The sequence below is a fragment of the Pecten maximus genome, chromosome 1, assembly GCF_902652985.1.
Source record: "Pecten maximus chromosome 1, xPecMax1.1, whole genome shotgun sequence".
In the NCBI taxonomy this organism is placed as follows: domain Eukaryota; kingdom Metazoa; phylum Mollusca; class Bivalvia; order Pectinida; family Pectinidae; genus Pecten; species Pecten maximus.
The window spans coordinates 42,733,645-42,805,733 of NC_047015.1; the positions used below are offsets into that span (position 1 = coordinate 42,733,645).

A 72,089-nucleotide genomic window follows, 5' to 3' on the forward strand; every position below is an offset into this window, starting at 1 on the left:
TATATTATATTAATATTAATCGAGTCAGTGTGAATTAATATAAACAGCTATATAAACAGAGAGATCATTTATATAATATGGATTGCGCAGGATCTAGTTCATCAAGTTTTGTAGGTGTTATGTATAAGATGATTCTGATGAATGTTGGGTTTCTTTTTATTAGGGCGGAACAACCATCTCACATCAATATACGTCATACAACAGCAGCTTTGTGCTAATGTTTTAAGCTGGTTTAAACGAAAGCCTATTCATGCCACTTTTTGCAGGAAAAATAATAAGATTAAGTAGAACGGACGAAAAAAGAAGTTCGAACGAGATCAAATGTCGTACGAACGAGATAAAACGCCATACGATCGAGATAAAACGCAATACGAACGAGATAAAATGTCGTACGAACGAGATAAACCGTCGTACAAACGAGATAAAATGTCGTACAAACGAGATAAAACGCCATACGAACGAGATAAAACGTCGTACGAACGAGATAAAACGCCATACGATCGAGATAAAACGCAATACGAACGAGATAAAATGTCGTACGAACGAGATAAACCGTCGTACAAACGAGATAAAATGTCGTACAAACGAGATAAAACGCCATACGAACGAGATAAAACGTCGTACGAACGAGATAAAACGCCATACGATCGAGATAAAACGCAATACGAACGAGATAAAATGTCGTACGAACGAGATAAACCGTCGTACAAACGAGATAAAATGTCGTACAAACGAGATAAAACGCCATACGAACGAGATAAAACGTCGTACGAACGAGATAAAACGCCATACGATCGAGATAAAACGCAATACGAACGAGATCAAATGTCGTACGAACGAGATAAACCGTCGTACAAACGAGATAAAATGTCGTACAAACGAGATAAAACGCCATACGAACGAGATAAAACGTCGTACGAACGAGATAAAACGTCGTACGAACGAGATAAAACGTCGTACAAACGAGATAAAGCGTACAAACGAGATAAAACGTCGTAAGAACGAGATAAAACGTCGTACGAACGAGATAAAACGTCGTAAGAACGAGATAAAACGTACAAACGAGATATAACGTCGTACGAACGAGATAAAACGTCGTACAAACGAGATAAAACGTCGTACAAACGAGATGAAATGTCGTACAAACGAGATAAAACGTACAAACGAGATGAAACGTCGTACAAACGAGATGAAATGTCGTAGGATACATAAATATTCCTTGTAAGATGTCGTGAGAATTGACACGTTCAGTGACCAATAGAGAGAGCTAGTGCTGTGGAAACTGGCTGGACCATGCCTGTAGGGGAAAGTAAGCTCCTTGCACATTTGTACTATTGTCACGATCTGGCTTTACCCTCGTTGATAAAATCATGTCAATATTCCATTCGTTGTCTTTGTATAACAAAATGTTGGCAGAAGGAGTCAATACCACTTAACCATTTAGCGATATCCACTCAATGATGTCAATATTGATTTGAGTGTGCCAAATTGAATAGATTCAGGCTTTATCTGACTATTTGATCAAGGTCAAAACTTATATAATCTTACTCCCTAGTCCAACATATGCCTTATTCAGATAATAAAGGTATTTAACCACTTTGCCGAGAACTCATCAAACCAAATAGTCCAGAACATGTAGAAATGATTGTGGTACATATACTTGGCCAGAGTGTTATGACATCCTGACCTAGATACATGTATCAGATCAATAAGATATTTGACCCTGATACTCTAGATCAGATTGACCTAATATTTGACCCTGAGACCTACATTAGATTGACCTGATATTTGCCCTGATACTCTAGATCAGATTGACCTGATATTTGACCCTTAGACCTAGATCAGATTGACCTGATATTTGACCCTGAGATATAGATCAGATTGACCTGATATATTTGACCCTGAGATATAGATCAGATTGACCTGATATATTTGACCCTGAGATACAGATCAGATTGACCTGATATATTTGACCCTGAGATATAGATCAGATTTACCTGATATATTTGACCCCGAGACTCCAGATCAGATCAGACCAATCTGATATTTGTCCTTGAAACCTAGATATCAGGTTAGTCTGATATTTGGCTAAGAAGCTACTTTGATCATTATATAGTTTTTGGCCCACTGACAATGATCTATAACCAGTTCCAGAGACCTATATCTTATGATCACGTTAAATATTAGACCCAATGTCCCAGATATCGGATAATTATGTATCAAAGGCCCACTAGCACAGATACATGATGTAGTTACGTTTTAGAAACAAAGTTATCAAATCAGGCCATTATCAATAGTAGGCTTACTGTCACAGATAGTTAGTCTGGCTATATGAAAACACAAGGACATTCATGATTTGTTACAGTCTATGTGTAATTTTCCCTGGTGTGTATAGCACATTTTCAGACTTTTGGTGAGCTAGATTAATAAAATGAACAACGGCGTGTCATTTTTTTCGATTTTTAATCTAGTCCGTCTGAAAATGCGCCATGCACACACTAGAGAAGGCCCAACTATACATCGACTGTAACACATTATCAAGTACCTGTGTGTGATAACATTTAGTGCAGAAATAATGATTTACATACATTGCAGGAATATTACTTGTTACAGCGGAACCAGTTTTGAGAATAATCAGGATATGTCCTAAAATGGTCGTGAGAGACTAGTACCCGTATAAGTATAATATATATTGCCATAGTAACTGGCGTAAAGAAACTGATATTGTTTATTTTTACCAGTGAGCTATTACACAATGACTTCATTGGGCCTACTGTAGGGGAAATAACTGCTACCGGACAAACTATAATTTTCGCTAAGATTCGAGTCTGGAGGAGTTATCCCCCTTGAGGTTGTAATGAAAAACAACATTGATGTGCAAATTCAAGACTAAAAGTAAAAAAATGGTAAAAAACCTAAACTAATGACATCTTTTTCATTTCAGAATAATTAATGTATTTAAGGATTGAATAATGTTATGTTGAGGTGTATGGGGGTATAAACCTCAATAGGTCTTGAGACAAGTTTTATGAACTGCGAAGCAGTTCATAATAAATTTGTCTCAAGACCTATTGAGGTTTATACCCTCATACACCTCAACATAACTTTATTCAATCCTTATATTTATGTTGTTTTGATATTTTGTACAATATTTTGTCTTTGACAAATAGGGACTTGTGCAAGTCTACCACAGAACTTACCGAAATGTACGTCATCACTCTGCGTCTACATATGGTTAATACTTTCAGGATTTCTTTCGTGAACAAACTTAATAGCGAATTAAAACAAATATTAGTTTTAAAGGAATTCATTTCATATAAATATGATCACTTTTGAAAAGGAATTAAAAAAATATAGTCCAAGCTCGACAAATGTATTCCTACGCCGGACTTGATATAGTTCATTGAAAAATGACTCGAGTTAACTGTGGTAGGTTCATTGAGTCTGAATTGAGTGGAAATATAAATATTTGTATTTATCCATTGCAATGTCTTGTTTCACACTATTTAACAAGTTTTATATTTGATCCTCATTTCTAGTTATTTATCTCGTCTAAAGGGAGATAACTGTGGTAAGCTCAAATAGTGGCTGGCGAGGTTTAACAAGAGAATTTATGGCGTTTTTGACAGCAAATAATTTATCTATGTTTTAGTTGTAATAAATGCTATTTTTATGGGTGTAACCGCTTTGTGTTGGACAGGTGTACATTTATTAAAGTATCACTGTTATGATAAACGCAAAAAAAAAAAAAAAATGACTGTCAGTAATTGATTTTGATGTCACCCTTTAGATGGCCACTTTCATTCCCTATCTTGTTTAGTATATTGACAGTAAAACCTTGTAGGTAAAATTCAATATATGATGTCGAAATTCTGACCTATAATGTCAATGAGTCATCCACTGCACATCTGAGAAATGTTCAGCTTCGTAATTCATGTTAACCGTGAAAAGACAGTACAATATATTTGTATGTTCGCTGGATGCATATTATTCGAAATAGATTATAGGTCGTGTAGAAATAACGACAGTAAAAATAAGTAAATTGTCGAACGAGACAATCCCTCCCTTTATCAAAGACACAAGTAAATTACAAGCGATCATATATAGACATAGAACATAAACAACGAACAATACGTTAGTGTCAATGATCCCCTAGGTCGATAACTAATTCCCCGAAGGCCTACTGTAATTAATTAGAAAACATCTTAGGTAACGTAAAGATGGTTTAAATAAATAGTCAAATACAATGTAAAAGATTAAAAAAATTAACAGCGCAAGTTGAAGCGATGTGATGACAGCGCGTGCTATATGCATCTCCGCAGTTGATTCATTGCTAAGACGGAATGCCTTCTTAGATTTAAAATATTTAATATGAATTAATTACTGTATTACTAATGAAGTAATAGATGATAGGTTCTATAAACGTAAGGTGCCCCGGTTGGAAGTTATACTCTAGCTACCAATGTGGCTACGGGCTGAAAAATATGGCCGTATTCATATCTTGGACAAAATCACCAAACAGTAAATAAGTATCTCAAATGAATTTTACAAATCTAATTAACTCCTTTAAACATACTCTCTATGGTCAGCCTCGCCTCAATAACTGAACCCCATGTAATCCGCTGGTTAATATATTCATCGACCCCGAACTTTACAGCGTCACTCGGCCATATTGGTGTCGGAGTATACAATTCATCTGGCTATGTTAATATTGGCTGAAAAACGTATTTAAAGTGGATGTAAGCTGTATACAGTTCACCGCGGGAATGTAGACTGTTGAGCTGAGGACGGCGGCCATTGAACCATAAACGTCACTCACGTTTAACAAGTTCTGGACAGATTTTATTAACCGCTTTTCACATACATCCATAATACACTCATTATATTGTAACAAAGGAGGTATTTTGAACATGCCGGTTATTTTGACTGACAAGTTTCTAAATATGTTTTGCTTCAACATCACGCAAACGTTTTCATACGGACACAATGGAGAATTGAGGAGATGAAGTTTGACGGCTACACAAAATGATATTTAATTTACTTCAAACGTTATTATTTCCGCGGTGGGTTGATTTCGCGGTTTCGATATTTACACTTCACGCGTGGAGGTCATTTCCACTTCTTTTCGTTTGCACCTGTTCCATACATATCATATCCACTAATACGCGAGTGGGAAATGTTCACGACTAAATAACCTTTTTGTATATAGCGTATTTCTTAGTGTATGTATGCGTTTGAGTTTTTGAAAATCCTTCTCTTACATTACGCCCTTTACTACTAGAAAGAACATAGCTGAACATATATAACTGGCTCGATTTACGACAATTAAAATTAAACTTCCCTCATTTTCATTTTTTTAATATCAATTTTCTACTAATAAAGTAGAGAGGTAACGAGCGAGAATCGTTATAATGACCACGCGCTCGGTCATGCGAATACCTCTTTTATGTTCCTCTCATTTTAAGCTATAAAAAGCGTTTTATTACCGTGATATTTCATCTCAATTTCAAATTTGAATGTAAATTGTTGATTTAGCGAAAGAATGTGCGTCTTTAAGTGTTCTAGTAACCTGAAATGAGAAGTTATATGTGTCGTATGACCTTAGATAGTTGAATTACGATACACAACTGTTTCTACTCAAAAAGGAACTAAAAACGAATATACAGATATTAAGCAAATGATGGATTACTATTTTCAAACCGTTACCTGCATTACAAGAAATCATTTTAACAACCATATGACCGAATACACTCGGTGTGGTTTATGTGCAGAGAGTTGTTATGGGCGAGCTATAGAAATCATTACATTGAAACTACTAGCGACAGCATAAAAGAACAATGTATGTTTACAATTCTTTTTAATATCATTCAAATTATACAATATGAAATTATATACATTAAGAAAAAAAACATGCAAAAAATAGTAAATGTTGCAGCATCACACATCTTAAGCAACCCATATCTTTGACCTATAAACAAGATATAATAACTACGATTTTCTAGGAAGAACAGTTCAATAAAATGGTTATTGTACAATTAATATGGTCGACAGTTCCACGTGTATCCAATGAGATTTGAAGATCACATCACACTCTCCACGGTTATATTGATGTTATTTGGATTACGACCGAGACGAAAAGACGATTGTTTACGAAATTTGATGCACATTGCCTTTAAATGTCTCTTAAAATTTCCATTCATAAACCCATACACGATAGGGTTCAGTAAGGAATTGGAGTAGCCAATCAGATGAACGATTGCTAAGCCTACCCGAAATTCTCGCGTCATGTCATGGTTCAGGTGATACACTTGTACGGCGAAAAAAGGGAGCCAGCAAACTCCGAATATAATTACCAAAGCGATCAGCATTTTGATGATCCGTTTTTTCTGCGAGTTGCTCCTGGCGAGGTACTGTGGCCTTGACCCCGTATCACCTATCGGTTTTTGAATCCACAAACGGAAGGATATCATTCCATACGCGCACATCATGATTACCATCGGGATAACGTAATTCAAAAACAGAATTACAAATGTGTGTACTACGTCATATATCTGTTTCTTGTACTTTTCTGCACATACGTACGCAGACCGAATCTGAGGAATTTGGTCCAGTTGCATAACTAGTCTCGGCTCAGTCCTCTGGATCCACCAGCTCGGCATGGACAGTAGGAGGGTTATGATCCAGATTATTACCAGTAAGACACCGGCCCGGGTAGCGGTGCGAACGTGACGGGACCTCAAAGGATAGCTTATAGCATAATAGCTGAAAAAAAAGAGAATGGTATTCAGTAAACAACCCACTTTGAAAACTGGTGTCTGTCTCTCTATTAGTTAAACCTCTCTATATATTATTTTCTTCATATCCAGGTGTTGTTCAAAAGACATACAAGATAAAAGTTATTTACCATAGATTTTGAGATAGAGTAGAGACAACAATAAGTATCATACAACTGGTTCGTCCTTCTAGGACTCGTCTACGATGGTAGGGACAGCATATAGCTGTCTCATCCATTGGTCAGTGCTGCTAAGGTTAAAGTGAAGATGCATGTGTTTGTTAACTGAGGAAACCGAAATGGGTCGAAAGAAATGTCAATATTTGCCCTGCAGGTGTAACGAGTGTGTGTGTTAAAACTTTAAATGATGTTGCATGCTTCGTAAGGGCTGACATATCTTTTTAACACTTTTTCTGTCTAATGTCTCCCATGACAATGCTTCTTTTTTACCATTAGTAGAGTGTTCGCCTGTGTTAAGAAGTTTGATGGTTCTGACCCCTTGCCGAGATAAACCAAGGTAAGAACACTCATGTTCGAACGTTGTCAGTATGATGACGACAGCGGGATACCAAGTTACCGCTTCAAGGTTAGACATTTCTGTGGGATTGTACTGTAAAAGCATTCGTCAGTGATACCAGTGACAACAGTACTAAAAAATATAACAAACTACATTATGTAAACCCTACACTCCGTAGTAGAAAGTATATAGCAACAAGGGTTTCTGACTTTGACCGTTCAGTGAACCACAATATAAGTTTTAAAGATAGCTTAAGATGAATGTTTACCTAACAGAACCTCTTCTGAACATCCGTTATGATGTACCAATTAATGCCATCAGTGTCAAGGCGATGATATCGTACGGTTACGTAACACAATTATTCTATCTTTGGAGTATCATTATTTATAATGCGTGTTTTGGCTCAAGATTTTGGGAATCCAAATTGATATTTCATAATAATAGTAATGAACATACATGTATGCAGATGTGCATGTTTTAACGAACCCGGTAAATGTTATTATTTGCCGCCGCGACTGACGCGTTGCAGACTTAATTTATCATTATGTAGACATCAATGTACACTATAGGCGCATTCAAAACTAAACATATGGAACAACAAAGAAAGCAATAAAATACTTATGTTTACATAGTTTTATCCAGGTAACTAGTTCATGACATTTATTGTCATATGTATTAACATATTGTATTTCTATGTCGTAAACGCCAATTTCTAAATTATGGCATTTCCTTAAAAGCCAACAATAATACTGAAAGTGTATGCACCCCTGACCTACCATGAATCATCAAAAACACATAAAATATCACATTTCATTTGAATGAACTATATTTTGACAATAAAGATATATATTTCACAACAGAAAGAGAAATAGAGCGTATTTTAAAAAAAATACTACCAAAATATTTCTCTAATTTGAAATCGGACACAATCCGTGCTAGTCTTTCACGTGCTTGAATTCGGAACATTCTTTAATTGCCTACGACTGTCAGCTGAAGTCTGTTTTTTTGTATTTTATATTTACATGTCGTGCGTTAATGTGATGTGGCGTGGCCGTCTTTAGAATTGAAAACGTTAAAATGCAATAAAACAAGTCATCCGCTGACGCTGCTGTGTGGTATGTAGTGTTGGGACTTATCATAAATTCAAATGTACCAAACAGAGGCAAAGGTAACTTTTTATGCTTTCAGATCTTTTACATGTTCATTGCGAGATGCAAATACAACTGTCATGCTGATATATATATTAAAATATACATATGTATATAGAAAGTCTTTTCTCTCACCTGTCTTGTCAGGAGACATTTCTGTAATTCATGCAAACATAGTTGTGATGTCCCATGCATTTCGGAGTAATACTATGCAAGTTTCGGCATAGTTTTTGCCTAGAGTTATATAATCGATATACCGAAAAAGGGAAACCAAACACTTTACGGATCATATATCATTAAAGTAAGGTTTTCTTACTTAAGAACGTATCTATCTCAGACATTCAAAGTATGTTACAAGAGGTAAAAATGTATTACATATACACTCAGTAACATTGAACGGAATTCAGTCACTGGTCTTGTAGACATTCCACACAGGTTGATATGTTTAACACCCCAGTAAATAATGTAAAAGGGTCAAGGCACGTTCTGGACCGACAGTAGATAGCACTCCTTAATCCGACAGAGAAACATCAACATTATTAGGAACAGTATATACAATACAGGGAAATCCCGCCAGGTGGCTCCACTACCACCTCAAGTTCTCTTGTATTTCATTGTTCATGCGTAAATTGTTATAATGTGTATGTTCAAGACTAGACCATCAATACATTGAATGCGTATAAGATTAAAATTCACGGTTATCAAATTGAACTTTCGAACCTTATGAAAATATTATATTCAGATTTGCATTCCTTAGGTAAACCTACTGAACTCACTTGATACAACCAAAGTGATCAACTACGCCAATCCTCAATTCACACAAAAAAGAAGGCAACACATTATCATTTTGGATGAAAAATAGTCCCTTCAATACATGTGACACGATATTATGTCCCGAAAATGGGGAAACAAGGAACGATAGTATTCAAATGACAAGCCAACCGTAGGATTGAGGAGCACGCTTCTAGTCAGTCTACCATAACAATCCTATAGGGTTTACACAAGGCAGGCTCCAGATACCGAGAACCATTACCCACTGGCCCTGTATACAGGTGATATAGCAAGATGTTATATGCCGGAAGATATCGGCATTTGTCTAAAGAGAAATAATACGATATAAATGTATTTTGGTAAACGACTGGATAATAGTATAGCCACGAAATGTGATCAAACACCGAATCAGTATCTCTTGATATTGTTATAATCCTGGAAATCTTTGATTAAATGTATTTATGTTACGTTGTCCTCTTGTACAGAGTATATTTGATGTTTTTTTTGTTGTTGATCAAGTTAAGACTGCGATCTTACATACAACGTTACAAAGGTTGGCTTGAGAACCTTCACAATACTATACCCTGTGTGCTGGTGGTCCGTCGCGTCATTTATGTAAATATCGGTTCTAAATTCACGAGCTACCAGTTAGATTGAAATTTGATTTTAACCAGATGACTTGCGTATCTTGTCTGTCTTCTCTGGATCCAAAGTAAAATAGAATGTGTGTTATGGGGATAAAACCTTAGGTAAAGACTCAGATACGATAAACCTACAAACTGACCGATGACAATTTCACAAAACAACGTAACATTTTCGAATTAAGGACATATTTTCACTGCATAAACGAAAATAGCAACACATAGTTTTTTCGGCATAGCCGTATAATATTCTTTTGGCACCGATATGACGCGACAGGTGGCGTGAATGGTCAAGATGAAGTATGTGATTGGTCAATACAAAATGCGGATACAGTTAAAAACGAAACAAAGTAAAGATTGAATGGAAGCTGAATAAATGGTGTATTTTTTCAAATGACACATTAATAAACTTATATTCCTGATTCAAATGCAGTCTTATTATCACCAAAAATGATTCAAACTGATTTGTTATCATTGCTGAAACGCATTAGTTCGTTAATTTATGTCACCAGCAGTTTTACATTATAACCACCACCATTAAAACTATGCCGTTTATCTTTTTTTAAAGATATTTCTTGTTTACAGCTAGTTTCATCACATAATGGATAATTGATAAATAATTGCATTTGTTTCAGAAAATATCTTGATGATGCTTCGTCAATACCGAATGTCAGCCCTATCATTTGATAGTATATAATTATGCTGGTGGCCCTATTCATTCGCCTGTACGTACCGTTCTATGGCCACGGCGGTCAGAGTAAAGATGCTAGCTTGCACGTTGACTGTCTGGAGGTAGGTGGACAACTTGCACATGACTTCGCCCAGAGTCCATTCATTATGGACGTAGTATCCGAGTTGTATGGGCATATTCCATCCGGCAATCAGCGTATCGCTGATAGACAATGACACAAGGAATACATTGGTGATTGTTCTCATCGGTTTGTTGCCGAGAATGACGATGATGACGAGGAGATTGCCGATGATTGCTCCTGTCATTATGACACTGTATATTACGATAAGGAATGTTTTCAGTTCCTCAGACAAAGGTTCTGGTAGAAAGAAGTCCTGGCTTGTCAAATACCGAAGATGGAGTTTAGATTCAAAATTATCCTGATGGGAACCATTCTGGTCGGCAGACAAGTTCCCTGATGTTGTGTAATTGTCCATATTCAAGTATGCAATCAAGAAGCTAGTCCAGTTCAATGATTTACTTCAGCATCGAAATCGACTGTTTTGCCGCTAACGGAATGCTGTGTTCTGGATCTCACTCGTTAAGGTTCAAGTTCGGCTGTGATACAGTTTACAGCCAAATCTACCAGATGTCAAACATAAATCTATGTGTTTATATGTTAAGTATTCGACCCCCTTATTTCATGTATCCTACGCAGTATATCAAAAAAACATCACAAAGAATATCACTACGCGAGTATACAGTTGTAGATAATAGAAATGTGCCGGAACAGAAGACTAGATAAAAATATACTTCCCAAACGATTTCAATCTCTTCACATGTATTGTTTACAGTAGTCTACCATTTTAAACAGACCAAGCAAAGGAGATGTGTGTAGAGACTAAACACCCGCTGTCTGTGGCGTGCTATTGCACGCGCTGGTCACAAGGTACACGAGAATTACCAATTAACGGACACCTGCCGCCGACCAATCTTGACAGATCATTGTTTATAAAATCCATTAAGACATGTTATAACATCATGTTAAATGTTATCATTCGCCACGTATTTGATAACAAAAATTAATGTAACTAGCGTCATCATTTAGACTGATTGATTCTTAATGAAAGAAGAGAGTTTATTCGTGTGTTTTAATATTAAAAGTAAGAATATCCTAATGGCTTTCCGGAATTATATCTTACCTGTCAAATATCATATCCAACGCACTTTTTAAAAGTCTGGCAATAAAATACACAAACATCAGAATAATGTAGAAATATTTGCATTTAATTTTAAGAACTGTATGCATACATTTTTATGACAATTTATTATGAACAAGTTCTCAAGTATAAGTTTTGATGATAATGAATTAAGATTTGTGAAGATTTGTGAAGATTTATAACTTAGTGAGCCATGCTTGAACAAAAAGTCATTTGGCGTTTAAAAGTTGAAATGCCTAAAATGAAACATTGCTGATTTGGCCCCTGCAGAAGTTCAGAACGACAGTATACATGACATGGACTCCAATAGTGGTTAGCTACACCGTTGGATACATCAGAGGGGTGGACGGCCGCTCAGTATTTGAAACTCTCTGTTCCTCCACGACCAAAGCCTGGATTAAAGTGTTTCAAAAAGTCAAAATAATAAATTCATAAATTAATCGATTTTAAAAATTACTTCATGAAGCATCGGAGAAAAAAAAACCCACCAGAGATAACACATTTTTATAGAATGGGAAATGAGTATTAAGGTAAATGTGGAACATTTTCATCATAAAAGGAGCATAACGACTAGTAGTTTGGTATTTTAGTCTGTTAAATGTATTAACACAGGGAGATGTTCTAGCTAGAAAACTACACATTGATAACATAATGTTAACGTACCTCCAGGTCCAAACAAGGTAGCGTAGCATGGCTTATTACAATATGGCTTCCCGTCATGCTGTAAGAGAACTTATAGTGATATAGCATATGTGGTAAAAAAACACTAGATCAATGTATTACGTAAAAATAACACGTCAAGTATATTCATCAAAACCATGCACAGTCAAGGTAATCCGTGCTCTTAATTGCTTTCACAATAAATATAATATATACTATTGCCTTCCGGTGTGATATGTTGGTGTCCAGTGTATCATATTACCTTCCGGTGTGATATGTTGGTGTCCAGTGTATAATATTGCCTTCCGGTGTGATAAGTTGGTGTCCAGTGTATAATATTACCTTCCGGTGTGATATGTTGGTGTCCAGTGTATAATATTACCTCCCGGTGTGATATGTTGGTGTCCAGTGTATAATATTACCTTCCGGTGTGATATGTTGGTGTCCAGTGTATAATATTACCTTCCGGTGTGATATGTTGGTGTCCAGTGTATAATATTGCCTTCCGGTGTGATATGTTGGTGTCCAGTGTATAATATTGCCTTCCGGTGTGATATGTTGGTGTCCAGTGTATAATATTACCTTCCGGTGTGATATGTTGGTGTCCAGTGTATAATATTACCTTCCGGTGTGATATGTTGGTGTCCAGTGTATAATATTACCTTCCGGTGTGATATTTTGGTGTCCAGTGTATAATATTTCCTTCCGGTGTGATATTTTGGTGTCCAGTGTATAATATTACCTTCCGGTGTGATATGTTGGTGTCCAGTGTATAATATTACCTTCCGGTGTGATATGTTGGTGTTCAGTGTTATGTTGTGGTGCATTATACATATTGTATCATATTACGTGGGTTCGAACCGCACTGGCGGCAGATAATGATTGATGTTGGGTTCATTGTTCCCAACCGCTGGCACGTTGGTTTTCCCCAGTGGGTTTTCCTCCAATATTCAAAACAATATTTGTTCCCTCAGCGGCGTTTTAACAAATGCTCTACAAAGCTTATGTTGCTTGTTAACAATGTAAACGACGATAAATAAAGTTTATTTTCATTTTTTTTTTCATTATTGTTTTTGTCAAGTGTATTATGTAGTGGTCCAGTATATTATGTTGTGGTCCAGTATATTATGTTATGTTGTTGTCAAGAATAGTATGCATTGGTTCAGTATATTTTGGTGTGGATAGGTACACTATGTTGTGGCTCAGTCTATTATGTTGTTGCCCAATTTATTATGCTGTGGCCGAGTTTATTGCTTTGTGGACCAGTGTGTATTATAAGAACGGCCTTCCCTACATGCGAGATAATGTAAATGTGTGTGATGAGGCTGTAGTTTGTTCGTGTTTGTTTTCATGTGATAGCGAGGGACTAATGAGATAAGATCCCAAATTTAGAATTTAGTGGCCTCCTACAAATTATGGGACTTCCGGTAAGATTCTAACATCCTGCTTTAGGGTATTAAGTATAAATTCTACTAGAACATTCATTTACTAGTTCTTATATGACTAGTACTTACTTCGGCATGACTTCCGGCTGATAACGTCTTTTTACATTTTTCACACTTCAGACACGGCCTGTGCCAGTCCTTCCCCAGTGACGTCACTTTTTCAGCTAAGAAGTAAAAAAATAAACATGTTACCGAATGAAAGGTACTGTAATTTGAGTCATAAGGTGTTTACCTGAGTCTGACCGGCCGTCCTTCAATCCGTCGTTCCCTAATTCCGGTCCTTCCCTCCGTCCGTCAATCCGTCTTTCCCTAATTCCGGTCCTTCCCTCCGTCCGTCAATCCGTCGTTCCCTAATTCCGGTCGTTCCCTCCGTCCGTCAATCCGTCCTTCCCTAATTCCGTCACAAATCTATAAAACTATCATCTATTCAGTTAGTTATTATTTTTTGTTTCCGGATTGTTATAGTAGTACGGTTTAGGTATTAGTTATTTGTTGTATTCAATTTAGTTTCCGAATTTGTATATCCCAGACTAGGCAGTCACGTGATGTTTTTTATTTTGATGATGATATAAGAAAACTTGGCTTATTCAAATCATAATTAAATACCCAATGTGTATATAATGCAAAAGCTTACTTGTGTGTCTATTGGGCGTTTTATTAGTAAGAAACCCCATCTTTCTTAGTTTGTGTTAACACATAACTAATGGGGTGACACCTAAAGGAGTGTCACAGAAAGAATGAAGTGTAGTTAGGGAAGATAACTCTGTGAGCACGAAAGACAGAAAAAAATAAATGCTGAGGGTGATACAGAAATGTCCGTCTTGAGTTCAGAAGTTCCATGCACGAGTCCTGGTTTACATCAAAATCGTTCAATGTCAATATTTCGACCAATAAGAAGCATCAGCGTGGTTATATGGCAAGAAAATCCGTAAGGTTGAATTTGCATCTAAAATTTGACCGATTGAATTCCTCAATGTGGTTGCTATGGCAATGAATCCCATGTGGTTGAATTCGAATTCCCCTATTTACAAAAATGTACCATTTTGCATCCAAATCCATTGTCTAAACTTCGACAAATCAGAAGCCTTGATATGGCAATGATACCCATGCAATGGAATTCGCAGTCCCCTAATACCAATATAAACCATATACCAATGGTAATCGAAATCAAACAATATCTAAATTTTCACCAGACAGAGGCAAATAAGTCTGTGGCGGCCATCTTGGCTGACCGATCGGAAAATAAAAGATCAGTTGCAAACCCCATGACATTGAAGAACATTTGTGTCATTTTTTTTTTAAAGTTGGGCACTAAATAGATTAATGGTTATCTTATAACACTGGTAACCCCAAAAACCTTTATTTCCTTTCCTTTAGCATAAATACCTTCACTTGCTCTTAATTTCCTCACTTTCACTTAATTTTCTCACTTGCACTTAATTTATTCGCGCGACATTTAAAACTCTCAAATACGTTTAAATATTAATACTGGCGCGAGGAAATTGAAGGTTTGAGGGTTACCACTGTAATAATTTTCATAATTCTTCAGTTTTCTGGAATATGACACATTAATTGATTATGAGACATCAATTGGCATCTATGCAAGCATACGTTAGGGCCTCTCGTGTGTTGTTGTTCAGTGAGGTAGTCACCAACTACTATAAGGAGACCAAGCCTCAAAACGATTCTGATTGCAATATATACACGTGGTGATAAAACAACCAAACAATCAACCCTAAGTTCATCTTAGTAACAGATGTACTCGCGGTATTCTAATCGATAAATAATTACATATACGATCAAAGATAGAAACAAATGTCATGTATATCATTATGATGTCAAAATCAGGGCTTCTAGGGACCACAGAACCAAATCAAAAATAGATTGTGGGTTTTTCCCGTTTGGGCACAAGATTTAATAGGAAGGTGAATGCATCCGGGCCTACTGATTGGATATTTAGGTGACTGGTAACGTAACATCCGCCACCTCTCGATAAAATACGACCCTTTTTCAAAACCCTAATGTGGCCGTTCTATGAAAGATATAGAAAAACTAAAGATACGCTTTCAGATTTTTGGATTGAAACGCTGATTTTTAAGGACCGGTTAAACAGAAGCTACCGGTCAAAGTGACGATTTTGGCATGTTTGACCCAAAATATCTCATAGATACGAATTTCCACAGGGATACCAGATACATCCAGACCTAGATCGAGCCGAGTTTTACAATGGTTCAAAAGACCATCAAAATTGTATGTGCCATTTTTTCCGCTCCCAAATCGCTACAATAGCCGGCAAAATAGGCGAATTAGCTCATACTATCATTACGTTCCGTAAGGAACGATAACGAGTTATCGTCCCTTACTACACTTCATTCTTTACTGGCATTTTAATAAATGCTCGTTTTTCGACAAACAAAGTATTTGCTGTTCTATTGCCAAAACATAGCAGAGTACTTGTGTGGTTTATGTATTTTTTTTCAATTTCTTTAAAATCAAATATTTTAAACTGATCATTTCTGGGTGTCTTCACCGAGCTACCATTTAGGTTAAATGTATCCACTAAGACCACAGTTTATGGCCTGTGGTCACATGTATGCTATCTTGTATTTGTATTATGGAATTTCGGTACGATATATTACAACAAGTAAAGGGCTGAAATATTATGATTCAAGAAATGATTATTTTCAATGAGACATCACCTTCACCGAGATATTACACTACACTAGCCAACACCCACACCCACTGATAAGACTGTACTTAGATATGATATATTAGCCTGTCTGTGTGTTTACACCGACCAGGGTAACGTCCTCATACAGGTCTCCATATCATCTGCGGGACTTCACCTCAATACAGGGGACAAATAAAATTCTAATCTACTTCATACTGGTTGCGTTCCGGGTTGGAGGAAATATATAAAGAAAAACATAAATCCTATTTCTATCAACATAAACGAGATATTGGTTTGGTATAGTTGTGTTGATATCGCACCTGACTTCACACAAAGAAACCTCTGTATCCAGGAATTAATCCCCTGTTGCTGGTTTAGAATTTAGTCAGGTAGCACGTCCGACTGGAAACCGCTTAAATACTGACATAAATCTAGGACATGAATTAAGCTTACATCAAAACGAACGATTTTTATATGATAAACTAAATGACTTTCTATAAAGTACGAAGTTATGTGACTTAAATTGGTTTGTACCTCTATATTTTAACACGACAAATAAACTTCAAATGGACATCAATAGAAGGTTATCGATTTAAATCAACTGACATCATAATAATGCAATAAAAAGTACATCGAGTACAGTAACAAGGGTTAAAGGTATCCGGAACTCATCGGGTTTTTTTTCAAAATACACTAGTACAGCCAACCCTAGGATGACCCGAATGGAGTTAAAGGTTGAAATCCTGTCAGTGACATGTAAACACAGTCATCTATAACCAGCTCGCTCTCAAAATTAACCTTGTTTATTTAAGGTTTGAATCTAACTTTCGGCTTACGTCGTTTCTGGGGATAATGAAATGAACTACGAACAATCAAAGTAGGCTTCAATATATGTGTACTTCAGGTTTAAAATAGTACGGGTTTCAACTATAAGTCTACAGTTACCAGAATTTGGGGAAACTTTATGACTCGTGTTAAAAATAATCCGTTGATCGGAGATGATCGATCATTATCCTTCAGGCAGAAATACGATATCGATTATGCGATACGTTTTCCCTGTCAATTATGCAAAAGAGCACATTTCAGTGTAATATTTAATTGCTGCCGCGTGATTAAGAAAGTATTGAAAACGTCCCGACGGCTGCGCGGAATAACAATGTCTAGATTGATTTTTTTGTCGTCTCCTACTTCAATTCGAACATCACGGCAACCATCATTAAACCGTCACGCTGTGTGTTGTGAACCTAATGTGATCTTTACATATCTTATTCAAGGTGATAATTATTTTTGATCGCTTTAATAGTTCCTTGTGTATCCCCAAACGGAGACCTCATTTTGACGACCTGACACATATAGATTTGGCACGAATTTCCTGTGCGCCACAACCACCTATTTTATGTGACCCGTTTTTTTTATGCCAAAGACTCAATTTGACCGCTTCATTGAGTAATATTGATTAGGTCTTGAAATTTATATGTGACAAACATTGAGCAGTGTTGACAAAATGTTAAATAGTACAGCTAAAAATACTTTAATAAAAGTTATCTCATCTAAAGTATTAACGATCCAATACTAATCAAACTTTAAAACTATTTTTAAGAAAAATAATTCTAGCGACTGTAAAACCAACTGCGTTCATGATCAGAATGTAGACAACGCTCCGCTATGACAAAAGAATGACGTCGTCAGAAAAAACGATCAATTTCAGGCAACACCAGCAACAATAAGAAGTCATATGTGCCTTGGTACGCGTTGTCCTTTACACATAGTCATAATGAAGCCGATATTATATGCACTTTGTATAAGACAGTGATGGATATAGCTGGCAGTTTGCATTGCATCCATCTTAAAACTGGAGTGAGTTAAGGTCCATGCTCCCTTCGTTGGCCCCAAGATTGCGTCTTAGAACAAAAAGCCCGGACGATTCATGTCAATGAAAAAACCGATTAACTTTACCATAGAAAGTAACGTAAAGTCGATTTGGAATGCAAACACAATTTAAAAAATCACGATATTAATAATTATGTTTTCAATTCTCTTATGGAAAGTGTGAAATTGCTCGGATTTCACCTAAATGCATATGGCGGGCGTCGTCGATTAAAATACAGTCATGAGGGAGGCATGGAACACCGTCACGAGGGAGACACAGAACACTGTCATGAGGGAGGCATGGAACACCGTCATGAGGGAGACACAGAACAGTCATGAGGGAGGCAACACCGTCATGAGGGAGAGGCATGGAACACCGTCATGAGGGAGACACAGAACACCGTCATGAGGGAGACACAGAACAGTCATGAGGGAGGCATGGAACATCGTAATGATGAAAGTACGGAAATCCGCTCTAAGGGAAGCACTGGCGAACGGCATGAGAGGCAAGGGAGGCCACCCGAAAGATATCAATGTATGTAACAACTACTTATTGTTATGCTTCATAGCTTATTATCGATTTGATATATCGTATTTTCACCAAAGAAGAAAGGTATGTTTCGTGTATATTCGCCTAATTAATAACCTGATTCTTTTTTACGAAAATACAGACTCTCCAGAGAATGGGAACTCATGATTTTCATATTTGTTGTAAGGAATCCAGAAGTAGCATAGTGCGGCGCTGGTTCTTATAATGAAATCACCGTTCCAAACGAGTCACGAGGACCAGTTGATATTTTAAAGCATGGGATATTAACAGAGATCCAATATGTATTGTAAATTGTAATACGTTCATTATGCATAGGTCATTAATTACTCGGTACTGATGTATTTGAAAGGTTTAGTACATGTATATCCAATAAAAAATTATCATGGAGTAATAACGTACCACTTGTATAAAATTACTGTTACACTAGTTATTATTCAAATCAGACAGCCAGAGCTGTAATATTGCAGTTTGATTGACAAACTGGGCAACCAGACTGTGATAACCACTCGCTCTGAAATATCTAATAGAAAACGCCCAATACATGCACACTACATTATTGTGCATCAACTCCCGACACAATGGTTATTTTCATTTTAAGCTTAACAGTCGCCGTAGTAAACAAGACGTAATGTAGACCTAGACCAAAACAGGTGTGCTTTCTTGACTATGTCAATCAACAGGACTTGAAACAAGTCTCACTGCAGGTAAATACATACCACCATAGTCAATTAATGCAAACATTGAAATAAATGTAAGACATTCATATATGTCAGCCCTATCTCATGTCATTAGTTTTAAAACCAAACACGCTTCGTAACATAAATAGATCTTTTTTTCGTTTGTTATGTTTTGTCTGTCGTTAGATGATAACTCATTCATGACATGTTGACGCTGCATTGATGCATTTTCATAACCACTTAAGTCATATATAACTAGTACCAAAATAAATGTATTTACCATTGAGTATAACGACCGGGCCTATGTTTACATCACGTGTACACAGACGTGATTAACCTGCGGATCCATTGACGCCTTTTGGTAGTTTACCGTCAATTTGGGGGGAAATACTACTTTTGTACATCTATATAGATTTCTGGTATTAAACAAACATTAAGGTGACGTTGAATCTTATAAGTATTGGTGAAATTACATGTTTTGTGCGTGTTTCAACGAAATGATAATGTTTCTATGAGTAAGCAAGGTCCATGTTCAGACTTCCGAAGCTTCCATCTCTCCCTGTAACGTTTCGTGCATTTAAATGTTACAACGAGAGGATCATACATCGTGGGCTATTTTCATATCGAGGCAATATGCAAACACTTCAACAAAACTGGAAAACTTAGAAAAGAATAGGGGAATCACATAAGCTTTCAACCCGAAGTAGTCTATAGTGCTTATAACCGAATTGAACCGTCCCTATAGGATTTTAAACGTAAACACAACTCCACGTGGGAAGGCAAAGAACGGCGGACGAACGTTTATAGTGACTGTTCCCACAGTTGAATAGTGAAGCTTCTGAAGAATAGGATTTTAGTTGAAGCTTGTTGTTAAGTTCTTTTTTCAAAGATGTTGAATTAGTGAGTGTCGTTTTCTTCAGTGGTTCGCAATGCATTACGGAGCACTCACATATGCAGCGAAGAAATCCTGTCCGTAATGCGTCGTGTTATTTAATGAATTTATTTACTTGCCCAATACACAACAACCGGAATTATCCTCTTATATTGTATACAGTTTATGTATCATGTCGGCCTCAACTATTTGTGAACATTCGTCCTGTTCGAAAAATATTTACATGATCTATCACTAATCAGACGACATAATCCTAACCAGGCGGTGAGTAGTTCCACGCCCGTACACATTACACTTTGTACATAACACTCGTATCGATTTTAGGTTTTATACTAGTTTTACCTGTGATTTAATGTCAAACATTATTAGAACTCCTTTACAACACAATGAATGTCTACTTACCGAAATACACTTCCTTTGTACAATTTGGACATTTAGGCATGATTACTGATGATCGATGATCGATAAACACTGTTAGTTTTGGAGGCTAACTGTGAGTAACTACTGTTATCAAACCGTACCTGTTTGTCGACAAGATGGTGCACACGTCTTTGTGACAATATCACATTTTGCACACGGCCCTCAAAATTTTTACATCCGTTGATATCTAGGCGTGGTCCTCTCACTATATCTAATAACAATTGTTTACAAGTCCTATTTGTAGTATAATTAGATGTTTAAAAAGAGTGATGTTACGATGGACATTTACCGCTTGACTTGACATTAGATTGAATAAATAGAACTGTCTGTAAATAACTGGAGGGTGGTTGAGGCGACCTTAACCACAATACCTGGGAATATGTTATCGGTGCTGTAATTGGACCACTCTGTTGTCGTCATTAGATAAAGGATTTCTCTATACATGTACTTCAGTCCGTTCAGTGTGTAGCCACGGTAGGTCCGGGCTTTAGTTGTGTGTCGTCCTCGTATTTACCTTGACTCATGCCATCTAGCTACATGTATGTTGTTTTTGATTCAATGCAGAACTTGTTCAATGATGAATGCATATATTACGTAATCTGAAATTCCCTTAAGGGCGGGTTTGGCCAAAAGGTTTTGCATGACACTTCGGCATTTTACACAGGGTAACGGGGAGGCCAAGCCTAACATTACATTTTCAGAGGAAAAAAACAATTTTCTTTTATTTGTTTTTCTGCCTTAAAAACTATACAACTGAAATTTGTTACATTATTGCTATTTTGATACAGACGAAAATATGTCGCTTGTTGAGTGGCGTTACTACGGAAAGACAGATAGGTCGGCTTTTATTAGTCCGTTTGACAGGAAATTTTGATTATGCAGCCTCTCCAATGCCCTTTGCCACTTTTAAAACTTTCGCTGGGAGCCGACAATAAATTCAATATGAGTTATAGACCTATAATTTGCTTGTTATGCGTAATGTATGGGTAAATTAAAATTCCTTTCCGTGGTATGAATAAATTGTAACAGTTTAAGATGATGACGCAATGTCTGCTTGAAACATATATATCCGATGTTGTAGGGGGCCGCGGTGGCCGAGTGGTTAAGATGTCCCGACACGTTAACACTAGCCCTCCACCTCTGGGTTGCGAGTTCGAAACCTACGTGGGGCAGTTGCCAGGTACTGACCGGTGGTTTTTCTCCGGGTACTCCGGCTTTCCTCCACCTCCAAACCTGGCACGTCCTTAAATGACCTTGACTGTTAATAGGACGTTAAGCAAAATAAACCAAACCAAACAAATGTTGTAATTACAAATATGTAATTAAATTGCGGCATACGTTAATATAACTATAGTCTTTCGTTCAGGGAATGCTTACAGAATAGAACAATACATTATATGGCGTCATATTTCTTTACACCGTTTATGTTATGCGGCGTTCCTTACACCGTTGATGTTTAGTGACGTAATCATTCCCTACACCGTTTATGTTTAGTGACGTAATCATTCCCTACGCCGTTTACGTAAAATGGCGTGATCGTTCCTTACATCATTTATCTTAAGTAACGTAATCGAGATTAAAACCGAAAGACGATGTTCATTAATTCCAGTGATGCATAGGACTCGTTTTCGCGAAAAAACAACAACAAAACAAATTGAATAATATGATATAAGAAATCAAACTCATTATCAGATTATATTGGTTTTATTACACATAACTGTAATATAAATCGACTGACTACACTGTATATGATGGTACATGTTACCGGTCGTCTCATCAGTAATTAGCGAGGAATCCGTTTAAAAGGACGCGGAGGCCAGTGAACCGTACACTTTATAAATACCACACCGCATTATGTGTCTGTGTGCGGTACTGTATATATACTGAAACGAAAAAGAAACGCAACATGGAAAATTGTGATTAATTTTGTATTAAATATACATATCTGTATAAAAATCGCGGAAATAAACATGCACCCTGCCTAACACCCATACCAATCTTCAAAATCACCCAAGTGTGACTAGAGACCTATGCACTTCCGGCGCGGTAAAAACATCAAAAACCGTGCCTGTACAAACATATGCGTTCTTTTTTCATTCAAACCAGTATCAATTCATCACTAACATTGAGCCACATCATCGCCAATACTTTTGCAAACAATAATTCCTTTTACAATTATGCCACGGTTATCAAAGGTTGATAGAGGACGTGCTATAGCGATGCTTCTGGCAGGGAACACGCAACTTCACGTCGCTCGACAATTCAGAGTTCACAAATCGACTATTAGTCGATTAGTTTCACGTCTTAACGCAACAGGAAGAGTCGATGACCAGCCGAGATCAGGACGTCCACGCGTAACGTCGCGACGTCAAGACCGGGTTCTTAGGTTGGCACACCTGCGTAACAGGAGATTAACGGCCGCTGAAACGGCAAGGAATACGATTGGTAATCATAACCGTCGAATTCATCCCCAAACAGTGATCAACAGACTGCGTGAGGCTAATTTGCGTGCAAGGCGACAGTACGTTGGTTTACCACTAACACCGCAACGTCGAGCACGTCGTATGCAATGGGCAACGGCACATATGCCCAGACGTTTTCCTATGAGACGTTGGAGGTCTATGCTCTTCACCGATGAATCTCGATTCACGTTATTTCGAGCAGATGGCCGTCAACGTGTGTACCGGCGTCGAGGCGAACGTTTTGCTGACGCCTGTGTTTTGGAACACGACCGATTTGGGGGTGGATCAGTTATGGTTTGGGCGGGAATCTCCCATGGTTTGAAGACGCCTTTGGTGATAGTCAATGGGAATTTAACGGCCGTACGCTATCGGGATGAGATCCTTAGGCCCCATGTTGTGCCGTTTGTTAGGCAGCATCATCTAACCTTTCAGCAAGATAACGCGAGACCACACGTTGCAAGAGTCTGTAGAGACTTTCTTGTGACACAGAACATTGTTCCTATAGATTGGCCTCCATATAGCTCCGACCTGTCCCCAATCGAGCATTTGTGGGATGAATTAGACAGAAGAATTCGAAATCGCCGTAACCCCCCAAATACCCTCCCTCAGTTAGCAAATGCACTCGTCCAAGAATGGAATAACATTCCAATACGGAAAGTCAATGCCCTGATGAACTCAATGCAACAAAGAATTAGAGATGTGATAACTGTTCGAGGAGGACACACACGATATTAGGGCACGGTTTCAAAACTGCTGCCATTTCAACTTGGATTCACGTAGGGTACTACCAATCATGACCTTCTAGCAAAGTGACCTGTTCTTAAAAATCTCTAAACATTTAAAGGATGTTACATCAATATTCAATATTAACTATTACATATGAAATTTTAACATAATGCTCACAAGTATTATTTTATTAAACCTACAATTTGAAGTTGCGTTTCTTTTTCGTTTCAGTATATGTATGCTTATCAATAACTACCTTATTACATTTTGTACATCGCGTTTTAAGAGGCTGTATTGAATATCAAAGAATTGTTACTTGTATAAAGTTAGTAGTGATGCTCAGAAATTTAACTGAAACCGTATTTCAGGTATCAGTTAACAGTTCTTTTTTTAGTTAATTATTTATTTATTTTATTTATTTATTTATTTATTATTGTATGGGAAAATAGCAGTGAGTAGTTATTTCAGCAGTACTTCACGCATCAGGATAATGTTGACTGTCAGTACACGGTACATATAAATCATTTACTCATAGATTACGTATTAAGACATTATACATAAAGAGACAATGTTTCTTAGTGCAGATCCCTCTCTAACGAGAATGGAACAATAATACATGTAGTTAGCTGGCCCATATAATACTACCGTATATGCTCTTACACAGGTTGACGTTGAGTCACAGGTATAGCTAATTCACAGAGACCACTGTCACGGATAAGTGAGAATACAACTGAAGTTACAGAGCATACCAAATGGATGTATGACAATCACTGAAAGAAGATATTCTCTCCGCCACTCCTGATATTAAGATAGCGTGTACAACACGCACTTAAGTTAGAGAGCGTTAAAGTAGTCCTTATTTACCTACTAAATTATATACAGGTGTTATTGGAGACTTATTACACTGTTTATTAGTAACACCAGGAATCTAGAAATGAATGATTTATTTCAATAATAGCTCACAACCATATAGACAATAGCGTATAGCCTCAATTTGTAGCACAACACTGATGATAGTTATAGAACGTACACGTATTAAATACAGTCATAACTTCTCCATTTGGAGGTAATGCCTGTCTGTATACACGTGACCCGTTAATGTTTAAGTGTATACTCATTATCCACGGTTATAGGTAGTGCGTATAATGTTGAACACTATCTACGTGAAATTATCAAAAGGAACATTATCTGCACAATATACATGATGTAAGTCACATGACTTCCTGAATCTAAAATCTGCTTTTCCGGATAGTCTCGGTATACGTGTTGGTTGACCCCACTGTAGTTTGAACATTAATTGTCATTACTTTGTTCTTACAGAAAAGGTGCAGTACCTCTCGCTGGAAATTCTTGTTCAGAAAGGTGTATATAATCGGATTCACACAACAGTTACTGTAACCGATTAATTTTAGGACTGCCATCTTGATTCTAAATGTTGCATCTTTAGTTTCTGCAAATTCAGCATAAAGAGAAAATGTAAAAAATGGCAGCCATAAAATTGTAAATGCCTAGAAAAACCACAATCATCACTTTAATTATTTTTTCTTTGGGTAAAACAACTCTTTGGTGATGCAATGGGTTTTCCAGAATGTCACCAATTGGAGGATGTATCCAGAGTCGATGTGATATTTTACCGTAGGTGTAGGCCATTATAACGACCGGAAGTATATAGAAAAACCCGTATGTAAATGCCGTGTACAGTTTACTTCCGTAGTCATTGGGATAAAACTCCGCACATAAGTATCCGAAACCATCCAATAACAGGAAGGATCCCACTTTGCGAACTTTGACTCGTACGTCGAGGCACTGGAACACCAAGTGTGGTATAACTGCACAAAGGGAGATCACCCATACAGTGACCAGACAAACGTAAGCTGCCTTCTTTCGTGTGGAGTTTAACTGCGGTCTTATGGTTACATATCACAACGTATCTGGAAATAAACAAAAATAAAACGTTACATTCTAAAGTAGTTAGCGATGTTCTGTGTATTTAGACAACCTGTGTTATACAAAATAACAACCATCTGTCTGCACACTCACTCACCTCTATCGGATTCCCATATTTAATATAGAGCATACATGATTATAAGCATTTTTATGTTGTCTACAAGCATACATCTTTATGCAATTAAACGCTTATCGACAACATTAGGGCACTGCATAATACGATAAATAGGTGATTAAAAACCAAAAGGACATGAATGCGTACACACTTCTAGTGATATTTTAGTTCATAGTGCGGACGAATGCCATACCAATATTGGTAAAATATAGACGTGGAATGCAAATGAAGAAAAAATACATATACATTAGCAACTACCTTGTAAAGTGTAAGAAACAAATATTTGACCTTAAATCTGAACACAAGACAGCGAACGAAACCATCAAAGAAAGACGTAAAGTGCACTTGGATCTGTTTTACCTATAAACATACTTCCTGTTTAGGCTGATTCATATTTTGATAACGTATATCGAACTATGAAATATACTACTTACTTGTATAAAATTTATTTTTACCGACATTTAACAAGATATTAAAGGATTTGATTCGAGCGACATCGAGTCTGACCTTGATTACTGTGGTCGAATTTCTAATATCGTATGGAGACACAGAAAACAAAAACAAAAAAAATGAAAAAAATAGAAATAGATTGAAGAATTATTTATGTATCATAAGTAAATGTATGTTCAGAGATTTTTTAGAAGTGTTACCTACATCAAATCAATACACATAGTCCACTACAAAATACTATACATCAAGTATTACTGTCAAACCTGATATATGTGAACTTCCAAGGGAAGGGAAGGCAATATAAAGTTCACATATGACAGGTGGTCCCTTAACCAAGGTCCTGGTGACTAAAATACGAGAGGGAGACGCTTAATTCAGGTGGCTCGTTTGACTGTAGTCCCCCCTTCTGTCTGAAGAATTTCTTAACTTCTGAAATATGAGGCATTATGGTAAAAATGATTGACCATTCGTCTGGGTGAGGCGTTGTTTCTATACGATTTGACAGCACTCTCGTTGTTGATTTGTTTTCGGCTTGATATATTGTCTTCAGTTTGGTTTAGAGAGCTTGAAAAATATTGCCTTACAATAGTTTTTGTTCCAAATAACACAATATTTGGTAATATATTACTGCATCCCTATTTAACATTTAAATGAAACAAACCTATAACAGATTTATTACAAGTACATAACAAGTATGGTATAAACAACTGATTGTAACACTCCAAATATTCAGTACAATTTCATGAAATAATAATCTTTTTTTGTGCAAAATGGTCTACTTTTATTTATTATTCATGTTGATTAAAATTTGCATTTAAATGTATTATCAGTATAACGTTAAATCTATTCAGATGCAAAGGTAACCGAAGTTTAGGTGTCTGACATTAACCTAATTATTGACAACATTTGAGCTAACTTGATCAAATTAGAGGTCTTTACTTTGTCATCATCATCATCATCATCATCATCATGGTCATTTCTGTGAGTTAATATAAGATATACATTATTTAAGCATTGAACCGTTACCAAATGGTAGTATACAGTCGATATGAATACAATTTGGGTGACAGATAAACAGAATGAAATATTTATCTGTCACCCTAATTGTATTCATATCGACTGTATACTACCATTTGGTAACAGTTCAATGCTTTTATTACATTCATAAAGATTTTATATTTACTGTAGGTTACATGTATGACGCGTTTAAATTTGCCGCTTACTCTATCATTGACGTCATCAAGTTCAAATACCGAAACAGCGAAATTTCCAGAAGAAATGATATAGGCCCTAGTCCCTCATGACGTTATTAATAGCAAACACATAAAATGGTTTTTGCACAAATTTGGCTTTATTTTATATTTCATATACGTGTGTAGGTATCGTCAAATTGTTCACAATTACTTAATTTCTGATTGTTTAAAATCGAAACCGTTTTTCTGCGCAATGATGTACGATTAACATTTAGAAGTGATGCGGCGTTGAACGGGCATTGCACAGGACAGACTCGATTCCTCGGAAACACTTATGTTTCTAGTATTGACTGGATTTACGTTATTTTCAGAAGAATAACAGCTCTTAATTCTTAATGAAAGTTGCCTTGATAGTAGGTGAAAACGATTCCAAGGATATTTCATTCGAAACAGATTCCAGTCTAACCGGTCACAACAGTGTCGCTAACTTAGCAGACGATTTTCAACTCCACAGGGGCTCGATTTTGTAAGGTAGGCCTTTGTTATCAGTGAATAACCACAAAACTAAAATCCAGTATACACACATAACCGGAAACTATGTCGATACTCTCGATTTTTTTACAAGATTTGTTTTTATAAATACTTGACTTTTAATGTTGTCGTGTCTTTCATTTCTGAAAATTCGGCAATGAGCCCCTGTGAGTGTGACGACATTGACAATTTGATAATTTCGTATAGATCAAGAATGGTGCTTATAGTAATTTCGTGTTGACTACCTTTTTAGTATTATAAAATTATACTCTCATAACTTGTGATATTGCTTTATTTTTTGTTGTGGCTTCTGTTAATAAATGCTAGCATTCCAAAGCTCTCTAGGCCGAAAGTAACTGTCGGCCATTGTTTAACCTACAACACTTGGAGCTGTATTCCTCCACTGACCGAATCACTGTAAATTGTAGTATACAGTCTCATGAATACAATTTGGTTTACTAACGACATATAGACAAATGCAACACAGAATGTAAATATTAAGTAATATGATTATTAAAAAAAAACCTTTGAGCGAACTGTGGCTATACATGTCTTATATATTGGGTAACATCACTTGTAACCAACGCATGGAATCAGCATGACCGATGTACGTTCTATTAAGTATCCTATCTGCGCCATATTGCAGTTTCCAATTCTATTTGTGGTTTTCTGGTTTGCTACCCACTTACTTTTACGTCACATGCTTTGTTTTCCACGAACCTCCCTTTATATCGTGACTAAATCAAGTCTAATAATTTTTCACATTAATTTCACTATTTTCATAAAGTAATTTGTATCCAATCCTTGTCGTTATACTTTCTATCAAGTATACTTACGACTGCTTTTTGAATAATGAAAGATTGTAAACTTCCAGAGTCACAATAAGTTACCTGTCAATAAGAATACCATTTAAACAATAATACTATTCTTTACTGATTTGTGAAATCCAAATAACAGCAATATAGAGATATTCCAATCACAAGTTTTATGTTACCTGTCTATGGCGATGACGAGGAGTGTAAGTATACTGGACACTATTGTGATCCCCTGTATATACGTTGTAAACTTGCACAGGAACTCTCCAGTCTTTCCTCCCGTCAGCCACTCGTTCACGACGATAAAGTGAAGGTGAAAGGGCATATTGAGGATGGCTATCATTAGGTCGCTGACCGCTAAAGACAGGATAAACACGTCTGTCACTGAACGAGTCTTTTTTAGGCAGCCGATGATGATAATAACCGGAACATTTCCAAGTAAGGCTAGCAATATGATGAGCAGGTACAGAACGAGAAACGTTACGATCACGGGGTTCGGTAACGGTTCCGGGAGTAGGCTGTCTTCTGGTATAACAAACGAAGAGTAGTTGAAAAATGGAAAAGTAACATTTCCAACATTTGTTTTGTTGGTGGAGAGAAACAAAAGAGACACGTTTTGTGACGTCACAGACATATCTATTCCGTAGATTATAAAACTGGTCTGGAAAGTGCTCTTCTTCCGAAGCGAAAATCACCGTTATGGGAAACACGACAACTAAATGTAGTAATGAAGGTAGTGTGCATTGAATTGCTGCAGAAACACCAATGTGTCTTCCCTTAATACACATTTAATTAGTTATCTGTATCGAATAACAAGTCTTAATCGGATTGATATTCCAACAACACCAGACTCATTTATATGATAACGCGCACCTTATTGCAGTCAGCGGATAGAGTCATGTCGCCAACCTTTACATTAAAAACAAAATAATCATAAATTTCATAAGAAATTCTACGAAGTGGATGCTGTCGCTGCGATACCTTTCTTTTGATCGAAAGTGAATGAAACATTGTCGTGGAATAAATGTCTCTGGAGTAATACCGAGAACTGATCGGCCACACCGGCAGTGAGGTGACCATCTGTCCACTGTTATTGAGCTGGATTAAATACATTTATTAAGATTAATAACCCTCAATCCGGCTACAGTACACAATAAGTGAACGTCAATATCTGGACGATATGCCAGCCTGCCTGGTTACGTAGGGTTTGGCGATACACTATCACGGATACTCCAATATCGCATAGGGATTGTATAGTACACATTGACCTGTCCTAGTAATAAATAACAATAAAATGACCAATGGTCCTTCACCTCAATGTTTTATTATTGATTTCTCGAGGTGTATTTCCGGTTTAACTGCGGATCACGAATCACAGATTAAATAATAAACAAAATTAATAGCATTCTTTTGAACAAAGAGTAAAAGGTCAAGACACGTACAATTGTACTTTTGTTGAAAATTTGCCAAAATTAAAGAATACCAAACTAACAGGAAGTCTACTCACTGCTAAATTATCATATCTCTCTCTCTCTCTCTCTCTCTCTCTCTCTCTCTCTCTCTCTCTCTCTCTCTCTCTCTCTCTCTCTCTCTCATCGAGAGACATCGAAAATAGATATTGCAGTCTGGTCAATCATCCTATTTGCTAATTACATCACTAGATTACAAGCATGGGTATTAAGTGGAATGCTTGATGTTTCACGATAATGCATTTGCATACATGTGAATGAAATGGCGAGGGGGTGTTGCTAGGGTACTTTATACACGTACGAGTTTTTGCATCTTGTATGCATAATTGCGGGGACTGTATGGTGTTTGACTGGGTTCGACGTCCCTATAACAGCCATGGTCATATAAGGACGGGTGTCAGAGGGGACACCAACAGCTTTAGTCACATGAGGACGGGTGTCAGGGGACACAAACCGTCTTGGTCAGATAAGGACGGGTGTCGGGGGACACCAACTGTCTTGGTCACATGAGGACGGGTGTCAGGGGACACCAACCGTCTTGGTCAGATGAGGCGGGTGTCAGAGGGGACACCAACAGCTTTAGTCATATGAGGACGGCTGTCAGGGGACACCAACCGTCTTTGTATTTTACAACGCTGCAAGTTTTAAGTGATCACATTGTTGAACTAGTCTAATATCTTATTTTTTGTTAGAATCACGTCACTTGATCAATATACTGTTTGGTGATAATGAATATACTTGTGCATTATGAATAATATTGGATCATTGTTGTTTAACTAATAAAGTAACTACTGTAAAATTGAAAATGTTCGCGGCGTGGAAATTTTCGCTTATTTCGCGATCATTAAATCTCCGCGAAAATATCCACACGCGAATATAATAACACGTGAAAATATTGGCACCTGGTATAGAATACTTTTTTCTTGTAAGCAAAATTTAGTCCAGATTTGTTTATTATCATACAAACCACATCAACGTAACAAAAGGTGTTCCCTCCACCACCCCGCCCACTAAACCAAAACGTCACCAGTCATTACCTAATCCAAGACTCAGCTGATGGTGATCACAACAAAGTTTAAAGGAATAAACTTCCAAAATTTCTAATTTGTAAACCTCTAATTTTTGTGTTTATAATATACAATAATGCACCACAGAGCATATATATTTCATCTTTTCTCGGGGGAGGACTCTTTACAAACGACATGTTGACTGTCATAAAAGTATTAAAATGATTGGCTTTTTTTATCACGTCGTGTTCGTGTTTAACAGTGAAGTAGGTACTCTCTGAATAAAACCTGGTAAGTTGTTAGATATTTTATATAGTCCCGTGGGATGTTTAAAGTAAAATAAGATTTAATGTATTAAAACACATTCAGATCTTTCCGATGATGTGGGATTAAACAATGAATTAAAAGTGATAAAAAACTTTATTATAAGTTATGCCTGCAAAATGTGCTGTTGAAAGATGTACCGATATATCAAAACATCTCTGCCATTTATTTTTTCTAAACAAGCATTACCTCCCTTCTCACACGAAAACGAAATGTCTGTCTCCCTTCAAGCGGAATGCGTGCATCATTTATTACAATGAGCAGGTCAACATCAAGTAACAAGTGTAGTAACAAGAAAACCTTGATGCTAAAGCATCAAATCGGCCGGAAAGATTTAAGAAGCCAACAATTCACACGGGAGTTTTTTCCGTTGAAAGCAAATATGCAACTTGAAAAGAAAAACGAAGAGTTATTCATATAGACTAAGTCATTTATTAACCTGGTAACAACATTTCAACTCTTAATCAATACTGCTCATGAGAAGTTTTGGCACATTATCATTTGTAGAGGTATACAATATCCTTGATATGATAAGTTAAAAACATTGAAATAGTAATTATGTTTTTATAAAAGAAAAGTTATCCTACCTGAACGAAAATGTTTGAATAACCAATAGAATTCTGTGTTATCAAGAAAAGGGAATTGATACTACATGTATATTGGAATCAATTAAAGACAAAGACAAAGATGAATAGTAATAAAAGAAGATTAACTTTAAAACAAATATACCAATATTATGCATGACTAGTATTGCATATATGGAGATGTCGTAATCAGTAATATAATGATAATCATGCATGGCAATGATATTACGGCTAAAAAAACTTAAAAATAAAATGCTTTGAAAACAAATATACAAAAATGTACCAATATCATAAATGACTAGTATTGGATATATGGAGATATCATGATCAGAAATGTAATACAATAACAATCTTGATGAAAAAGATAAGGCAAAAATACTCAATGAGAACTTTTATTTACAAACATGTTTTATTGAGCCCCACTTGATTTGCACTCTTCTCCTTCTAGAATATATCTTCCAGTCACTCGATTTGTAGCTCTTCTGCTTCTGGAAGATCTCCTACCTCTTCCATCTCGAAGCTGGAAGATTTATCTTCCAAGATGGCGGCGACCATGGTTTAAGTATGCGAGTGATGAGTTTCACTAAATAAGGATTTATGACACATACATGCACATGTTTGTGTCATAGTGTTTGAGAAAACTTTACAACTTGTTTGTTTTGGGTTATTTTCTTCCGGATTACTCGATTTACATATAACGGAATGCGATCTTCTTTGAGGGCTTCTCTTCCGAGAAAAGTCCAAATCGAGTGGGGCTCTGGAAACACCTCGATAACAAGAAGGAATGTAATGTTTCTGGTACAGTGTACTTGTTATCGGTTATTTTAGACTAAAGGACAGATCGTTATCCATTAATTAAAAGCAAATCATTATCTCGCCATGACTATTAAATTCACGATTTTACCTCAGATACACAACGGTTTTTTATATAAAAAACACCAGCAAGAATATAAATGGTTAAAATATCAAACTCGTGAAAACAATGCATATATCAACATACATAACAAATCGCTCCCTTTCCCCGTGTGTAAACTTTAAACCAGCCACAAATAGATAATAAAAATGTCTCAGTGACAAAATATTGACATTAAGATGTGGCCAAGTCGTTAAGGTGTCCCGACACTTAATGGGTCGCGAGATCGAAACCCATGAAGGTGTGGCAGTTGCGTGCATGGTACTGACCGTAAGCCGGTTTCCTCTATCCCAAAAACCTCACACGTCCTTAGATGACACTTGCTGTTAAAATGACGTTAAGCAAAATAAACCCAACCATGTTAAGATAAAGAGATACAAATTTCTGAGTGATATAATTATCAATACTACAAACCAGAATTAGAAAATATTGAAGTGCAGCAATATTATAACGGACTAGTTATCTAACTTTCTAACTATCTGAGTGATACATGTAACAATTTAGCAGCTATTAGAAATATCAATTAAACAAATATCATTTTATATTATAGAACCAGGCGGGAGGATAAAATACACCTGTTGTATCTCATGGAGTCTGCTAAAAGGCGACTGATTGTAAAATATTGCCATATTGTTGTCATTAGCAATGCCATCCACCGGTGCACTACCATGCAAAACATTTTCCGGCGAAGCCAATAGTCGGCAAATCTGCATATCACTCCGCCACATACATCCGAGGTGTTTTTCCGAGCTTGCCGAAAGGCCCGAGGTTATCCGATTGACGTTTACTCTTACGTTTACGTCAACATTTACGACGTTTAGTGAAACTCAACTAAGGTAAACGTAAATAAAATCGTAACTTAGACTTACGTCTACGTTTACGTTTACGTCTACGTGTAGACTTACGACCTTTAGTGAAACTCAGTCCAGGACCGGAGGTGGTTTCGTCGATGCTATTTCTTTAGGGGACATTGGGGAGCCGAAGTTGGCACCTGTATAATCGTGAATTTCTGTGTGTTCTATATAGGGACCACTGTAGAGACAGAAAAAACCTGCTTCTGGATCGCACATTCGGGATATTGATTTTGCTCTTTCTTCTCTGTCTTTCCGTGCTTTGATTTCGTTTCTTAGTATTTCCGTGACGTTAAACCCCGTAAAACATTCAACATACATATTACAGAGCAGCTCATGTTATGTACAGTGCCTTCGTTTAATCTATGACCCGCACCCATTTAAGGATTGATTGTCAATTTTGTTGCTTGCATAGACTGATGAAGGGAAGTGAACCTTGTACCAATGTGTCCTCCATTGTCCAAGATTATGAGTCACAGAGAAGCCTTACGTTAGCATTGTGTCCTTGTGCTTGAAACAGTATATTGCTGATATCTGTTTTGTGATGTCTCACAGTGTTACGATTGAATCTTCGTATGCTATCCAGTATCTCATTCGATACAGCTACTGAGCTAGAGCTCGGTTCTATCAGGAGTGTCAGTGTTCTGTCAGATCATGTATTTCTTAACTGTCTGCACAATACTGGCATTTCATTAACACGTACACCAACTGTGTTCCACGTGTAATTGCATATGTGTGTAATAATATTACACAATTTACAAAAGGAAAGTAAATTCAAGTCTGAAGCGGTATACAACTAGATCAATTAATGGTTGTATTCAAGTGCCGGCAAAAAGTGATTCGCCTGTCAGAAGAGAAGCACGCGACCCAAAATCTTCATCAGGGAACGATGTGTGGGTGTTGTAATAGTTGGTAAACTGTGCGCGTGACCCCTTAAAATGTTTATTATTAAATATGAGAAACCGACAAGAGTTCTGCTCATGACCCGACCGGTGTACGGTTTATTAGTATTAACTATTATCACAATAAACACTCGAAGAGACAAGCTACAAACAGTTCTTTTTCATGTTGTTGATGCTAACGCTGTGGTGTTTGTCTTTTATTCACTATGATGCGCGAGACGACATAATGTTTGAACATGAGACAATGGCAATTGTTTATTCCCGTAAACAGTACAGTGCAGAGAATATGAACATTAACAAATGAGAGTTATTAAGACGTTTGTATCGCGGAGGTGGCACACATTATTCCACTGTAAATCTGTCAACCGTCTTCGGACCCAACATTTCTGGGACATAAATACAACATAATCATTATATCAAGCAAGGTTGTTCTTATGATGTCACAGAATGTTGAGAGTGACACTTATATTCTGATATGTGTTTCACAAACGTGAACATATATTGTATATTATGCAAAAGGAGTAAAAATATATTTCTGCAATCGACATCTATCTTTGTTAATTGGAGTTAAACAAATATCTTCTGTATCTGTAAGCATCACCAACGTTCCTAAATGTAAACTACACTAGCCATTTTACCTACAGTACAGAGATCACGAAGTTTTTTCGACTATGCCAGATATTGTTTGCATGCAAAACCAATCAAATGTCCCCGTAATTCGAGCCTCAACACGCATGTCACGTTTCCAACCTGCCAGACGTACTACTTTGGATTAAGCATATCCGGTCGTAACGCTATGCAATACCCCGGCTCCGGTTTCGATACTAGAATCGCCGAAGAAGTGAAACAAGCTTCCGCAATTTTGCTATATTACTTCCGGTCCAAAACATCTCCTAATCTTTTTTCCGCCGACAATGGCATAATTATAAATCTCATAGCAAAAATAACTGGACTCCGACGATTTGTTGAGAAACTTGATCGCACACACATCATGCAAATAGCTATTCAAAGAATTAACTTAACACATAAGCGCACCAATAAATATTCGTGTGAAGCAGTTCTATTAGAATTTCCTGATTTATAGAATCCAAATGTTTATCGACCCGGGTGTTAGCATTGCGCGTCCCTTTGATATGATAGAATTAGCATTAACAAGCATGAATCGGAACACTAATGACGCCCCTCACTCAGGCAATGATCGCTATCTCAATGTCGGTTATATTACATGGACTTGATGGATACTGGGCTGTTGATGCTGTCCAATTGACACAGTGTTATTTCCTCATTCCTCATATAACCTATTTACTTCCCAATAAAGTATTCAGAATGTACGTATATGATGACTTTCTAGTTTTGTATCGTGGTCCTAACAGTTGCAACAGTTCAATAGTGCATAGGTAGGTGGTCAAAATATTCAAATACTTAGGTAATGTCGTGTTCTCAAAGATAATTAATCAAACAGAATACAAAAAAGGAAGATTTTTCAATGTAAGTGAGACCAAAATACATTGTATGTGTTTTTTTAGAAATGAAATTTACTGCCCTTTTTTGTATACAATACTGTATATAGATTATCTACATCAATGTTGTCCTAGACACATCTTTGGCCATGCCCATACATTGGGCGACTGACTTATTCCATACAGGTAATGTTGTTTAAAGTAAACGGTCGTATCGATATAGCAAAAAAAAACCTGATGACCTGACACTCTAAAACGAGCACAAAGGTCCCCAAATACAGCCTGAGCTGATGAGGAGGCTTAGTCAACATTTAGTATCACATTCAAAGATGATGTGACAAAGTCATCACCCAACCAGATATGTAACTTTGTGTATTCATGGGAATATTCGATATGATGTTTAATTATTAACTTTCATTAACTGCTAAAAGAATAGACGTGTTCTTGAATGTAAGAAAAATGAAATCTATACATTTATGTAAAAAGAATGATTATGATCTATAAGTGATAGGACAGATATCTCCCTTCCACACCGTTAAAATTTGCATTAACGCGGTGTATGATGATTATCTGATTATCTGCATAGGGTCACTGAAATCTCTTTGAGAATTGGTAAACATCCTAAATTCCTAAAAAAATAAAATACAATGGAATGTTAAAAAATAATTGACTTTCAAAAAAGTTATAAAATATCTGCATATAATCTTATCTTGAAAATAACATGGTATGTAAAAGAAGCGATAGTCGTATGCCTGATTTGTAGGAAGCACTATGAGACTGGTCATACATGTATGCTAGTCACACAATTTTAGTATTCTAAAGTGAAATTTGAAGATGGAAATGCAATAATTACATTTTTGAATTTACTTTCATCAGCCCATATTCTGTAAAACAAGCATGGTTTCTTTTTGTGTGCGTTCTTCAACTCGGACTATCGAGTCACTCAGACAAATTTGCGTTAATTTGGTCGAAACGTTTCGGAAACACGCCACACGCAGTCTGCAGTTAAAATACTTAGTAAATAATAAAGATGGTCTTGAACAAACAAAACGATGCATTTTTCATCGAAAACAATTATAAGCTGTGTTTTTTTCAGTTTTAAAACTTTAATTAATAGTTGTGATTTATAATATTTATGCTACGTACCCAGAGAGAAAGTTTAGAATTTACATACCAAACCAAAATCCATTCTTTATGTGCATACGTTGTCATGATGTCAGGCATCAAATGTTGGGATGAAAAGTTACGTTTAAAGGAACACACAAAGTATCTGATATATTTGATTTGGGAACAGGTTGTCGGTAACCCACTGTTCTGACGCTCATGGACCGAGACCAGGGGACGATCGGTACAGATAATCTCGTTTCGACTCAAAAAGTAGACACCTATCAAATACCAGAATACCTCGGAGCTGTTGTGTGTGAAATATATGTATATATGTTAGGGGGGGGGGGGGGGGGGGGGGGGGGGGGGGGGGGGGTCATACGGGTAACAATACAAGTATTAACCAGTTTTAACGGAGAAATACACATTGTTTTTTTCATAATAGCGTCGATGTCTGATTTCTGAAAGTCTTTAAAACTATGTATTTGAAAGAGCTCCTTCACTATTGAAAGGTAATGCGCGGAAGCCGCCATTACTGTACATAGTCGAACCAAAACCATGCAAGAAAGCTGTCTTCTGATTGGTCTGAATTCTCGAAAACAAATATTTTTCAGGAAACGACGGAAAGTGATCATATCGTCCCAAAGTTTCTGTCAGTAAGCGCATGACGATGGGCGAACCGTACTAATGCTGGTTGGTTACCGACGATGGGCGAACCGTACTAATGTCCATATGAAGTGTTTTCATTGTACATGTATATTTAGTTAAAGAGGTAAGTTGTGTCACTCTTCTTCAGCAGTATCACAGTAAAGTAAGATCAATAGCGTGAACATTTGCAGTAGTACAAGATGGGATGAAAACATATTGTTGTGTACACTTTATTTTTTTTCTGGAAGAACACTTGTCTTGGTATCCAACACCAAGCCACTGATTAATATAAACTGTTTTTATATAAAGTGTTTTAAAAATATTATTTGGGTCAGTGCTTCAGTTACTTGTCTTCGAAGTCTCTGTCCCAAGATTTAATGATTTTCTACAAATACCAGATATGCTGGAATTTTAACTCAACCCAGCGTGAGTTCTGTCTTAATTTGAACTGATTGGCAGTTTCTGATCATACAAATAGTTCTGGAAAGCAATTATTTGTTCTGGCGAATTGCGTAGTTAATAAATGGGTAACTTTCCTTGGGGTTTAACCTTCTGCCAGAGTAATCTGCTGTCCGTTTAATGCCTTTTCTTACAAAGTTACGGACGATATAGATTATTTACCAGTGAAACTAGTGCCCTTTGTACATCCTGGGTAATTAGGAATATGTCTTAAACTAACAAATAGCTAAACAAAAAGAATTTACAGGGAAAGCGAATATATATAGAATTACGATTACATACACGAAACCAGGGCTTCTTGTCACATAACACTTAAACTCATTATAGTCATATGATGTAACACATCAACAAAATAATCGTTTTGGGCACTGCTGAATAAAACAAGAACACGCATCGACGACGTGTAAACCACAAGTCTATCCCAAAAAGTTCAAAACAAGGAATATCTGATAAAAAGAACGACTCACATTATAACAAGATAAATATAACCACGTGATAGAAATCCCCCGGTACATCAGTCCTGCCTGTTATGTTATTCCAGCATTATTCCAAAACGACAAGCAAATAATGGCAATGAAATCACCAGGTACTTTATATTAACAATAATCGAACACGTCGAAATTTATTTCGTGAAAAGAAATAAACATTTTACAATACGATCATGGGGACTAGGTCCATTGTCTTTATAAGACAGCATCTCTCGATAACCTGTGTTTTTAATATTTTCTTCCACAGTCGATTTTCAAGAAAATATTTGATATTGGAAATACAGGTAAAAAGAAACACTCACGTTTATCATATATCTTAAGCTGGCCTTCAAGGCTGTGATTAGAGATCGAAATCTATGAGCTCTTATGAAACGAGTCTCTGAATATTTTTGCGAACTCGAGGATCAAAAATTTAATCTTAGACAAGTTATATAAAATCTCATTTGAAAAAAAAAAAAAAAATTTACTGTACATTTATCACTTATCTCAGAAAATCTACATGATTTACATTCAGATAAGTTTCAAAGTTAATGTGTGGAGGAGAAAACCAGACGGATGCCACCATTTCGTTTCGCCATTTTTCATATCATTACGCACAATTACTTGCTGACCGCAGTCAATGGAAAACGTTTTAAAGTATACTATACTAGTGACGTTTTCAATATTATTACATGGGCAAATTCACTGGAAAATGCGCTGATTATGTGATAAAAAGTATTATCACCATTAGCGAGGATAACGATTTTGATATTGGTCTCTTCTTTTTATGGCATCAACATCCGCAAATTTTTCGGTTCCGATGAAATTAAATAAGATTATTTAGGGTTTTTCGATGCCTGGTTCCAGTAATTATTGCAGGTTTTTATCCAGATTATGATATATATTCATGCACTTTTTAACGCATATATTTTTATACTATACTACTCTACATTATGGGAAATCGAATTATTCCTTATGCAATATCATCGCGTATGGCCGAATATACCGAAACCTTTCACTTGTGTTTTCGCACTCTTAAAACATTCGATATTGTGTTTTATATCATTTTTTACTAGTGAAATATGGAAAATTATTCATTCTTTTAAAGTGGTATTTTTCATTGATATATCACTTTTTTCTTATTTGACCAATCAAAACACTTATTACAAACGAAAATGGGGGAAATTAACATTTGCATATAGCTTTCCGTCATGTGATATTACACCATAATGCAGGGTAGAATAGTACATAACGTCACGATTTGGCGTACATTTGTGAGCCATTTACAGGGAACCGCATTGAATTCTGAGAGAGATTGAGCTGCCTCGGTCAATTTTGCTGTAAAATCTAATTAACAGAATATCTAACAGTATGTTCAGTAATTCCAAATATATTTCACTCGTGAGACTAACATTATGCACTCGTGAAAAAAAATATCAAAATATTAGCCCCGCTCGTGAAATACAATTGATATTACTGAAGACGCTGTAAGATATCCTGTATATATTCCTGAAATATCTATATATTATATCATCAAAAACTCTTGGATAGATACGACAAAATAGCATAGTATGGTGTTCTAGAATACCTTAGCATACTCCGGGAAATAAATATTTGCACGTGAGAACTACTAAGCATACATTCAACTGATTATACATAGCTCGTTCGTGTCTACGCCAATCCATCATTGACAAGACCCAGTCTGTCATCACAACCAGTTACGATTGATATACAATTAGTTTCTCATTCTGCCAGCGACTAATTCGTCACATTTCAAACTCATATCGACAAAATTATTCATAATGGATCCAAATCCGTCAAAATCTGTCTTCTTAGTATTCATGCTTCGCACATTTTGACATGAGCCTTGCACTGTAGCTGCATAACTGGTCAGATTGGAATCGTTATTTGGCTTACAACGCCAAGGCCAAATACATTGAGTCTGACATCAAGGCCGAACGAGGTCATCAAAGGTCAGGTAATAAGTCGGGTATAGACCGAGGCTTATACTCATGGTTATAGGTGATACATTCAACCCGTTGTTTGTCAGCCAGTTAACACGTATTTCACTATAGAAAAACGAGTTAACTAAATAACTAAGATCTGATGCGCGAAGAAATATAACAAGAGCAATGCAAAAACATGTATAATACGGCCGTCCGACCCCATTCACGGGAATTCGAAAGATAGGACAAATTCAATATCTGTAATCTTAATATCTTGATCATCAGCCTCCAGACCTGGCATTCTTGGACTTGAGATGTTCTCCCCAATGGGTAAAGATATCTTTATTAAAATATAAATAATCCGATAAATAATTTGACACATAATCCTCACAACCAAACCCATGCCCAAATCATGACAATGACACATTATATGACAACTCCAAAGCAGACCACTAAAGAAACTTGCAACAAAGCATTAACTGAAACATTACCGGAAAAAGCTAGGGATCGTTTTATGGTGTACCAACACAAGCTTGAGACATGAAATCGATAAGGATGGCCTTCGTATATTTTATTACCGTGGCATGAACGAAAATTTTGCATAGCATAATTATATAATAACGTAATAGTGTAAGTAAGAAAGGGATGTTTTGTTCGGTAACGAACCTTTGCAACATGCTTATGTTTGAAGACTTGTAAGTCGGCCGACACGACAACTGAAAATGTAATCTACACCGGATCGACGCAAGGACAATGGTGCATATCTCCTGTCAGCCTCGTGGCCTTTAATTACACCTCGTTAAACCAATCAGAGCAGCCCTTACTTCGATAAACTTGGCGAGCGGTTTTAACACCTTCCTCTGTCGATAGTCATTAGCAACTCTAGATAAAAGGGAAAAGTTAAAATGATTGCAACCGAAGAGACGAAATATGATCGCAATCAGTAGATTCTAGAATCGGTTAAATCTCAAGCGACATACGTATTGCATTAAGGGTCGCGTGTAGACTAAGATTTGAACCAGCAGCTGTAGATCAGAGTTAATCAAACTCTCCAGATTCATCCTAACTTGTCACCACCACCCAACCCTAAAGGTCATATACCATCAAATCATTTGTTAGGTTATTCGATGACAGAAGCCTTCAAACACGCACATAAGGCCGTTATTATTTATTGTCTTGTTGTTATTTTGTTTTATCTTAATGAATAGTATGGTTCAATATTATACATCATTTAGTATTTTTACTTCTGATGTATGGTATTATTTACAAACAAGTCAACAAGAGAAATTGTAGAATAGGTATAAGACTAGGTGAAGATCAACTGACGCCTGCTCTTTTTCTATACCTCATATACCCCATCCAGACTTTGGTATTTTTTCGGCCTGTTTTACAGTTTGGTCGCCTCTCTTATCATCACTGACGAGTCCTAAAAGGATTAAACCGATTTGTAGTGTATATTAATTCACTATGGATCTACATATTTTGAGAGGCATGTACATAGTAAGATGGTTTTGCGTCAGGCTTGCGTTGTATTCCGAATTTGTTGATGCTCTTTCCACGTATATGTATGTTATACTAATAACCATTTTAGCTGTGCGTAACTATGATTATAGATATACAAATTAACGACTTATTGTATTCGACCCGATGGCTTCCAATGTGTTTCTCCATATGTGCCCGGTGACCTTACCACTGTAAGGTGATGTCACCAACTTTTGTCTCGAGCAAATACTGGTATTCCTATAAAAATCTAGCATTTAACAAAGAATTTTACTTGGGGTCGCTTTAGAATAATTCTACAAAAAATGAAAAATGTTTAACAACAACTATTCGATAACGACCTGTCAGCGTCAGATATTTTACAACATTACACTTCTGTACGTGACAAAATCAAATTAAGTCACATAATCAAATTAAACATTAAAATCACGTCAAAAATAATGAAGCATTGTTGACAGTTATTGACTATTAATGCCAACTGGACAAAAGGCCAACTCAAAATAAAGCGCGTTAGCTTATATTAACCACTTGATATCTAAAAAAAAAAATTAATTAACGGAATTCAAGTTCCCCTCCATTCTCGGCTGTGAGCCAGGCAACAGCTCTGAAATGTTGTATAATGTGTATCTGATAGCTTTCCGCAACTGTATTCGGTGTGCTTCACTTGCCGGTTGGCAGTCTATGAGATGGTAATGCTCAACTATTGTTGGTAATGTTATACATATATGTATAGTGACAATGTCATAGAGTGGTCCATGTATACGACAGAATCATTACCCTCAATTGATTGATAAGATGATATTGATATTGTTTGAGGATTTTAAATCACCAACTTATAAAATCCCTGAGGTTCCATATCGCCCTATGTCACATAAAAGTGATGAACAATTTCCATTAGTCTATAATGAAAAAGTAAATTTCATTAATACCTGTAACTAAATTCAATCAGAAATCCTTGATGAATTTCAATGAAGAGAAAACATACTTTGCTTTTAATCAGTGTCAGAAGGGTGTAGATTTCAAAGATCAATTGTTTGACATATTCATGTGTTATTGAACCACGTATACGATTTCTGATAAATATTCATCTATAATTAAAGATGCAGTTAAAAAATTTAAAGCCTGTAGGGACAAATAACCATTTCCTTGAATCATCCCCCCCCCCCCCCCCCCCCCCCCCCCCCCCCCCCCCCATTTGTTTCCCTGTTTGTCTGTCATTTAATGTGGCTACGGTTTGAAAATGTAAGGAAACCTAAATTTTTATCTTCGTATTCCCAACACAAAGTGCATATGATACATTGTGCTAATTATTTGATATACAATCTACCCTCGACCTATCGCCACCCGAGTCTACCGCCAACCTCGCATACCGCCACCTAAAGCTCTGAAACGGTTTCCCTCTTATATCATTCCTTCGTTAAGTTCGCCACCCTCGCATACCGCTATCCGCCATGTTTGTTAAAATACAAACGCCCCGAATCGCTATATATTTCCCTCGACGATATCGCCATTTTGTTCATTTTGTTTTTGTGAACAAGGAAATCTTAAGTGTTCTGTTTATAGACAATAATTTAATCTCCTCCGTACCCAAAATTACGCATACATTCAAATAATGCAATGTCATACGTTCAAATATTGCAATATACTATACTTACTTGCTATTAGGTAGGTTGCACACAACTATCTCCTTCATACAACCAATATATACATATCATTAAGATGCACAAAATAGTCATGTTAATGAAATGCACACGTAAACAGCTTATTTACGCATGAGTGGACGGCACCACCTGAGAATGCTTGACTGGTCTCCATCAGTAAAGGATAAAATACACGGGGATCAACAAACATTGGCTAACAATTACGACAGCCAGCTTTCTGTGTTTTCCTCCTTCAGCGATCTATGAAAATGTACGTACAGGGCGCCATGATTCAGGGTTTCTTCTCCCGGTACCCCTGGTGTCTTTTCCAAAATACCGTTGTGACATCGGTTTTTTAAGAAGCGTTATGCCGAACGAGGTAGTCACCAACTACTTTAAGGAGACCCTGCCTCAAACTGACCCTGGTTTTTCGTAGGGTGATAATCCCTACAAACAATTGTTTTGTATACCGTTTGAGAGAAACACTTTTTTCCGCTTATTCGACCATCGCATCCTGGCATTCTCGCTTTCCCCGTGGATAATCTGATGTTTACAACGCATGCAGTTGTGTCCATTTTATACGCTCAGTGTCTTCAGTTTGAAGCTATACGGTTGTAATTATTCCTGATATTATCTACATGTGTGTACATGTTGTTTGGCTTAGTCAAGACACTCACTACCCGTTTAGACGTAATTTTGTTCTACACAACGAAAACGAAAACCCAATCGGTGAGAGAAACACTGTAGTTTTATTACTAGATATTTCTTCTCTTGTTTAATCGTTTTGGAGTTCGTGTTACGAATTTGTTGACACTCATCTTGATTTCTGTGTCATTCAGACAATTTAGCTTTTTAACGCGTAGACTAGTATAACTTACATGCAGGTAATTCTTTCCCTTATCCCATTATTTTATACGTCTAGGGACCTGCGCCGTCTACGCGCCGATTTCCTACCGGTAACCGATCTTATTATCCATACGCGAACAACGTAGGACAAACAAATGCATTTCGGATTTGGCGCTTCTCACGTACACAGTTGCACAAACGCTGTCCAAGTGTTATATATCATACTCATACTGTTTTTGGCCTTTGTTGAAATTACTACGCCACCTTCTCTCGACAATGTACTAATACGTAACATGTGAAATATACTCAGTCGAGTAATCAGCTTTGTGTTATGTTCAATTTGCCGACGACTGGTTAGATGGTCTCTTTATTGAGATAACACGTGTTTATTACCCCACTTCCGCCATTGCAAATTGTAGATGTCGCTCTTGAAATTGACATTCCAATGTCTTTGTCTTCACCGGCTACTCTGGAACATGTTTCTACTCATACTGCTGTTTTTGTTTCTAGGACTCGTCAGTGATGCTTAAGGTTCATGACCAGACTTCCAGTAAATATTACTTGCTATTGAAACAGGTTGTACAAGGGTACCAGGGTGTTGGCGAGATTATCTATGGTTTTACCTGTGTTTCTTTTGAAATGGAACACTCTTGTATTCACAAAGGCCTACCAACTCTTCCTAATAAACCAAACTGGTTGGTGCGTTTACAGCGAGAATAAGTAGAGATTTAAAAAAAAAAAGCCTATCCCAAAACAGGTAACAGGTACGACATTTCACTTTTCTATTGGTAGCCATATGACATTACAAAGGTATTCATATACTTGAATTCTAGAAGTACATTTTAGATTTTAAGTTTCAGTGTTGAATACTCACCTACCTTACAGCACACCACTTCAGAGGGGGTAGGTACATGTGTCAATGATTTTTTGGTATGTATTTATAATCAATACTGAAGTAAAATATTGATAGCATACCTTTCAGACAAACGGATAAACAATTTTTTTTATTTTTATAAGGATGCTAGTTCCAGATATGGCTCTTGATTTTTTTGAAAGGAAATAAATTGTACCATTGGTTTTGCTACATGTAATATTGGGCAATGTATAGGTGAAATACACAGATAGTATGTCCGTGGATTGTAAAAGTGCAAGGCAACCTCGGGTCTATTACGGGTACAGTATACATTTCCAATGGAATCTTACATAATAACGGTTTTCAATTTCGTAAAGGGGCATCTTAACAGCAAATCCAGTCAAAACAGTGATATTTTACAAGCCTTTAAATTGTTACTATGGTGCAATTTAACATAAAAAAAACTTGATGAACTTTTCGTATGTATCCAGGCAAACTGTAGGACTTGCTGTTGACATGTAATTTGTTAAGCTATTTGTAAATTTCAACAAAACATGCGAAAAATGCATATTTCAGGGGGACATAATTAGCTCATTTGTATTGCATATATTGCACAAACTAGCAATGTCGTTTTGCTCACAAATCTCTAAAGCACAAAATAGGAGCATTGGTTTGACCAGACTGACTTTATTATATGTATAAACATTGTTTTTATTTTGACCTTGAAATGCAAATGGCGGTCGTGAATGATATCATACAATTATGGCATATAAGGAGGCATTTCAAACATCAAAAATGCTCTTATTAGACACTATAAAGAACTTTAGACATGGCAAGAAAACTGTTTTTAGAAAAAAAAGGTTCAACCGTTGAGTTTGAGTTAAAATATGCCTATTTCTAAATAAGGCCACAAACTCACCAGTTTAACAATTTGACTTAAAAATGTCCTTCTTAGTATGATCGGATGTCTTAAAAGTATGATATAGGAGCATTTTTATCAATTGAAATGCTTCCCTATACGCCATATTTCTGTAATATTATTCAAAGCCACCATTTGCATTTCAAGGTCAAAACAAAACAAGCGTTTGTACGTACATAAAGTAAAATCCGGTCAAACAAATGTTCCTACCCTGTGCTATAGACACATGTGATCATAACAGCTGGGCTATTTTTCAGGTTTGGTCCTTTGCGTGACTTACAATTATTCCATGCTACATCTTACCGCAAAGTAACTCTATAGAAGAAACTAATATCATCTACAGCAAATTATTGGTAAATGTAAGAAACTACATGTCCAAACAAAGATTTTGGTATATTACATGACTACTTTTGTGCAAATCTTTAAATATTTATTTGTGTTTGAAAATCAACATTATTCTGCTATATAGATGACCCTTAAATACCCAATGCAGTACTTTACCAGCAAGACCTGTTTCAAAGCCAGTATGGTGTCTGTGTCAAGCATGACGGTGTTACAATAGGATTCACTGAGAGCGTTGTCTCAGCAGCCCTGGGCATATACGGCCAGGTGTGATTACCGTAGTCGCTTCGTAAGAAGCCCTGGGTTTACAGGTAAAATAAATCTGAACGGAGGTTTTATGTCGGAGGTTTGGTCATGAACCTTAAGGCCTAAAGAGTTTATCAAAGGAGTCGACCAAAACAAAAACTCGAAATAGGTCGAAAAGAATGACCAAATTTGTATTGCGGATGTGCAAAAGATCCCTAATTCAATTTTTATAATTTGTAATAGAGGATCTCAAAAGAACGTGAAGTACGGCTTCTATTTTGAAACGTTTCACTTAATAATATTTAATTTTAACGTGACAAGCAGGTTATAATTACCCACGGGGACTGAAAGGCCACCAGCTTTTAAAATACAATAAAGGCACTGATGAAATATACTCTGATTAACTCTGAGTCAATCGATGGCAGTATTTTCCAACAGATTTCGGTTACCCATGGGAACACAATGCATCTAACGTTTTCTCGTATGGAGCAGAATCCATAGAAAACCTTTTCACAACGGGTAACAACCTAACTTATCGTTTCAATTATGTTTTGTCCTTCAATAATTAATATTAGACCTTTGCTCACCTCGTCAATGGTACATTCTCAAAGTCTTGAAACATGAGCCTTTCATCCCCAGTATGGCTAGCATAGCTTCTTATATGTTTTTACCTACATTTTGATATTGATTGTAGTCGGCATTATTGTATGGGTGCAACTACTTTGCAATCATAAAAAATTATTTCATGGTAGAAGCCACTAGGCGGCTTTCTCAATAATACATTTAAATGTCACCCTTGTGGGTGGCCATTTCATATATTTGTTGAGTTATTCTTGATATATGTGGAGGGGCATACAGATCATTTTTATGTTCGCTCTCGTTCCTTGTGGTTTCGTTGTCACTCAAAACATTGCTTTAGCCAGATTCGATATGGTACTTCATACTCGTCTTTGAATTGTTTCTGAATATGTTATTAATATTCTTTTGTTCTTATCTTTCCCTCGTTTGATTGAGTTAGAGTTACAGTTTCGCTTACAAGTCAGAATTATCTCTCTTTTAGTCTTGGCTGTTTTCAAATGTTATAGGGATTGATTACCTTAAGTTGCATTTATTTCAAAATGAAGGAATGACAGTGCTCCATGGATTCGCTATGTAAAAATTAAAACTATATAACTGTACAGTGTACATTAATTTTTTTCTAGAAATGTTATGAATTATCAACACATTCTATTCATGTTAACACATACGTCTTCAAAAGTTACTATGATAAGGAGATGAAATTAACCTTATCGCCAGGCATTGTCAACTCATGTGCTATTGTGTGTCCATGTACAGAATTATATTCAAGTATTTGCACCTTATATAAAGACATGTAGTCGGGTGGAACAACGGTAACACACCCTTTTCCACCTAAGCGGCCGGGGTTCGATTCCCCGATTGGGGGGTCACCTGCCCGACTACACTGGTTCTCTCCGGGTGCTCCTGAATGAGACCTTCGGGCGCTTCCATCCGGCCTAACAAACGTTCATATTACTTGTTTCGCAATTGTTGTAAGTGTGTCATTTTGTTTATGAAAATTTAACCTCACAAAACCTCACAGGGAGACATTGCATCTTTTAAAAAACAAACAGAAGATGTTTTAAATAAAAAAAAAACAACTTCAAAAGTCATTCTGACCTAACATCCATACGTCGTAATGATGTTCCTCTATATATATAGATAACCTGAAAGGCCCATCCTATCTATAACCTGACTTTGGCATCATTACAAATCAACTGTAAACTATCCCGTGTCAGCATGTTCGTTTCAAATTGTCTTTAACTGCATACAACTTATCTCAGCTCATTCAAAATAACCCGATAAGACTTGTTTGCATGACCAGGTCATTGTATCTGTTTTAAGGAGGCTTTGATATGTGTGTAACCTCCCCACTTCTGCCCACACGTAAAGTAGTTTTATTACAATATTGCGCATGTCTTTCATATAAAAATGAAAGTTTTAAAGAGCTAATGGTTTCCTCGATATTTACGGCCCCCTGGTGATTTACAAATAGTTAAACACGATGGTGAATTGACATGAAGTTGCTGTACGTGTACATCATATGACATGGCGATCATTCGATCTATAACCTGTGGATATGTGTGCTGTCGGCGGGATGGTAATGTACTAATTGTTGTATGTCAGGATATAGTGGCATAAAAACAATACTTTTGCCTTCGTGCGGCTGCAACACTATGATTAAAAGAAACATCTATATCATTGTAATTCCTTAATATACTGTCGCCCTGCAGAAAGAAAAAATGATGCAAGCACCCTATGGCACTTAAAGAATTTTGCTTGATCCATATACGAACGGCTTCTGTCATCTGACTATATGCCAACCGGTCCTTATTCCACCACAGGTTTGCTTCCTGTTACCATATAACTGCTTTGAATTGTTTCCTCGCTATGTAATGTCAGTTCTGAAACCATACAGCAAATATGTTCTAATGGAAAACTTTAAGTATGATTGTGATTGACATATACGCGTACCACAATCTCCCGATTTAAGTAAGGTAACTAATAATCCTTGGATGAGATTTACTAACCGCGCATCCTAACATGAAGTACAAGTGTATTACCTTATTCCTGAATCATTGCATGTACTATATGTCTAAGCATATCTGATACGTACATTCACCAAACATTCCCCGTGATATCATAAGTATCTCCGCTGGACTTGTCACAGCTCACCGTACATAAGGTACGCATTCTTGAATATATACTTACATTATCACAGGGGAATAATACATTGATGTTATTATGATCTGCAATCGTTCTAACACTGGATATGTTATTCTCGCACCTCGGACAGGGAAATCTCACGTGATACCTAGTGCTAGATTTTTCTATCTCGTCTGGTACCTTTACGTGAGTTTTGGCGGAATTTTAACCCATTCATGTTTTCATCCGCGCAAGTTAACCAATAGTATTAGAAATATGTGCATTCAAACTGTTTTTGTCATGTATTTAATTACTATGCATTGTTTGGTTGGTTGTTGTTTATTATTAAAATAATATGTACCGATTGACCATTGTTTTTCTTCTTTGATATAACCGAACTATATTTTTACGCGAAAAAAATGAGAGTCTCGGGCTAAGATTCTGTAACATCCCAACCTCGGCTAACGCCTCGGTTGGGATTATGTTACAGAATCTTAGCCCTCGACTGAGATAACCCGATCTCGATCACTTACAGGTAAAAGATTTTATTAGTCTTACTTGGATACATTTAACAGTTCACAGTCTAACTGCGTATTCATTTATTTCTATTCAAGCAGATCTGTCACAATCAACCAAATACACAATAAATTATCCACTAAAGCACGGCATATGGACACACACGTAACGAACATGAGTCTGCTGTTGACTGATTATTTAAAGGATATTTCACAGAGGTATCAAATTCTTTATACCATTACTTTTCATTACCTAAACAGCAAATTCGCAGAATTGTTGTTAAAGCTCTTTTCTATTACAATCTTCACAATCCGTTCACCATGTTCGTTTCAATATTGCTCAGAGGACGCCTGCCTTATCATTGCCTTATGTTCGTCTTTAGTCCAAACCATAACGTCTGTGGACAACCATTTACGAATAGATGTAGCACTAATGCCGGGACGTTTGGAGACCTTGGGGATTTTCATTTACCACACAGAGGTATCTGGTTCTATAATCTTCAACGCTGAGCTGTACCGGTCCTAATACCGCCTGTCTGGTCCTGAAATTGTCTTTTATTAAATTGAAGGGTTGTAGGATTATTTTGCGATCGTGGATGATGTTTATATGATGCAAGATTTGTATCTGAGGCAATAAATATGTCTGTAATTAAGAATCGCCAGACCCTTTCCACTGCCGTCACCTCATTTCACTTTACCTCAATGTGCGTTCCTATCCCATTCCAGCAAAACAACGAAGTACATATGTAAGCAACACCGTTCCCATGCCTACACAGCCCACACATCCCATTTCAATAAAATAACAAAGTAAGCAACACCGTTATCACGCCTACACAGCTTACACATCCCATTCCAATAAAACAACAAAGTAAGCAACACCGTTCTTATGCCTTCACAGCTTACACAAGTACTTGTTCTCATAAGTCTTTTTCTTTACTATTTGAGTTCATTAATAAAACTGTAGATTTGACCGATTATGAAAGGAAGTGCACGGACAGCAAGAATAATTTCGTTCCCGGAGAACTTTCCAGTTGTCTGCTCCATATGTCTAATAAATTGAACAGACTAGGACTGCATTTACGTATTGATATTTGTCGTATCGTGCATTATCTATCAAGAATTATTAGCTTTTTTTAAATGTTTCAAAATAATATAATATTTCAAAATTTAAAAGTAATACATTTGATTTAGATTCAGATAATTCTAAATATCAGTGATTAAATTAACGTAAATGGATTATGTAGCGTTCTCATGATTTCCTGTCAAAAACAGGAAGTAGAAATATTAAGATGAGGTTCCAGACCGATTGCAATAATTGTGTATGACGATCTGCCAACGATATGGACATTTGGAATCATATCTTCTAATCAATCGCGATTTGTTTATTTTTCTTATGCAATCGGCACTTTTCGCGTGCGATAGGTTGCATGACTAGATTCATGTCTTTTTGAAGTGTCAACATCTATCGAGCTTTCGTGTGGTTTGATATAGCATGATTGATATTATCCACTTCATTAAAGAAGACTTTATCTTAAGCCATTCGGACGTGATCACCGGGTTCCATTCAGTTACATTAATGCACTTTTGGCGAATATATTCGAAGGTTTGAATGAGTTTAATTTGAAGCATTTTTATATAACTTTGGAAAGGTAACGGAGTTAAATTAAACTTGCTTCTCTTTATTTCTCAATGGTACGTTAAATGCAATAAAAATTGGACCAGGCGCTAATGACATGACACTGTACTCAATAATTACACATGTGAAGTGCAAATGCAAAGAGAGGAAAAATACTGGGGATAAAAATTTTAACATAAGATTGACCACTAGATCCTAAGAACAGTGGCATAGGGAATAAAATGTAAAACTGATTTGAAAACAAACATCAAATTTGCTACCAAAATAAAACAATGGTGGCTAAAAGAAAAAGCTATCACATCTAAATAGAAAAACAATTACTACATTACTCGTATACATTGTATGTTATGAGCCATTTGCAAATGTTAATACATTTTCTGCTAAATATCTATCTAATCTTTTATATGCTATGCATGGTTAAGTTTTTGGACATCTGGGAACAATCTTCGCAAAGTGTGACTCAATATCAATGGCTCTATTAAAGTGTCATGATAGTCAAATTTTGAACATCTACTACCTTCGTTGGAACGGGTGCCTGGCCAACGCGCTAGGGATTGTTATTGCTACACAGTACGAGCAATTCCAATCGCGAAGGGTCACCATCTTGAGGACCTCATTGAACAGACATGATGAGTATTTAGGGGCTCTTAACGTGTTATTGCGACCAAATGTAATTCTCCTTCTTCGTAATGATAAAAGAAGATGACTTGTCTATCGGATTTAATGTCATTCACCATCGGTGTTTCCCCTGCCTATCTTGCAATACACACAGACATTATTACATTGAGTCGATTGGTCAAAACTTGAAGTTTGCGTTTCCTCTATATTTTGGCTGAGTTGACTTTAAGCTGGCAAAAATTATATTACATGCCTGAAACACGACAATGTTTACAATATAGAATTTGTTTTATTTCCACGCAGTAAATCGGATAAACATCTCAATCACACGTATAACGATGTAAACATTCCCTGATGGCAATCACAAATCAATTCCAGTCCAATCACTAAATACACACGATACACAACAACCTTTAACATCAGTCGAACATGCGCCTTACCAACGGACATGTAAGAGGCTTCCGCATTTTTTAATACATCATAGTTAAGAATTGAAACTTGGATTAATTAAATATTGACAGAAATGACATCATACTAATAACCCGTGCATGAGCAAGTAAAGAATGTGGCTGCTGTATCTCACTGAGTGTCGAAGTGGCGACTAAATCTTTGGCCCACTGCAAAGTCGGGGGTGGTTTATCCAATGTCTTTTGATCAGGGAACATTTGAGAATAAGGCCGTTGTATCCAACTGCATGTTTATCGTGGAAGGTGATTAAAAGTAGGTTCCGAAAAATCGGAGATTTTCTTCCTATCTTTTTTTTAGCGGACTGGAGAGATCGAAATAGACCATTCTGTCACCCCCCCCCCCCCCCCCCCCCCCCCCCCCCCCCCCCCCCCCCCCCCGCAACACTTGTGATCTCAAATCTGTCCTTTTTTTCTTCTCTTTCTTTGCTTTGTTTAATATACTGCTTCATTAGAAATTAAAAGTAAAATGCTGATCACTTTAGACTTTAGGTTCTCTATATCCATATCATATCTGCTAAGGATTTTGTTCTTGATACACCATACCTTGGAATATGTCTTTAGAGATCTGTATGCGCAACTTTCGGGGAGACATGGTCTTGATCTAGTGGTATATAGTTCATGTGTTTCTGGTTAGGAGATAAGGTACCGTAAATCGTGGGTACGAGTCATGATCAGGATACAAGTCATAAAAATGTCTTCCTTCGTCACTTGTATATAATTACTAACACAATGTATCATGTAAATGTAGAGTGGTGTTGAAGGTTAAATATTTGAAATTCTTTTCGTAATTGCACTGTGTTTACACTTCATTGTATACGTTTTACAACATGAGAGGTAGGCCTTTAACCTAATGTGATCCAAGGTCACTGCTATGTTAGTTGAATGACACGTCAAAGTACCTTGGTGAAGTATAATTAAACATTGGGGTCACATAAATGCAGTCACACGACAAGCTATGGAATGCATTGTAGAACGGTTCGTGCGATCATCTCTCAACAGCATGATCTCAACGTGTTTTTGGGAATTCATTTCCCGCTAGCAGCGAGTTTTTCTTCGGGTTTTATGTCTTCTATCCTTTGCCAGTCCCGTGAGATCGAACTGTGAAATGTCAAATAATGTAGGAGAAGGGTATGAGGTGATTGTGATGTTTCAGATACTGGTCTGAAAAAAGGGCAACTAATCAATGAAGTTTTATAACTCTGTGAAACATTAGTTACATATGCGGACACATTTTTCTGTTTTAGAGAATAGCAAGGATTAATGACGACAGACAGAGTAAACATAACTAGACCATAGTGTTTATATAAAACCGAAGAAACGCGAACAAATCCTGAAATCCTGATGTATAAATAAAAGACAGACTCTTGGTCAAGTTAAATGAGACAAGATTGACCCTTGACACAACAACAGTTATGAAATATGCACGATCATATTACTTTATATACATTCTATGCTGTTTTTGCCTAAATGTCGTTAGTAAACGAAATTGTGTTCATCAGACTGTATACTACAATTTATAGTGATTCGGTCAGTGTAGGAATACAGCTTTAGGTGTTGTAGGTTAAAACAATGGCCGCCAGTTACTTTCGGCCTAGAGAGCATTTGAATGCTAGCATTTATTTACATAAGCCACCACAAAAGTTATGACAGTAATATTTTAAAATTACTATAAGCGTCATTCTTGATCGATACAAAATTATCAAATTTGGAGCTCGTTTCCGAATTTTCAGGAATGCAAGACATGACCACAATAAAAGTCCAGTATTCATAAAAAATACTGCAAACATTCGGGCGTATCGACATGGTTTCCGGTCGTGCATGTATACTGGATTTTAGTTTTGTGGTTATTGACTGATGTCAAAGGCCTGCCATAAAAAATCGAGCCCCTGTGAAGTTGAACATCGTCAGCTTAGTTAGCGACACTGATGTGACCGGTTGGACGAGAATCGGTTTCGAACGAAATATCCTTGGAATCGTTTTCACCTACTGTCAAGACAACTTTCATTAGGAATTCAAGATCTGATATTCTTCTGAAAATAACTTAAATCCAGTAGATAAAAACGTAAGTGTTTCCGAGGACTCGAGTCTGTCTTGTGCAATGCCCGTTCAATGCCGCATCACTTCTAAACGTTAACCTATATAATTTGCTATAAATTACGACATGAGGGACAATATTATTTCTTCTGGAAATTTCGGCTGTTCCGGTATTTGAACTTGATGATGACAGTGATAGGGTAAACGGGTTTCCATTTAGCTTAGTTGTAGGAAGTTTTCCTTGATAGCGATTAGTCGCTAGTTGGAGTCCCGGCACGGTCAGTGTTTCTTTTTCATTATTCCTTCCTATTACAGATATCACATGTTTTTCCTTCATTGTGATAAATTTTACAACATCATTTATCTGTCGATGAACTCACCTCATTTTCGTCGTTCATTGAAATAATAGCAGTTGGTACTTTACGTAATATTTTATCAGAAAATTAAAGCTTCTGTGGATAGCAATCTTTCCTCGGATTCCATACTGTTTTGTGGAGGTCATGTCTAATCAAATAGTAAACGCCGAAGCCGTAAATAGCTGCGACTGTTTCAAAGCGAAGCAAGATTAACATATATAGGCAATTTGATTTTGCCACGTCTAAGCTCTTTCCCCGGGACAATTGAGTTGGAAATGACTTTTTGCGGAACTGATTGACTGGTTTTTAGATTTTATGTTGACTTAGCTTCCTGTTACTTGCCTAAGAATGTTTACTGCGAAGCACTTGTAACGTTATTGTCTTGTATGACCCAGAGTAAGGTAGGTCAAATGTTATTCCGAGTCGGAAGGCATGTTCAAGATAACCGCAACGTCAGTTAAAATTAAGCTCATGTTTTTTTTTACTCAACAGACGTTTATAGAATATCGTTCAGAATCAGAGAATTGAATAAATAATTGAACACATCAAATGTTGAATGAATTATATTCACTATCCTACGATTTTGAAAAAAATAATTGCAACGCCAGAAGCGGTGGAACCTCGACTGAGTATATAGCGGTGCAGATATCTTAATGAATTCCTCAATAATGAAAACATTTACCTCGGAGGTATATTAAAAGTGAACATGTACTTAGGCAAGTAACAGGAAGCTAAGTCAACATCTAAAAATGATCTATAAATTCAAGAATTAATTCACTTTCACTTCAATAAAATGGTCCTTTGATTGATTTTATCATTGGCGGTAAGCCACGGTCCTAACGCTCACGAAAAGAGACCGTCTCTGTGAGCGTCAGGGTCGTGAGTCACCGACGATGCGATATCATATGTGTGTAACTATACTCGAGCATATTTAAGTTGTAAAAATGCAAGTTGAAAATGACATGCGTGTATGCAACATGCTCCTATCTACATTATTTAAAAAAAAAGTTTTGTTCAGGAAATTTAGGCTTAGACATACATTATAGTTTACATATTAATTACTATAAATTTATATTACACAAGTACATTCAATACATTGGAAGGAGACTGCATCACATTGGAAGGTCTTCGATTTTAAGGAAATACTACGCACCTAACCTTAGTATTGATAAACCTTGGTTTCTCTGCCAACGTGAGTTTGCTGTTACGTATATGAGCAAACACATATACCAGGATGAATAGAACAACAGCGGGAACACATCCTGACCAGATATTATCACTTTGCTTAATTGCTTGTTTATAGCTTGAGTCAAACTAAAACCCAGTGGTCACACGAAAATATTATTTCCTTTATAAGTACGATTTATCACCACTTAGTTTTCATAACAATGTCACTTCTGGTTTAAGAATACGGTTTATTCTCAGTTGGTTCACATTGTCATCTAGGGATTTGTAGTACATTGTATGATTTATCACCGTTGTTTATCACCTAGGGATTTGTAGTACATTGTATGATGTATTACCGTTGTTTATCACCTAGGGATTTGTAGAAAATTGTATGGTTTATTACCGTTGTTTGTCACCTGTGTTTGGGGTAATCACATCTAGAGTAAAACTACGACCTTTGTCTGTCATCATGTTTTCAATAACAATCTTTGTCGAAACTTTTGTATGATGTATTCATATAACCGCCTCTATGTTTAAAATCACATAATTTGCTGCTAAATTATTACACCAACGGCAGTGTCGCCGGGATTCAACAGCACTTGCCTAACAGATGTAACAACGCTTCTGATTGGCTGACAATATTGAGAGTCAACAAAAGCGGGAAATTTAATGGATCGACGGCAGTGACGTCAACAGATGTATGAAGTCACACAGTGCATAAATAGAGGTGACAGCCAGCACAAAGCGGCATTCTGTTTTGAACGGTTGATCTAGCTGTTCCTGGGCTGATTCGGGTTTTTATGTTCTTATACATTGCAGAAATATCATAGCAGCAGAGGAAAACACGAAGAAGGAGATTTTAATGCAGTTGGAGAAATAATCTATTATAAGAGTCCAGTGCTGAATATATCCATGTGCTCGGTAGAACCTTCACATACATGGTTGCACTTTCAAGAAGAGGTGTATGGTTGATTGTATTAAAGTAATGACTACTTAGTCAATCAATTTACTGTTATCTTATCTTTGTATTAAGTATACCTTCTGGTATATGACTGCTTTTAAGGTTAATAATGCACCTGAGTAGACACTGCAGTACCATTCTGTGCTTGGTAGCACCTTCACTGGTAGCACATTCAGTGTAGGTAGCACCTTCACCGATAGCACCTTCAGTGTAGGTAGCACCTTCAGTGTATGTAGTACCTTCACAGGTAGCACCTTCACTGGTAGCACCTTCAGTGTAAGTAATACCTTCACCGTGCATCTGCTGAGGTTTGCCTTGTACCTTCACTATGACTGTGCTGTATTAAGTATTATATGTCTATTAAATAAGGCAGAATATATAATGTTGATTGTGCTTGTTAATAAACGCTCTAAATTGTATATCTGTCTTTGTTTGTCTGTTCTGAGCTGTTTAACAACTGGGGACAAAAGATCAACCATAAGTTGTTTTTCTCAAGCCTAATGGGCTGGGCGGCAACAAAATCATAAGTTATCAAATTGTAGGAAAAATGCAATTATACACTTGATTTCCTTTGGTCAAAATGTGCAAGTCATCTTTTTGTTTTATGCGTTCTTTTTGTGACAGAATTTTTAGAGAGTAGAGATGAGCATTTTTTTTTTAATTTTCTTTTGTCAGAATGTTCAAGTAATTCTTGTTTTATGTGTGCTTTTTGTGACTGAATATTTTTTAGGGAGTGGAGTTGAGCAAATATCTTTTAAAATCTTTGGACGAAATATATAGTACACCTTTGGTTCTGAAGTGCGATGTACTGCTTCTCGTTTCGTTGTTTAACGATAATGTTTATTGCACCCTGTATTTTAAGTGTTTAAGTGCATACATTGTATTTGTTTCATTGCTTAGCGTTGCATGTTTTGGCTCAGATATTCATATCATAACTTTTTGTTTTGAAGTGCAGTGAATTTTTCCTGGTTATGGAAATGTCTAATGTGTCATGACTTGGGTAGGAATACAAAATTACACCCCTGATTCAGAAAAAAGGAAGTTTAATGTTGTTTGAATATATGATGTGTTACTTTATGAAATGGGCGCGTCATAACGTCATTATATTCTAGCGTGTTGTTGGTTTGGTATGTTTATCAACCTGAGAGATTTATGGACTCGTTATATTCTTATAGCCTGTTCAACATTAAATGGAGGTTATACAGTGCCATGTTTCCAGCGTACAGTGTTATTATATGAAGATGGTATATGAAGAGAAGCAGTGCTTGTAAAAACCCTATCGTATTTGTCTATGTTTTTAACATATAATCTAGGAGACTACCAAATATTGACTCGATTAAATTTAAGAACGCCGATGGACGTAATGTAATGCAAGTGTCGACAATCAGTATCAGTCTTGATCACAACAATTAATATGTAAAATCAGCTGGTGAAATAATGTTGTTTTTTTAGAGTGATGTTTGCTAACGACAGCAGGTATTTCACCTGTGACAGGTATTCATCTGTAAACATGCAACGCCTCTGTTTATTGAATGGAAGAATGAAAATTACCATGTTTCATAAAATGGCATCTGCAGAGAAAAGTGAGACGTACTTTGCCCTACCAGCTTTGATTTCTTTGCACTTTACTTTCACCCTACCAGCTTTGATTTCTTTGCACTTAACATCCTAATTTTTTTATGACAACATCACACAATCATCGACAAAACATAATCACTCTCTAGACGGTCTTTGGTATTGGAACACATCATATTCTTGTCAAATGCCTTTTAAGAACCTTTAAGTTTTGAACAGTTTCAATATATAGTTTTAACATTTGATCTGTCATTTCCGAGATGTCATTGTAGTGATACCTGTCTTCCTCTTCAGAAAGTGGTTAGTAGAATAGTGTTCGACATTCCGTGTACAATACTATATTATATTTAACTTCCCTGCCCGGTACTGATTGACCAGCACTCAACAGTTTAATATAAATCCTCAACATTGATGTTTTGCCTGATCTTCCCGTTTTATCAAGAATGTTCCAATGTCAATTTCCATTGATGCCTTTAACTTTAACGTTAAATTACACAACCAGCAACGCTATTTCTTTTAAAAATTAAAAAAACACACACATTGCACAATCCCCGCCAAGTTTCAATGCGCACTGACTTTTTTCTGTTTAACCGTAGGTACATTTGTAGTCGGTTTTCCTATCTGCAGTTGATACGTGTACAACATGCACGCTATGCATGCAACATCAAATCTAAATCACAAATAAAGATACGTTGAGACATCATTTTAAAAAGTTTTTAACGAAAATGTGAGTATATATTAATTTTTTAAAATCCCTTGACGATTTGGAGAGTAAACAATTATGTTGCGTACGGCAACGGTAACGGCAACGGCATCGAAATTACCGAACGGAAATTTGTTTTTATTTACTAAATACATATATACTTTAAGTTCAATGCTTGTGCTACAATGAAACATCCCATTTCTCCAGCAAACCGGATATTTGCACCGCGAAAAGCGACAATTATTTCACTACAAAATGTCATTACAGACACGACGAGTTTAAATAACAAGTACGTTATATGACGCACTGTGTGCTGCCTAGATGACTTTACAGCAACAACAAATTTGCACATTTCTTTGCCAATTATGACTGTCAATCTCAAAATTGTTTGATTATCAATGACCGGCTAAGGTCAACTCCGCTATATATAACTTTCACAGAAGGAGATACAACAATATGATGCCCTAAGATTATTTTTTGACTCTATTATATCTAACTCTTAATCAGTATTGAATGATATATTAATTGTCTTTTCTCATTACAGGATCTAGACACTGCTGATGGACTTAAGTGACAGAGGTATGCCATAACCTACATGCCATGTTTTAACTCATTCGAATCGTGGCACAGTTCTGAATACACACGTGAATTTGAAATATATAATATATTATATATAATTTGTCTTTGATTTTGCGTTTCTTCCATTCCCTCGTCAACACTTTTTGACGAAACAACTGTATGATACAAATTAGTGTTTTTTTCTATACTTTGTCCTCTCAATTAGATTAAAATGTGTTAATGTATGGTGTGTTCTTTGTACAACCCCCAATCAATGTTATCGATCACAAAGATACTCGTTACATAATACCACCCTCGGAAAGTATTGTTTGTGAAGAATAGGGCGCCAGACTAAACCCAATCATCTCTAATATAATAATATAAGTGCCAGATGTCATATCGGTTCATAATTCCTCCTGAATGTCCAGTCTCTGTAAAATCTGATGATGCACAATCTAATATGTATTCGAATTCTACAAAATATCTGGAAACAAAAGGCTTGTATGTAAGCTACCCTAAGTTTTTTTTTAAAAATGAAGCCGGTCTTACATACTGAAACACCTAATATATATAAGCGGTGCAAACTTAACACAAAAATCAATATAGCCGCGACTTGTTTTGAAGATCTAAGTATACCTCATTTAAGCATTGAACGGCCTTCAGTTGGCATTCATATTGACTATGAATGCCAACTGAAAGCCGTTCAATGCTTATATTTACCATCTGCAATTTTTTATTTGTCGTGCGATTTTTTTTGAAATTTTCAAATTCAAATTTCAGTTGGCAGTTCATAAGCTGGTGAACTCGCAACTGAATTGGTAGGGTTATATAGTGGCAGTGCCATACAATGGTAAATCTAAAGGGATGGATACCAGGGCATCAAGTCTAAAACAAACCGTTGAAAGAGATCAAATTCGCGTAAGGAACAAAAGAGCATAAATGCGATTAATTCATCTGTTTGATTTTAATAAAAGTTGTATATTTAACTGGAATTATAAATAACAAGCCGGTATGATTTCCATATATCGGAGAAAACAAACCAATCCCCTTCTACAGCCAACAAGTCGTCTTTCAAAAACATAATTCTCAGCTTTCCGTATCATTTTACATTAATTATTGTAATAGCCAGACACTGGTTGGCACTGAGATATTCAGATTGAGTAAGGAATACTAGTAATCATACTAACATGCATCTTCATTAACGAAACAGTTCCGGAAAGTTAATTAATTTCTGAAATATTGCTGACAACCGAAAAAAATGTTTGTCTCCACATCTTCCTTTTGCCTGGGTTTTTGTCTGATGGAGCTATACTGCACGTGTTGTAATTAACTAACTTTTGAGTACTCGTATATCTCCTTTTTATAATTCATAAATGATGAATGCTTAGAAAAAAATGAAAATAATTGCAACCTTTCCGAGAAATCGGCATAAACAGTAGTTAGATTAAAGCCCCGATGAGGCGCATCACATGAACGTGTTGTTTTCCAGCGGAGAACTTCCATGAACTCTCGTGACCACGTCGCATTATTTAGTTTTTCGTGAGAAACATAACTCCTACTTCAAGTTAAAGATAAACCTATTAGTGAAAGTTAGTAATTTATTGCTGAAAACCCATTTGAATGATTAAAAGTAAAGTTAGCCACTCTATACATGTCGGATACCCTACATCATATGTCTAAATATTACAATTCTCCTCCTCATCATCATCATCATCATCATCATCAAACTTTATTTCCTCCCAAAGGAGATAAGTGGAAAACAACAAAATCGACAGAAAAAAAATAAATAAGGAATATCAAAATAAGTGAGGAGTTCATTTAGCGCGCTTTCCATGAGTAGCTACTATGTAGCTTACTCAATATCACGTACTTACATCAGAATCAGGGCGAGAATAAGCGCGTGACGCTAACGACGAATCGAGCCGCCTTCATAAGGAAGCGATTCCTGCTAATGTCATCATCAAATGGAATGTTCTTACTAGCGCCTAGTAGGACTTGAACAAATGATACGTTGTTCTCGCATGTCACGATGTTGAAAACACGTGGGCCAAAATCGTTCAAAATATCTTGTAGGAAAAGTTCACGTGATTCCCTGAAGTGGGGGCAGATGGAGCTGCTATGCACGATGACATCGCTGAAGGGCTGGTTGCACAAGACACACACTGCACTAACATGGCTTGAGGTCAATGTTGCACATAACGATTGAATTATCTGGGTGTCTGGTAGAGATTCCGCGACTTGCCACATAACGTAAGGTCCATATGAGCAGTGGCACGCGCGAAACAACTTAAAATCGCGATCAGATGCCATGCGATCCTGTAAGGCTTTGTTTTCGGTACTAGATATAGCCGCCTTTACTAGACGTTTCCATTGTCGTTTCGGAGGAAAGACGTAGGTTTGAGTATATGTAACAAGGTAAGGAAATAGTTTATATCTCTGGAACACATTGGTTATATCTGGGAAGTACCCGTTGGCGCGAGGACATCCAGGTTTGAAGGCATGAGCGCTCAGAAACGAATATAGTCGCGCTAAGAAAATCCTTTTAACCAGAAAAGAGCAGTCAAGGGAGATAACTTTCTGTAAGAAACACAGCTTTCTCCTGTCAATTTCCGTGGATATTCTAAATAAACCAAGCATTGGTTCTACCATATCCGATCTGGCCCGTCGATGAACACAGAGGATAAGTTTTGCAGCGTAGTGCTGGAAGCGTGTTAGCTTGGTAATATCATTTATGGTAAGGTTTAACCAATGTTCACATCCGTAAAGAATAGACGGCAAAACGACTTTCTTATATAAGCTGGCCTTGATAAGAGGATTAATGGCGGTAGATGGGCAAATGCCAATTATCGAGTGGAGTGTTCTTCTTCCTTTGTCACACGCAGTTTGTACTCTTTCCATGTTGGACATCGTAGATGAGATTATTGTCCCAAGGTGAACCTGGGATACAGCGGTCTCTATGCTGTCAGAACCAAGCCTCCAGGCAAAGTTCGGGCGGCTCGGAATAAAGTTACCAACTTCAACAATTCCAATTTCGAGTTATTAAATTCGAATTTCCACTTTTCACTATAAGTCTGACATATAACCAGGAGTCTTTGAAGAGCTAGAGGTGACGTACTTATCAACGTTATGTCGTCGGCAAGAGTCGGATTACCAGTATTAAGAATCGCAACATTCGCACCGTTTTGACTATTTTCTAGAAGATCAAGAAGATTGTCTATGAGTGACTGGTATAAAAACGTAGATAATACACCGCCTTGCCTAACACCAGATCCAACATAAAACCACTGTGACGTCATGCCATGCCACGTCACAGCACTCATCATGTCCGTGTAGTAGTCTCGAATGGTGTTAAAGAGATTACCAGTGATTCCGAGATTGTGAATTTTGTGGAGAAGTCCAGCGTGCCAAACAGTGTCAAAAGCCTTTTTGATATCCAAAAATGCTATAAAAACTTTACTATTCAGTTCAAGATTATGATGGATAGTTTCTTGCAGGGCATATTTCTGAAGCCGTTTTGTTGTGCGTTCGGAAATACGGTATCTGAAGTGACTAATGAATCCTGTATGCAAACACTGATGACTTTTTCAAAAAGTTTATAGATGCAACAAAGAACGGAATATGGCCTATAACTTGCCGGATCACCACGGGACTTAGTACCACCTTTAAATATTGGAAGAATAATGCCTTTTTTTCCAGATAGTTGGGACGTGTTCAAACTCCATGCACTTGGTGAAAAGCTTCAGTATACACAGTATTAGAGTTCAGCCTCCATACCTTAAATGTTCATTATGTATACTGTCTACACCCGGGGCTTTTCCTAGCTTTAGACTTCTAATAGCCCGTTCGATTTCGGAAAACACTGGTTTTCTGTTCAGTTCTTCTGTATCAAGAACATCAGTAGGACCGTCTGATATTTCAACCTCAATCGGAACCGCTCGTTTTGAATTAGCCATGTAAATTGTTTGAAAATATTTACCGAAAGCCTCCGTTATCTCAACTGGAGACCTTAAAGTTTCATTACCCACATTTAACGGTGAATAATTACAACGAGTGGGGCTTTTAAATTGCTTCAGAGCCCGCCAGAATGTTTTACTGTCACAATCCGCAGCATCATTCAAATTTTGCTGCAGGGAACGTAAATATTCGTCATACGCAGAGCACTGGACATTTTTGAAAGCGCGTTTTGCGTTTTTGTACAGTCGGTAAGATGGATGTTGAAACCCAAGCGGTTTCCCGTCAACGATCCACTTATTCCGCCTATCACGAGCAGTCTTATGAGCTGCTTTCACATCATTATTCCAATAAGGTTTCAAACGAGGGTTATATCGCGATACTGGGAAACAAGACTGTGCACAGGTAATTAGAGTATCCGTAACGATCTCATTGAATAGATCGATGTCTGCTGGGCCCTTAATATCAAAGTCGGTGTATTGTACCAAAACACTGTCAACCGCCAACTGGTATTGTATCAGATGGTCAACATTACACGATTTCCACTTCAGATGGACTGATGGTTTGAGACATGAGGAGTGTACTATGGGTGACGATCTTAAAGAACATTCCAATACTGCATGGTCAGATGCTATATCTGTGTCAGGAGTGGAAAAATCTCTTGCTGATTCAACACAATCGGTCATAGTGTCTTTCGTCAGAATGTAGTCAATGATAGTTTCAGTTGGGGTGAAAGTGTGAGAGAGACCCTCGCACACATTTGATTATGGCGATAAGATTATTGGAAGAGATTAGTTCATGGAGTAGATGCTTCTTCCGTCGAGCTGAGTATGACGCCGGAAATGTATCATATTGAGCGTTGAAATCACCAACTACTACTACGTCACCATTTTCAGCGTAGAACTTAATGATGTCTGCGAGTGAGACAATGAGTTCTGTAAATTCTGTTAAACTAGAATCGCTTGGCATGTATACACCAAACAGAAAAAGCGGTGTGGAATCAACACGGTGTATACTAATTCCGATTATACGATTTGATTGACCAATATCTATTCCCCCTACACAGTAACAGAGGTTCTTATGAACTAGAAATACAAGTCCACCACTACCACAACATATGGAATTATAATTAGTGTCAGTAGGTGAAGGGTAAGTGTTATAGCATTCGTGAATGCTACACGGAAAGTCTGCACATCTAGTCGGTAATCGTAGTTCGCACAGGAGGCCTACGTCATACGCGTTGTTTGATAGAAGTTTATTTATACATAGCGAAGACGAGATTATTCCTCTGACGTTCCAGGAAAACACAGATAGTGACATGATGAACCAAAGAGGAAACACAGGCAAACTGTTAATCATGCGATGCAACATTTATATCACTGAAGGAAGACACCGGTTGGCGTGGTGCTAACTTTTCACGCCAAACTTTATTGCGCAGCCATTTTCTGCACCTAACCTTTTTTGGCCAGAAGTTTGTTGTTCAAGAATATGTGCCTGAGGGCTCGGAACAACAATTTTTGCAGACAGCAAACCATTCCTGGAGTTGAACATGTTTATTTTAGAAACTGTAACTCCAGCTGAAGCCAGATAATTCACAATGCCCGATTCGGTGGTGGATTCGCCGATGTTACCGATATAGAACTGAGCCGCCTTAGCTCTGTGAGCTCCAACAAAAATGTCGTTTTCATCTAAGTTCCTCTTTTGAGGGATGTCGGAGGGCGGGTCGCGCCGGCCAATTCGAACTGGAATTTTACAAACGGCATCTGCATAATTAAGAGAATTTTGTGAGTCATGTTGATTATTTGATTCTACAATTGCAAAAGATTGAGAGGTCTTGGTGTCTGGATTGGCGAAACAAGAGGTAATTAGCACTGAATCTGACGGCAAATTTGCAGTATCAACGACCGAAGCGTTGCCAGGAGCGGTTTCTGGGAAGATCGCAGTATTTGCAGACTGCTCAATACGCTCAAGGGCCACCGTAGGAGAGCACACAGGTTGACATTGGTGACCTTGCGGGGCAGTGGTGCGAGCACGCGTGTCGAAATGTCTATTGTTAGGCGTGTGTGACCCACTAGTAATACTGTTTACCTGTCTGACAGGAATGTCAGGGGTACCAACAGGTGTATTACTCATTTGTTTCGAAAGAGTTCATTGACTTTTCTTAACCTCGCTTACGGCAGAGGAGAGAGAGGTTAATTTAGATGATAATTTGTCCAAACTTTCCAAACACGTTTCATGGACAATACATTCTTTGGAAATATATGTTTACGATATAGCCTTATAACTCGAACTTAGTCTTGTTAACTTGGAACGCGACTCGTCAATATGACCGTCTAATTGAGTTCTAAGATTCTTATTTTCTAATTCAAGAAGATGGATCTTGGATGCCGAATCCTTTTCGCGTTTCAGACAAGATTTCATGTTATTTTCAAGAGCTGACACTCGCTCGACTAGACTATGTATAGTACTCGCTAGGTTCACCATACTCGGACCACAAGGCGTAAGGTCAGGTGTGGAAGATTCGAGTTTTGGACGTTGTCGAGTAAACATGGTGCAAATATCACTTCTGTCACCCTGAATGAATTGATACAAGATGTAACAGTCATTGGCGTATTTACAAGCACTTGAGCCCCCTTTAAGGGTACTTTTCCTTGTGACAAGATCACTTTCGGGGCACCCCTCGATAGATCTCGCTCTGTTCAATAACGTTGTCCTATACCAGGTAATAGAGTCAAGTGAGCTGTTTGTAAGCTTCAACAATTTAGAAATATAAAGTTCTTTGGGTTGATTATTCAGTTCTTCATCTAAACTTTGAATTAAAGCTTGGTCAGGAATACACGATAGTTGCAGAGAACTGCTAGCGCCTTGGGACATTGACACGTTCAATGAGGGATCAAGTAACGTACATGTATTATCAAGATCGGTGTTACTGTCCGTTTCAAAACAATCGGTATATTCTTCGAAATCACCGGTATCTGTATCACATGTATTGTTTACTGACTCACCACAGTCTTGGAGAGACACGGGTTGCATATCTCAAAGTACTGTTTCGGGCTCGTATTACCATGAGAAGATAGATTGTCCGGAGACGACAAATCGTCGTCCTCAGTCGTATCCGTCATCTTGCGTCGCACGTGTCCAGTCTCTGTAAAATCTGATGATGCACAATCTAATAAATATTCGAATTCTACAAATTATCTGGAAACAAAAGGCTTGTATGTAAGCTACCCTAAGTTTTTAAAAATGAAGCCGGTCTTACATACTGAAACACCTAATATATAAAAGCGGTGCAAACTTAACACAAAAATCAATATAGCCGCGACTTGTTTTGAAGATCTAAGTATACCTCATTTAAGCATTGAAAGGCCTTCAGTTGGCATTCATATTGATTATGAATGCCAACTGAAAGCCGTTCAATGCTTAAATTTACCTTGTGCGATTTTTTATTTGTCGTGCGATTTTTTTTTTTTTTTAAATTTTCAAAGTCAAATTTCAGTTGGCAGTTCATTAGCTGGTGAACTCGCAACTGAATTGGTAGGGTTATATAGTGGCAGTGCCATACAATGGTAAATATAAAGGGATGGATACCAGGGCATCAAGTCTAAAACAAACCGTTGAAAGAGATAAAATTCGCGTAAGGAACAAAAGAGCAGAAATGCGATTAATTCATCTGTTTGGTTTTAATAAAAGTTGTATATTTAACTGGAATTATAAATAACAAGCCGGTATGATTTCCATATATCGGAGAAAACAAACCAATCTCCTTCTACAGCCAACAAGTCGTCTTTCAAAAACATAATTCTCAGCTTTCCGTATCATTTTACATTAATTATTGTAATAGCCAGACACTGGTTGGCACTGAGATATTCAGATTGAGTAAGGAATACTAGTAATCATACTAACATGCATCTTCATTAACGAAACAGTTACGGAAAGTTAATTAATTTCTGAAATATTGCTGACAACCGAAAAAAATGTTTGTCTCCACATCTTCCTTTTGCCTGGGTTTTTGTCTGATGGAGCTATACTGCACGTGTTGTAATTAACTAACTTTTGAGTACTCGTATATCTCCTTTTTATAATTCATAAATGATGAATGCTTAGAAAAAAATGAAAAAAATTGCAACCTTTCCGAGAAATCGGCATAAATAGTAGTTAGATTAAAGCCCCGATGAGGCGCATCACATGAACGTGTTGTTTTCCAGCGGAGAACTTCCATGAACTCTCGTGACCACGTCGCATTATTTAGTTTTTCGTGAGAAACATAACTCCTACTTAAAGTTAAAGATAAACCTATTAGTGAAAGTTAGTAATTTATTGCTGAAAACCCATTTGAATGATTAAAAGTAAAGTTAGCCACTCTATACATGTCGGAAACCCTACATCATATGTCTAAATATTACAATGCTCCTCACTATCCAAATGGCAAAATAAAAGGAAATACATCAAAAGAAGACTGAAAATAGATAGAATGTTGAATAATTCATATTTTACTCAAACAATAACACCTGCTACTACTCTGATGAAAATAGTTTTTTTGCCTAAACCTTTCAACGGCCATCTGATACAACATTGCTGTAAAGTGCCCATTGAATCTGTCTGGTATTATCTGACCCTATGGTACCCAGAAATATTTCAGACGCATCATTGAGAAATAAGTTGTCCGGATGGGAAAGAATAAATTCTATCTTTAAAGTCAAGTAAATTCAGAATGACAATGACCGGAGTGTCTCGTTCCTCCAGGGAAGTTAAATTTAAGAATTATTCTCAACTCCCAGTGAAGCAAATCAAATGTATGGCAAATTTGTTTCTGGAGATTAAAGCTCTCCAATAGTTCCGACGGTATCCCCGTTGATGTATAGGTGAAGACTCTAGCGAGGCTGCAGATTGTATATTGAACAGAAGGTAGAACAAAGCCCTGATCCTAATAACTTATTGACAAATCTAACACTAACCTTTAAAGGGAATTGAACAGCTCTTCCCCAGTAGTATACTGCTGTAGATAGTCTGGCACGAATGCTCGATGAATAGGAAACGTCACGAACACTTTCGTCACAAACCATTTGCACAGTGTATATGTCGTAATGAAAATTGTTATCGCTCAAATTAACAATGTCGCTGAAAACGTTGAAGTTAGATGATAAAATGTAAAACAGGAGAAGTGTAGTGCGGGTTATATTTCGCGTAGTTCTCGTGATTTAATCGGACTGTTATTGTTGTTGTTGTTGTTGTTGTTGTTGTTATATTGTAAGTAATGCTATGCTTTATATAGAAATACATGCATGATACATTGACAATAAGCTGGAGACAAAAATGCATTTACGCGCATTCGAAAAACATAGAGAACAACCTCGTTTGGGAATTCATAAATATGTAAATAAAACCTCATATATACTACGTTCCGAAGGCGAAGCAGCATCCCACGCATTTGCTTAATTGATGTATGTGATATCTGTGTATGTATTGTACATGTGGAATGCATGTTTGATTTGGGGACAGCTACGCATGTCTTTATTCAGATTCTTAACCTGACCTTTACATTTACCTTTCACGTAAAACTATAAATGTCACTTTGATTCCAAACTGTAATTCACTTACATTTTGCGTTCCTCTCTCTCTAATACATGCAAACTATCCTTGGGTTCTCTTGTCACGATTAATTCATGTATCTAGAGTGTGAATTAAATATCAACATTCCCTGGATACAGAAAAAGTACAAACTTAATATTCTACCTAGCAAGAGCTTGTTAGCTTACATTTTACCATGAGAATGTTTACGATCGTTATCAAAGCCTAGTTAAACTTCGTAGTTTCGGTGGAAGTCTAGTTAAAGGAGTCGTTCAGTGAATTTTTTATTGTTGATACAGGTAGCAGACATTTTTAGATTATATGTGACGGAGACATCGTAATTGGTACCTAATGTTGTCTGTCGTGTTGCTTTGGTGTCTCATTTTTGTCTGTCTATACGTCTAGTTTTCGTTGTCTTCTACAGTGCTGATCATGCGTTTTCCAACCAAAAGAAGCCATGATCATTTAGGCATGTATATCTAACAATGATTAAGTTAATTTTCTACGAATATATCTAGCATTGTTCGCATGAAACTTTTTTTTCTTTTTGCACACATACTGTAAATCACTTATATTTCGCGAGTACTTAATTTCGCGAACTCACCTAATTTGACTTATTCGCGAATACATAATTTCGCGAATTCCGATCTCATAATGACTTTAACTCGCGAATGACGTTAGATTGTCTAACAGATCGGCTTTTTTCCCATGTTGGTAGCCATTTTGTTTATGAGAGTCATGTGACAGTACAAGAAAAGCCATGTGATTCAATTATGTGATATCGGTGTCTGGCCATACTGAATTGTATTTACCGTACCTGTATACATGTTAAATGGCTTACAAAGGCGGGGCAGCCATTGAACAAAACCCACGGCTCAATAAGAATGCCTGGAAAGATGACGGGATTACAATAGGCTGAGTTAACGTACATTGTAATTAACGTACGTGTGTATACAGAGATACTGATGAACAGTTCTTTATTGCATATGATTTATACTCCAGGGGATTATTTGCTCTCAATGTTTGAATTAAATGAATAATTTGTTTGATTTCAACTTTGTTATGGTAAATATCTTTTCGAAAATCAAGCGATGTGAAGTGCTATGTATACATGTAACCTTACATAACTTACAACAGCTTTGGTAATAAAGTACGACGTATTCCGGGTGACCATCCGGGATCCTCGGGACCGTACCTATTATACTTAAAATAACTACATGTAAAACATAGTCTAGAAGTTAATTAAGTCCGAGTTCAACCAAAATATAAGTGTTCAGTGGGTTTTTGTGTGTGTGAAATTTTGGTGTTTTGTGATATAAAAACACACTCTGATATAAGTATATAATCTATCATTCTATCATTATATTAACGGCGATGTTTGCTCACCAACTAAAGATTACGGTATATTCAAAATGGACGCCACTTAGTATTCTTACGAATTAACGCGAAAATAAATCCCACGCGAAATATAAGTGATTTACAGTACCACATAACCTTGGGTATGGTTTAAAGCGAAATATTACTTAGTGACTTGGTCTCCTTCTTCGCATTATTTGTTTATTTATCTATCTTTTTATTCATTTATTTTGAATACACAATACACAAAACAATACCAATTGTATACCTGAGCTCTTA

General features: G+C 36.8%; 4 protein-coding genes and 1 pseudogene across 4 annotated transcripts; 1 reads left to right on the forward strand and 4 right to left on the reverse strand.

Moving 5' to 3' along the window:
* Positions 1-321: 321 nt before the first annotated feature.
* On the forward strand, positions 322-999 carry LOC117344309 (nuclear speckle splicing regulatory protein 1-like). Its single transcript, XM_033907060.1, has one exon. It carries the CDS (start codon positions 322-324, stop codon positions 997-999), a length of 678 nt encoding a protein of 225 aa, XP_033762951.1.
* Positions 1,000-5,850: 4,851 nt separating this feature from the next.
* On the reverse strand, positions 5,851-6,830 carry LOC117334259 (pyroglutamylated RF-amide peptide receptor-like). The gene has a single exon (XM_033893769.1). It carries the CDS (start codon positions 6,657-6,659, stop codon positions 6,081-6,083), a length of 579 nt encoding a protein of 192 aa, XP_033749660.1. The 5' UTR covers positions 6,660-6,830; the 3' UTR covers positions 5,851-6,080.
* A 3,730-nt stretch (positions 6,831-10,560) lies between these two features.
* On the reverse strand, positions 10,561-11,016 carry LOC117344385 (QRFP-like peptide receptor). Its single transcript, XM_033907156.1, has one exon. The coding sequence runs from the start codon at positions 11,014-11,016 to the stop codon at positions 10,561-10,563; it is 456 nt and encodes a 151-aa protein (XP_033763047.1).
* A 772-nt stretch (positions 11,017-11,788) lies between these two features.
* LOC117334248 (cysteine-rich protein 1-like) lies at positions 11,789-21,075 on the reverse strand. Its single transcript, XM_033893758.1, has 4 exons — positions 20,906-21,075; positions 13,914-14,008; positions 12,403-12,460; positions 11,789-12,131 (listed from the first exon to the last, which is right to left on the reverse strand). Exons 1-4 carry the CDS (start codon positions 20,943-20,945, stop codon positions 12,094-12,096), a joined length of 231 nt encoding a protein of 76 aa, XP_033749649.1. The 5' UTR covers positions 20,946-21,075; the 3' UTR covers positions 11,789-12,093.
* A 3,963-nt stretch (positions 21,076-25,038) lies between these two features.
* On the reverse strand, positions 25,039-30,191 carry LOC117334267 (annotated as a pseudogene).
* Between the last annotated feature and the right edge of the window lie 41,898 nt (positions 30,192-72,089).

What these genes read in the sequence shown, in the direction of transcription:
- LOC117334248 (XM_033893758.1), bottom strand. Translation starts at nt 20,945, where the DNA reads ATGCCTAAATGTCCAAATTGTACAAAGGAAGTGTATTTCG. An exon ending in TACAAAGGAAGTGTATTTCG is followed by an intron (nt 14,009 to 20,905) that starts GTAAGTAGACAT and finishes TTTACTTCTTAG; the next exon opens with CTGAAAAAGTGACGTCACTG. An exon ending in CAGCCGGAAGTCATGCCGAA is followed by an intron (nt 12,461 to 13,913) that starts GTAAGTACTAGT and finishes GTTCTCTTACAG; the next exon opens with CATGACGGGAAGCCATATTG.
- LOC117344385 (XM_033907156.1), bottom strand. Translation starts at nt 11,016, where the DNA reads ATGGACAATTACACAACATCAGGGAACTTGTCTGCCGACCAGAATGGT.
- LOC117334259 (XM_033893769.1), bottom strand. Translation starts at nt 6,659, where the DNA reads ATGCCGAGCTGGTGGATCCAGAGGACTGAGCCGAGACTAGTTATGCAA.
- LOC117344309 (XM_033907060.1), top strand. Translation starts at nt 322, where the DNA reads ATGTCGTACGAACGAGATAAAACGCCATACGATCGAGATAAAACGCAA.